Source organism: Euleptes europaea, chromosome 1 (genome assembly GCF_029931775.1).
Source record: "Euleptes europaea isolate rEulEur1 chromosome 1, rEulEur1.hap1, whole genome shotgun sequence".
Classification (NCBI taxonomy): Eukaryota; Metazoa; Chordata; class Lepidosauria; order Squamata; family Sphaerodactylidae; genus Euleptes; species Euleptes europaea.
Window position 1 is genome coordinate 14,093,933 of NC_079312.1, and position 60,948 is coordinate 14,154,880.

The following is a 60,948-nucleotide window of genomic DNA, read 5'->3' on the forward strand; positions in this document are numbered from 1 at the left end:
CCGCTTTGGAAGGTGGACTCTAAGGCTTTATACCCCATTTAAATCCCTCCCCTCACCAAACCCCACCCTCCTCAGGCTCCCCCCCCCCAACATCTCCAGGTATTTTCCAACTTGGAGTTGGCAACCCTATCTCCAGACAATCAAGGTAGGTTCCCCTGGAGAAAATGGTTGCTTTGGAAGGTTGACTTTATGGCATTATGCCCTGCTGAGATCCCTTCCCTCTTCAAACCCACCCTTCTCAGGCTCGACCACAAAATCTCCAGGTATTTCCCAAACCAGAACTGGCAACCTTAGATCTTCCACATGCAAAGCAGGTGGTCTGAGACAAAGCGACCCACAGCCTCTGCATGTTCTTCAAATCTTTGAACATGCACATGCTCTGCCAATGTATCTAAAACCACCATGGTATATTAGAGTGTTAGACTAGGATCTGGAGACCCAGGTTCAAATCCCTACTTGCCATGATGGAAGCTTGCTAGGTGACCTTAGGTGACTTTAGGCCAATCACTCTGTCTCAGTCTAACCTATCTCACAGGGCTGTTGTAGGGATAAAATGGATGAAGGAAGAATGATGTATACCTGCCAGGTCTCAGCAGGTTGGTGGGTGCCAGGTGGGGGGAATGGGGGGGGGATTGGCATCCCCTCTGGCTTCCCAATGTCACTTCCAGTTTGGGCAAGAAGTGACATCACAAAGCCAGGGAGAAGTCCCCACCTCCCAAAATTTCATGCAGGTTGCTATGCTTGGGTCTGCAACTCTGTAACACCGCCCTATGCACCTTGGAGAAAGTGTGGATAAAAATGCCCTGAAATGTACTAAATACACTAAATAATGCAAAGCTGCAATCCAAAACACATTCAGAGGGACTTTTCTCAGAGAAAACATGCCTAGATATCAGCAGACTAGCACGGCATATATTGAAGGCGTGGAGACAGATCACAATGGATAGGCATGTTAGTCTGTCACAAGCAGTAGAAAAGAGCAAGAGTCCAGTAGCACCTTCGAGACTAACAAAATTTCTGGTGGGGTATTGAGTTTTGTGAGCCACAGCTGTGTTATCTTTCTACATGCAGAAACCTTTAAGATTTATTTTTTTCAGATGGGGGAATCCTTCTTTTCTGACATGTTATCTTTTTACATTCAAGAATGTTTGAGCGTTGTTGTGTGTTTTTTTTTAAAAATGGGGGAGACATTCCCTATGGGGTGCTTCATAAATCAGATGTGACTTGACTTCAACAATTAAATTAAATTAAAAACGGTATCCCATGGATTTTGTTCATCTTTTAGTTGAGGTAGTCAGAACTGTCAGTCTTGAGCGAAAATGGACCAATAGTCTGACTCAATGTACGGCAGCTCTTTTGTTAAAACACAATTTGCCATACAATGTAATCCCAGCTAAAGACATCCCCCCCACCCCATCAACTCCAACATCCATGAAAAGGTTAAAACGATGGAGGTCAATTGTAATTCCTAGGGAGAAACCGGAAATGTGGGACAACATGTAGATTGTGACTTGCTTCCTTGGCAAAAACACTCCCTCTAAGCGCAGGATAGGGAGCAGAGATGTGCATTTAGGGGTTAAATCCATTGAGCAGCCCCTAGACTAGAGAGACAGCTAGAAATGTGAGAAAGGAGGCGCAGGTCTTTGCAAAGGCTGGTTGGAAACTGGATTATGCATTTCTTCCTTTAGCTTTGGGAAGGGGGGGCGAGGCACAAACTGCACTGGCCCAGTTTTCCAATCCAGGGGGGGTGGAGCAGTGCCTACCCTGCAGGGAGAGAGGTGAGTGAAAGGGGGGGTATCTTCAAGAAGGGAGCAATGGATAAAAATTGCAGGAGAGGTGGGAAGAACTGGATATAGAATCGCAACATCAAGGCCAGGCAGCCTCTTTTCCAAAGCTGGAAGTCATTCATGAGAAAACTCCAAAGTGCCCACATTCACACGTTCCAGGTTGCCGGGGTTTGAATGGGTCTCTCTGGTTTGTCCTTTAACAGCCGACTGAGACGCTGCAATTGTCTGCAGAACTGCCCAGTTTTGTGGCGCTTTAAAGATGAACAGATTTGTCAGAGCTTAAATTCTTGTGAGTTACAGCCTGCATTCTCGGATGCCTGAAGCAGATTCACAGCAAGAGCTGTGTTTGTCTGGGAGGGAAACCTATGCATTAAAAGCCTATGACATGCAAGAGGTACCGTTTGCAATATTTATGTACAAAACTCAGAAGTATGCAAAGCTCAGGGACTGTTTGCAACAGATGGAATTGCTGTTTTGGTAACATCTCCCCCCCACCCGCACCCCAAGCTTTCTGCTGTGAATAGTGTCTATAAAAGCACTTAGTGGATATACGCTCCAGTGCATCTGATGAAGTGAGCTCTGACTCATGAGTGTGTAGGTTGGAATACATTTTGTTGGTCTTTAAGATGCTACTGGACTCCTGATTCTGTCACTTTCGTAGGATTGCCAACAGTCTGGAGAAAAATTGTCCCGCCCCTTTAATAGTCTTAATGGGATGTTATAGACCAGTAGATGTTGTTTACCATCATTCTGTGTCAAGCTATGCCTGCTTATTTCTGCACACCAAGCCTTGTTTAAAGGGACCCTTTTCATCAGATTGTTGGCCAGCCTACATACTCACTACAACAAACAAACTTGCTGGCCTCTTGTCTATCACTGTGGTCGGGGAAAGTGTTCTCAAGTGCGGTGGACTCATGGTGGCCCTGTAGCATTTTCAAGGCAAAGAGGCGGTTTTGACCATGGCCTGCCTCCTGCATAGCAACCCTGCACTTCCTTGGTGGTCTCCCATCCAAGTACTAACCGGGGCCAACTTTGGTTAGCTTCCAAGATCTGACGAGATCGAGCTAGCCCGGGCCATCCTAGGCAGGGCTTGTCTATCAACAGAGCAAGGAAAAGGAGCCACCCAACAGAGAGGTTTCTACATACTCCAAGGACCATGCAAGATTTAAGAAAAAAATCTTATTTGTAAATAGAAGAAGAAACATCCTCCCCTGATGAGGAGTGAGCAGGTAACTGAGAGCTAGCGAGCTGTAGTGGTCAGGAGCCGTGGTTTGGAGTGGTGAAGTCTGATCAGGAGAACCGGGTTTGATTCCCCACTCCTCCACATGAGCGGCGGACGCTAATCTGGGGAACCGGATTTGTTTCCCCACTCCTACGCATGAAGCCAGCTGGGTGACTGTGGGCTAGTCACAGTTCTCTTAGAACTCTCTCAGCCCCACCTACCTCTCAGGGAGTATGTTGCAGGGAGAGGAAGGGAAGGAGATTGTAAGCCAGTTTGATTCTTCCTTAAGTGGTAGAGAAAGTCGGCATGTGAAAACCAACTCTTCTTCCTCTTCCTCCTCCACATACGGTATATTCCAGCCTGCCAGTTGAGTCTTTTCCCCCTTTAATCTTAGGCCCTGTCAGTTGCCATCCATAACACAGGAACAAACGAGGGCAGTTGCGTGTCAATTAAAAATATGGTTTTGGATGGGAAAATTGGCCAGCTGAAACCCCTTGCAATTTATACCATGCTGGTGGAGATTCATATTAATGCCACAGAGAAACACACAAACTGCAGGTCACTCAGGGTCTCTAAGAGACGTGAAGCATCTGTCCCCAGAGTTCAGCAGTTGTAAGCTTGTTGATTCCAAACTTTGCAGTCCTTTACAGGTCTCGGCTTGCAGGGGTTATACACCACCGTATCCTGCTTCTCAGGTGGCAGGGATTTCTGAGTTACTGAACACTTGAAAAGTGATGAAAAGTTCCCTGCCTTTAGAAAGCTAGTAAGTCAGGAAGCGCCACAATATTTGCGAAAACAGAGGTATGGGTTGCGCTGGCTAAGGTGGGCTGTTCCCTTCTCTGCCATGTGGGTTTTCTTTTTCCCTCAGAGCCGAAGCCCGTGTCTCTTCGCCGGGGGACCCCTTTGCCCACCTCCTGCTGTTTACAAGCGGACGGCCATTTTGCAAGAGGTTCTCGCAGCGGTTGTGTGCTTGGTTCAAAACGGAGCCCTTCAGAAGCCGGACGTTCCCTCTTTCCCATTTGAACGGAGCGATGGAGACCTTGAGCGTGGAGGTGAACATGTCCGTGGAGGAGGGGGCGACGGTGGCCACGCAGCTGGAAAATGCCCCCAGCTTCAAATTATGGGCAGAGTTGGAGGGAGCAAAGCCCCCCCACAGTTTACACGTAGGGAGCATTGGAGAGTTGCAGACGGTGGCAATTCCACATCAGATAAAATGTGAAGCAGAGGAAGGGACGTTGCAGGAACGCTGGGAGGCCCAGTTGCAGGAGTTCCTGAAGACGCTGCAGGCCCCGGACTCAGGATGGGCGAACCCACGCTCGGCCGATAAACCCACACCGTGGGAGGACACCAAGGCTTTCCTGGCCTCCTTTGAGACAGTCGCGTGGGCATGCCAGTGGCCTCGTGACAAGTGGGTGACCTTCCTCCTGCCGGCCCTCAGCGGAGAAGCCGAGCAGGCCTTCAGCAACCTCAGTGCCCGAGACAGAGAGGATTATGGGAAAGTGAAGGCGGCCATCTTGCAAAGAGAGGCCGCCGCCAGGGAGAGGCAGCGTCAGCACTTCAGGCAGTTCCGCTACCGGGAGGCGCAGGGGCCGAGAGCGGCTTATGGCCAACTCCGGGAACTTTGCCATCGGTGGCTGAAAGCTGAAAGACGCACCAAGGAAGAGATCTTGGAGCTGCTGGTTCTGGAACAGTTCCTGGCCGTCCTGCCCCAGGAAATGCAGAGCTGGGTCCGGGAACGTGGTCCGGAGACCTGTATCCAGGCAGTGGCCTTGGCAGAGGATTTCCTGGTAAGGCAGATGGACCCTACAAGACTAAAAGAGCAGGTGAGAGGGTTTGTATGTGCTATTTTAGGGTTTTTTCCCCCCATAAGACTGAGACAACGTTTTGCTTCCTTGGCTTTTTGTGTTTGTTGCATTGTGGGAAATCCACTGGTGCCAGGTTGTTTGAAGGGATTAAATGCACCAGAGGTTCAATTTCAACCATCTAGAGTTTGTTCCCCACCAACTTATTTATTTAAGAAAGAGTTGGTTTTTATACCCTGCTTTTCTCTACCTTACAATTGCCTTCCCATCCCCTCCCCGTAACAGGCACCTTGTGAGGTAGGTGGGGCTGAGAGAATTCTGAGAGAACTGTGACTGGCCCAAGGCCACCCAGCAGGATTCATGTGGAGGAGTGGGGAAACCAACCTGGTTCATCAGATTAGAATCTGCTGCTCTTAACCGCTGCACCACGCTGGCTCTCATTTTCTTCATTTATACCTGGCCTTTCCACCAGGGATCCAAAGTGTCTTATGTTGTTTTCCTCTCCTCCATGGAGATCGATCACTACGGGTAGCCCTGTTAGTCTGTCAATAGCAGTAGAAAAGAGCAAGAGTCCAGTAGCACCTTAAAGACTAACAAAATTTCTGGCAGAGTATGAGCTTTCGCGAGCCTTAGCATATCTGTGGGTCACGAAAGCTCATACCCTGCCAGAAGTTTTGTTAGTCTTTAAGGTGTTACTCGTCTCTTGCTCTTTTCTACTCCTCTCCTCCATTTTATCCTAAACAGCCCTTTGAGGTAGATTAGGCCGAGAGTGTGTAACTGGCTCCATCTCCTTGCTACTAGCCATGGTGACTAAAGGGAACTTCCACGTCCAGAGGCAGTCAGCCTCCGAAATATCAGTGCCAGGAAGCAGCATCAAGGGAAGGCCTCAGCCTAGGATTGCCAACCTCCAGGTGTTAGCTGAAGATCTCCTACCATTACAACTGATCTCCAGCCAACAGAGATCAGTTCACCAGGAGAAAACTGCTGCTTTGGCAATTGAACTCTATGGCGTTGAAGTCCCTCCCCTCCCCAAACCCCGCCCTCCTCAGGCTCCACCCCAAAAACCTACCGCTGGTGGCAAAGAGGGACCTGGCAACCCAACCTTGGCCTCTATGCCCCGTTTGTTGGCCCTACTAGTCAACTGATTGGTGAGAAACAGATGCTTTATCAGGTGGGCCACTGGTTTGATTCTGAGGGACTCTTCTTATGTTCCTGTGCTCTTCTCCCACATCCCAGGTTCCACCATCCCCCATCTGGACCCAGCACCTCTGCAGGGATGCCAAGCAAGAGCAAGCTGAAGAGGCAACATCACTGGGTAAGGATTCATCGGTATCTAAATCACTGAGTAATGGGAATTCCTGACCATGCTGTCAAGTGAAGGTTGGTTGCTAATGGGGGGATCCCAGATGAACATACGTGAAGCTGCCTTGTACTGAATCAGACTACTGGTCCGCCAAGATCAGTATTATCTTCCCTGACCAGCAGCTGCTCTCCAGGGTCTCAGGCAGAGGTCTTTCACATCACCTACTGAAGCGGTCTCTGCTGTTCAGTGAATTAGCCCCTAGAATGAATCCCTGTCGGAATCCAGGGAAACCACTCTTCTGGCTGCTTACCAAGGAACAGCGAAGGGTATCAGTAGATGTTTTCAGCAAGAGCAGCTCAGGGTGCTCTCAATAGGAGAGATGACAAAATGTGCAAACATGAAGCAAAAATAGGGCTCTCAGTTAACTGGGCCCATGACACGACTGCTTGATCCTTTTAACTGGAGATGTCAGGGATTTAACCTGGAACCTTCCGCGTGCAGAGCAGAGGCTCTTCCACTGAGACAAAGCCCCACCCTAACGTTATCTGATGTTTATGCAGCTAGAAGATGCTTACTTCATGGTCCTGGACCACTAGAGGACATTTCTTCAGCGATGAGACTGGGATGGAGACTCTGTTCCTGCTCTGCATCCCGAAGCCTTTTTTTTGTTGGCGAGTGTATCTGGGACTGTGGCTCAGTGGTAGAGCATCTGCTTGGCATGCAGAAGGTTCCAGGTTCCTCAGTGGCTATAGACCTGGTGAGTAAAGGGAACCTCCATGGCCAGAGGCAGTCAATCCCTGAATAACAGTCCTTGGAAGCAATACCAAGGGAAAGCTGTGGTCCCTGTGCGCTGTTCGTTAGCCCTCCAGGGCCATTGGTGAGCCACTGTGTGAATCTAAATGCAGGACTAGATGGACCACCGGTCCAATCCAGCAGGGCTTTTCTTATGTTCTTACATGTAGCTTCACTGTTTTTTCCTGCAGGAGATGCACAGACCTTTGACGATAGATTTCAGCAGGACAATCAAGAGCAAGTGGAATCGAGACTCGCACGGCTAGGAGGAAACCAAGTTTTTCAGTGTCATGGTGAGAGTGAATTAGAGAGTGAAAAGGAAGGTCTGGTGGGTAAAGCCCTTTCCACTGCAGAAGGAAAATGTGATCAGACAGGAACCAGAACATGCCAAAACATCCACCTTTCTGGAAGAAGCTTCAGATGGAGCTCAGATCTCCGAGTGCATGAGTGTACCCGATCGGGCGGAACATATAAATGCACCAAGTATGGGAAAATTTTCGGTCAGAAGGAAGCCCTTAAGAGAAACGAGAGAACTCACCCAGGAGAGAAACCGTTCAAATGCTCATTGTGTCCAAAGAGTTTCACGAATGGCTCCAGCCTTATCGTGCATGAGCGAATCCACAAAGGGAAGAAGTCGTACAAGTGTTCAGCGTGCGAGAAGAGCTTCGGCCGCAAGGGGACACTCATCATACATGAAAATCTCCACGCGGCAGGGAAACTGTATAAGTGCTTTGGGTGTCCCAAAAGCTTTGCCGACTGCTCCAACCTCGTTGCCCACGAGCAAATTCACCGAGGAGAGAAACCTTACAAATGTTCAAACTGTGGGAAAGGTTTCAGCCAGAAGGGAACCCTTAGAACGCATGAAAAAATCCACTTTGGAGAGGGACCTTTCAAATGTTTGGAATGTGGGAAGAACTTCTGCAGAGCCACGAAACTGAGGGACCACCAGAGAATCCACACAGGAGAGAAACCATATCGGTGTTCAACATGTCAGAAAAGTTTCACCGATGGCTCCAACCTCAGTAGGCATGAGAGAGTTCACACGGGAGAGAAGCAGTTTATATGCTCTGAGTGTGGGAAAAGCTTCAATCAGAAGGGAAACCTGCTGATACATGAGAGGATCCACACCGGAGAGAAGCCGTTCAAGTGTGCAGCGTGTGGGAAGAGCTTCAGTCAGAAAGGAAACCTTGCAAAACATGAAAGAACTCATGCTGGGAGGGACACATTATAAGTGCATGTGACGCTGAACTGTGCACAGGGTTGCTGTGTTTCAGCCTGACCCTACTGACATTGACATGGGGAAGTCCCTCTCATCTGCGTGGGCTTTATTTTCCAACTGGTCCTGCTGTGCCAGGACATCTCCCTAGGAATCGGCAGGGGTAGATTTTGTGCCATACAGGGAAAGTTCCTTTTCCCTGCACTGTAAATAAAAAATAAGAAAATGAATATTAGTTATTCTTTTTAAAACACACACTCACACACACACACATGCTCAGAGGGGGGTTCACATGTCAAAACTGCTGGGCAGTAGATTTGGAATGGACAAAGGAAAATTCCTTTTCACACAACCCGTGTGCAGAAACATATGAAACTCAGTGCCATGAGATGTAAAGGCTGCCAGTTTCATTGACTTTAAAATAGGGCTGCCAATCCCGTGGTAGCTCTAGGTAAGCAGTTTTACCACAGAGTTTCTGACAATTCCTAGGGCTACTCTTCTAGGTACTCTATGGTGAGAACTCTATGACAGGAACTCTATGGTAAGAGTTTCCTGTAGGTAGAGAGGCTTTATTTTTCTCCCAGAATGCTGCCCCCACCAACACTCCTGCCAACCCTATTAATTCATGGAAGGGCAGTGTTGTCAACAGTTCTTAATCATGATAGCTCCTGTGATGGAGGCAGCTATTTTCCAAATGGGTGCTCCCTTTAGACACAAAATTGATGCCTACTGCCTTTCTCCAATGAAGCGGAGGAAAGCCAAGATTGGCTCTTTATTTTGGGAAATAAAAAAGAATACACATCAACTGGAACCATTTTGGAGATCACTAAAGGTATGTTTTTGACCAGGGTTAAGGCCGGAAACTTACTTATTCACTGTTAATGTTTTACACTTCATGTCATACAGCTGAACTGTGGTGCTGCAAAACAGTATTTTAAAAGTTTAGTTCTTTTGAGAGCGCTTCACAGCATCCTAAGTGTTTATAGGTCTGCTCTTGCTTTATGCTGTAACTTTACAGGAGCACAGAGATCTGACAAGATTGGGCTAGCATGGGCCATCCACGTCAGGTCTAGTGGTTGATAGAGGGGTAAGGAGAAGCCTGTGGCCTCATGTTGTGTGTCTGAGCCTTCTAGAGGCATTGAGTTCCCACAGAGCTTATGGTATGATCCAGCAGAGATGCTCCTTTGTTCTTATTTTATTTGTTTTGCTGTTGTCCAGCATGTACAAAGTGTGCTAGAGCAATAAAAATATATATGAATAATAAATCCATATACACTAAAACAACAGTGGATAATCAATAGAAGCATAAAAACAGAGGCGTTTTTTGTTGTTGTTGTTTTCTCGTTAAGTCGCAGCCAATTTATGGCAACCCAATAGGGTTTTCAAGGCAAGAGATGTTTGGAGGTGGTTTTCCATGGTCTACCTCTGCAGCGGGAAAGAGGGGGAAAGCCTTTCTGTTCTCCCTCAAATACTGGGCAGCATACCAGCAAATCAAGAGGGTAGAAAACACCAATTCTAGCAAGGTCACACCCAGCATGGTATAGTGGTTAAGAGCAGCGGACTCTAATCTGGAGAACCAGGTTTGATTCCCCACTCCTCCTCCACATGAAGCCAGCTGGGTGTCCTTGGGCCAGTCGCAGTTCTCTCTGAACTCTCTCATCCCCACCTACCTCACAGGGTGCCTTTTGTGGGGAGGAGAAGGCGATTCTAAGCTGGTTTAATTCTTCCTGAAGTGGTACAGAAAAGCAGCGTATAAAAACCAACTCTTCTTCTACCCCCCTTCCCCTCCAGAAAGCCAACTAGCAGAGCAGAAAGAGAACCGCACTGCCCTACTGATTGTGATGGTTGTCTGCAAACCTGGAGATGCATATCTTGTCCCTTTAATAGAGGCTTACTGGGTAGAAATAGGCAGCTGAAGCTTTTCATGGTCTGGAGGCAAATCATATCGCCTGTTAAATAATATCCCATGAAGCCTCTATTAAGAGAGTGGGACTTTTTTCCCTTCAGGCAGTTGGAAGCCATCTTTACTATTCTGTTTCAGTTACTGATCGTATACTGCCTCTGTCCACAGAGGTTTTATTTGTATTTTTCATGAGTAATTGCTGACAAATCCAAAAGCCAAGTGTTAACTTTCACTAAGCCTCAAATCTAGATGAGATACACTGTGCCTGAACATGGGGACTTTTTTCAGTTACCGTGACTCATACCCATTGACAGACAGACACATCTTTGCCAGGGAAATAAGCTGTATTAAGCCAGTAGCTATCATCTCAAGAGCCAGCATGGTGTACTGGTTAAGAGCGGCAGACTCTAATATGGAGAACCGGGTTTGATTCCCCACTCCTCCGCCACATGAAGCCTGCTGGATGACCTTGGGCCAGTCAGAGTTCTCTCTGAACTCTCTCAATCCTGTGGAGGCAGGCAATGGCAAATTACCTCTGAACATCTTGTTTGGGGGCTCCCTAGAGGCACCTGGTTGGCCACTGTGTGAACAGACTGCAGGACTTGATGGACCTTGGTCTGATCCAGCATGGCTTAAAAAAAACACACGTTTATTTTTAAATCCACACCACACACAACATACAACAAACACACCTTAGATGTACATATCTGCAACAAGACTTTCGTTAGTTACTATTTGGGGGCGGATCTAAACCATTCTGTTTTTACATTATTCTAAAGAGTTTCTCTTTAAATCTTTTAAGAAAAATATTTCTTTACCCAAGCAAGAATCAGAGTTGGAAAGGACCACCAGGGTCATCTAGTCTAACCCCCTGCACAATGCAGGAAATTCACCACTACCTTCCCCCCACACACACACCCAGTGACCCCTCCTCCATGCCTAGAAGATGGCCAAGATGCCCTCCCTCCCATAATCTGCCTCCAGGTTTTTAAGCAGAGGCTAGATGGCCATCTGTCCGCAATGCTGATTCTATGACAGTCGACAGATCATGAGAAATATCTAGACATATACTCAAATCCTACACACAGCTAAACAAGTTGTCACAGCATGGCTTTCCTTATGTTCTTAACATAAGAACATAAGAAAAGCCCTGCTGGATCAGACCAAGGCCCATCAAGTCCAGCAGTCTGTTCACACAGTGGCCAACCAGGCGCCTCTAGGAAGCCCCCAAACAAGACGACTGCAGCAGCACCGTCCTGCCTGTGTTCCACCGCACCCAAGATAACAGGCATGCTCCCCTGATCCTGGAGAGAATAGGTCTTGCCTTGAAAGCCCTACGGGGTTTCGCCATAAGTCAGCTGTGACCTGGCGGCCCACACACACAACTATCATCCCCATCCTGCTGCAGAAAGTTCCATAAATGAAAGAATCTACACTGTGAGAAGATGCACCTCGTGCTCAAGCTTAGCCGGAAAGAAAAGGCAGGAACTTTAAACCTGTGAGGGGGCGGGGGAATGCAAAACATGGCTAATTGACAGTGGGTAGCCGTGTTAGTCTGCCTGCAGTAGTAGAAAAGAGCAAGAGTCCAGTAGCACCTTAAAGACTAACAAAAATATTTTCTGGCAGGGTAGGAGCTTTCGTGAGCCACAGCTCACTTCTTCAGATACAGCTAGAATGTGAATCCATTCTACGGATCACATTCTATGTGAATCACATTCTATGTGATCTATGGATCACATTCTACGTGAATCACATTCTAGCTGTATCTGAAGAAGCTGTATCTGAATCCATTCTACGGATCACATTCTATGTGATCTATGGATCACATTCTATGTGAATCACATTCTAGCTGTATCTGAAGAAGCTGTATCTGAATCCATTCTATGGATCACATTCTATGTGATCTATGGATCACATTCTACGTGAATCACATTCTAGCTGTATCTGAAGAAGCTGTATCTGAATCCATTCTATGTGAATCACATTCTATGTGATCTATGGATCACATAGTATGTGAATCACATTCTAGCTGTATCTGAAGAAGCTGTATCTGAATCCATTCTATGGATCACATTCTATGTGGATCACATTCTATGTGAATCACATTCTAGCTGTATCTGAATCCATTCTATGGATCACATTCTATGTGGATCACATTCTATGTGAATCACATTCTAGCTGTATCTGAAGAAGCTGTATCTGAATCCATTCTATGGATCACATTCTATGTGAATCACATTCTATGTGAATCACATTCTAGCTGTATCTGAAGAAGTGAGCTGTGGCTCACGAAAGCTCAGACCCTGCCAGAAAATATTTTTGTTAGTCTTTAAGGTGCTACCGGACTCTTGCCCTTTTCGACTACATGGCTAATTGGTATCAGTGCAAGGAAACCAATCAGCTTTCTCAATTTCGGCAGCTGAAACATTCGAGAACGCTTCTTCCTCCCCTCCCACCCAGCCCCTAATAGAGGATTGGGCGAGGGGAAGAGTCCTCATGAATGACGTCACTCACACAGCTTCTATTACGGAGACCGCCGCCCCTCCCGCCTCGAGCTGTGTAGGGACTGGCTAGGAACGGGCGCTCTGTGGCGTTAACCCTTCGAGCTCTGCAACGGCCGTGAGAAGAGGGCAGGTGACAATGAGGGAGAAAGCACGCCTAGAGAGCCCGGCAGGAAGAGAGGCGAGGGGAAGGGAAACGGCTCCGGAACTTTGTTGCAATGGGGCGGTTATGATTTCCTTTTTAAAGGGATTTTAGACGGCACTTTTAAAAAAAGGAGGAGGAGAGAAAACAGGGCGTGCAGGTTACTTTGCTATATTCCCAATTGAGAGCATTGCTTCGGAATTATTATTATTATGATTATTATTTGTGCTTGCAGTTTTCATGGCGTGTCTCATCCGTCAATCACTCCAGGTTGATAGGCATGAGCATCGGCCACCAACTTTTTTTTTTTAATGCTAAAACTGTTACCGATAGGGTGCTGATTTGAGAGATGGGGGGGGGGGAGAGGTCAATAAGATTGTGTGTATGAGAGAGCTTCCCTCCACCTTTTAGAAAGAAGCCACATTGGGCAGGTGTCCGGTCATGGAGAACATAGAGGCGATCATCCTCGTGATCCTGGCCACCCACAACCTGGTGCGCCTGCACTTGCACCGCAGCAGTGTGGCCGCCCGGGCCCGGAGGACCATGCGCCGGGTCATGGCCAACCACATTTCCCTGCTGCACCAGCTCCTTCCTGACCTTTGCCCCGACAGCGAGACCAGGCTGATGGCCGAGGAGCTGGACGCCGGCCCGCACCGCTTCTGGTCCCGCCAGGTCAGCCAGGACTGGTGGGAACGGGTGGTGCTGGAGACCTGGGACCCCACCCAGTGGCTCCAGCACTTCCGCATGACCAAGGACACCTTCCTGGAGCTCTGCGAGCAGCTGCGGCCGGAGCTGCAGCGCCAGACCACCACCATGAGGGCCCCGCTTAGTGTGGAGAAGCGGGTGGGCATCGCCCTCTGGAAACTGGCCACCACCGAGTGCTACCGGTCGGTGGCCAACCATTTCGGTGTCGGGCGGTCCACCGTCGGGGAGGTCTTCATCGAGGTGTGCCTGGCCATCGAGAAGCTGCTTTTCAAGAAGGTGGTGTCTCTCGAAGACCCAAAAGAGGTAGTCGGTTTTGTGTCATGGTGGCCACAAGTGTTTTGTATCATCATTTGACAATAATATAATGTGTGTGTGTTAAGTGCCGTCAAGTCGCTTCCGACTCATGGCGACCCTATGAATCAATGCCCTCCAAAATGTCCTCTCTTTGACAGCCTTGCTCAGGTCTTGCAAATTGAGGGCCGTGGCTTCCTTTACTGAGTCAATCCATCTCTTGTTGGGTCTTCCTCTTTTCCTGCTGCCCTCAACTTTTCCTAGCATGACTGTCTTTTCTAGTGACTCTTGCCTTCTCATAATGTGACCAAAATACGATAGCCTCAGTTTAGTCATTTTAGCTTCTAGGGCAGGGGTCCTCAAACTTTTTAAGCAGGGGGCCAGTTCACTGTCCCTCAAACACTGTTGGGGGCCGGACTATAGTTTGAAAAAAATATGAACAAATTCCTATTCACACTGCACATATTTTATTTGTAGTGCACAAAAAATAAGAGAAACAATGTAATATTTAAAATGAAGAACCATTTTAATCAACATAAACTTATAATATTTCAATGGGAAGTATGGGCCTGCTTTTAGATAATGAGATGGTCAATATCCGGTTCCATATTTGTCACTGCTAGTCATAGCAAGTGATACAAGTCCATTCTAACAGCCATGAATACCCCTCTCCTCCATGAATATGTCCACTCCCCTCTTAAAGCCCTCCAAGCTGGCAGCCATCATCACATCCTGGGGCAGGGAGTTTCACCATTTAACTATGCGTTGTGCGAAAAAATACTTCCTTTTATCTGTTTTGAATCTTTGAATGTGGAATCTTTGAATGTGTTTTGAATCTTTGATGTGGAAGACCTCTGCCCAAGACCCTGGAGAGCCACCGCCAGCCTGAGTAGGCAGTACTGAGGGGGACCAGGGGCACCACCCTGAAATCTCTGTAGCCCTATAAAAGAGCAAAAATCCAGCAGTACCTGAGAGACCAACAGAATTTCTGGCAGGGAATGAGCTTTCGTGAGTCACAGCTCCCTTCTTCAGATACCAATCTCTGAAATCTCCGCAGAGGCTTAGCGGAGGAGTTTCGGCTGGGCGTGCTGAGGGTCCCAGGGCTAACCCCTGGCAGCATCTTTGGCTAAAAGGGCAGGGAGGAGGTGACAAGAAAGACCTCTGAGGCCTGAGACCCCAGAGAGCAGCTGCCAGTCTGAGTGGACGAGGCTGACTCTGACGGACCATCCCAGAGAAGGCGGCGTAACGCGACCCTCCGGCTTGCTCTACCCCTGCTCCAGGAGGGCAACCCCCAGGACCAGCATGGCGGTCAGAGCGGTTATCCAAGGGGTCAGTCCAAGACACCAGCTGCCCCCCCATCCTGCTTTCCCAGAAAGAAGGCAGGGAGTTCCTGAGGACCGCGAGAAGTCAGTTAACAACAAGCTGCTCATGGCGGCCCCTTTGCCCTGGCACCGATCCTGGAGTAGGAGGAGGGGGCGAGGTCGCTCTTTCTGGGCAAGTCGGTCTTCCCCTGCAACTTCAGCTCCCTTTTCAGAAACCATATAACCAACCCTGCAAGGCAGTTGTGAAGGCACGCCAGGAAGCATCGTCAAAACACAGTCCGCATGCATGCGCACGAACACAACTCTCCCTCCCTCTCCTCAAAGATCCGAATGCTCCAGCCCACCCCACCCCCTCACAAAACCGCTCCCCAGGCACATTGAGGGCTGGAAACGGGAGTCTGAAAAGTGTTTCCCCCCCCCCCCAACAGGCCGAGAGGGGGAAAGCTCCGCAGGGCGAGGCCTTTCCTGACCTGAAAAGTGTTTCCCCCCCTGGGGGGGAGCGCTCGGCGGGCTTCGCGGGGCTCGGCAAGGACGAAGGCCTTGGGCGAGGTGTGCTCCTGGCGCCGGAGCCGGCCGGCCAGCAGTCACTAGAGGCCACCCTGCCGCTGGGGCCCGGCGTCCGGGCCATCGGGCAGAGCAGGTCGCGCTTGCTGGGGAAGGCGTGCAGGCAGGCGGTGGCAGCAGCGGCTCCCTCGCTGCAGGTGCGGTAATGCGCAGGAGCCCCGAGCCCAAGCGTGGCAGCTCCTGGCCCTGCTGCAGGCGGAAGCTGAAGCTCTTGTGCAGCGCACCCCAGCCCGCCCGGCCCTCTGCCGCCGTGCTCGCCCACGCCCATCAGCAGCCGCCACTGCTGGCATGCCCTAACCTGGCGCCGCAGCACCTGGCAAGCGCCCGCCTGCATCCCGCCCACCGGGAGTGGCGGCCCAGCAGCCCCGGGGCGGCACAGAGCAGGGGGGCGGCTGGACCTGCATCCTCGCGGCTTGTCTCTCTTCCCTCTTCCCTCCCATGTGTAGGGAGCTGGGAGGAAGTGACCGGTGGTCACTTCCTCCCAGCATTACCTTGCGGCTGCACTCTTTTAAAGGGGCCGGGTTCAGGACCCTGACGGGCCGGATCCGGCCCGCGGGCCGTAGTTTGAGGACCCCTGTTCTAGGGTAAGTTCAGGCTTGATTTGATCTATAACCCACGGATTTGTCTTTTTGGCAGTCCACAGTATCTCTAACACTCTCCTCCAACACCTCATTTCAAAGGAGTCTACTTTCTTCCTGTTAGTTTTCTTCACTGTCCAGCTATCACACCCATACATAGTAATAGGGTATATGATGGCATGAATTAACCTAATCTTGGTGGCCAGTGACAATATAATATAATTAATATAATAATAAATACAGCTTTTACTTTATTTAAGACAGGGGTCCCCAACATGGTGGTTGTGGGCTCCATGGTTAGGGTTGCCAAGTCCCTCTTCGCCACCAGAGGAAGGTTTTGGGGCAGAGCCTGAAGAGGGTGGGGTTTGGAGAGGGGTTAGACTTCAGTGCCATAGAGTCCCATTGCCAAAGTGGCCATTTTCTCCAGGTGAATTGATCTCTATCGGCTGGACATCAGTTGTAATAGTGGGAGATCTCCAGCTGCTACCTGGAGGTTGGCAACCCTATTGGGGATGGAGACTCCACCCTCTAAACCAGCCATTTTCTCCAGCAGAAGTGATTTATGTAACCTGGAGATCAGTGGTAATTCCAAGAGATTGCCAGTCCCCACCCAGAGTCTGGTATAACCCTACTTGCTTAAAATAACCTGAAAGCAGCTCTCTTTGAATCTGCTCTGCATGTAGGGTTGCCAAATCTGGGTTGGGAAATACCTGGAGATTTTTGGGGCAGAGCCTGAGGAGGACGGGGTTTGGGGAGGGGAGGGACTTCAGTGCCATAGAGCCCAATTGCCCAAGCGACCATTTTCTCCAGGGTTACTGATCTCTATCGGCTGGAGATAAGTTGTAATAGCAGGAGATCTCCAGCTAGTACCTGAAGGTTAGGAAAACAGTATAGGGGCGAAAACCATTTACAAACAAGGTGCAAATTTTATAAGCTACTGAGATACACAAACACATACAATGCACAAATACAAGTAACCACACTATAACCAACACACAGTATGTACAAAATATACAATCAAAGGGCAAAAAAATCTTTCAAAGGTCTCAGCAGAGTACCAAGTAAGCAATATGAGTTCAAGTTCAATTTTCAAGATGAATAAGAAGCCGCAATCATTTCCATATCCCACACAGGGTAAGTATAAGAAAGGTTACTATAAGACGTCCAAAAGGTCAAATGCTGCATGATGTGATGTACCTTTTGGACGTCCTATAGTAACCTTTCTTATACTTACCCTGTATGGGATATGGAAATGATTGTGTATGACTATACACTCTTTAGAAGCAATTCTCTGAAGGACTGAAGAAGGATTCTACACTATTGTGAATTTGAAACGGCCGTATCCTATTGAAGATTGTGGCTTCTTATTCATCTTGAAAATTGAACTTGAACTCATATTACTTACTTGGTACTCTGCTGAGACCTTTGAAAGATTTTTTTGCCCTTTGATTATATATTTTGTACATACTGTGTGTTGGTTATAGTGTGGTTACTTGTATTTGTACATCGTATGTGTTTGTGTATCTCAGTAGCTTATAAAATTTGCACCTTGTTTGTAAATGGTTTTCACCCCTATACTGTTTTCCTAATTTTTGATATTAGTATAGAGGTGCCTGTTTCTCCCCCAGTACCTGGAGGTTGGCAACATTATCCATGGTGCCCACAGATACCTTTACTGGTACCCACCAAGTGTTTTTAGACAGTGGGGCTAAGTAGGACTTTTGCCTAGCAAGGCTTCTGATTGACCACTGTAAATTAGATTGGCTTTAAAAAATTTTTAAAATGTTGCTTTAGCAGCACCAGGATCTTCACTATGTGACTGAAGGTAAGCTGTAGCAGCCGTTTTGTGGCTGGCTTCGCTTCTTGTGGCAGCCATTTTGTGGCTATGCCCACCACACCGTGTCGGAATTGCAGTGCTGGAGACCCCAATTTAGGAAACGAGTTCCCTTCTTTTCTATCTGAGGAGCTCTACAAATAAAAACATTGACAAAGAGCTTTGTATCATTCGTGTGGGCTGGCAATGTAAAGTGGCCCGGGAGCACCTCAAGGAGACTGGCCCCAACTATGGTGTTACAAGCTAACTGATGCAGGGGCCACTCAGGTCAGACCCTGCCAACAATAGGTGCCACCTATTGGTGAGACAACACCCATCAAGGGTACAGCTGGCAAAGTCTTGGTGGCTCCTGAGCACTGGCAGAGCTCCTGGGACTTGGTTCTCCTTGCTCCTGGCTGCTAGTGGGCTGATCCTGCTTAGCTTCCAAGCTCAAGGACCATCCAGTTTAGGACAAAAAAATGACAAAAGGCTAGATATATAGCAGCAGATCAAAAGATTATAAACAAGAGTGTATGCATAAAAACTCTAGGGTAGTACATAACATATAAAATAAAATCCCTGTGTCTCAAAACAGCAGCAGATTAAAAAAAAAAAAGGATTTTTAAAAAGAGACCATCAGGGAAGATTCAGTCTAGTCCCTATGTGGGGGTTAAATAGAAGTCCGAAAAGTGAACACATGAAGCTGCCTTAATCTGCCTTATACCTTGGTCCATCAAAGTCAGTATTGTCTCTCCAGAGCCTCAGGCAGAGATCTTTCACATCACCTACTTGCCTAGTCCCTTTAACTGGAGATGCCGGGGATTGAACCTGGGCCTTCTGCATGCCAAGCAGATACTCTTATCACTGAGCCACAGCCCCTCCCCATGGGAAAAGGTTGAAGATAACCGTGCTAAGAAAATAATGAGATCGTTAGAAAATGTCTTAACTTTTCAATCTTTCAATTTTGAAGGTTATGGAGGGCTTTGCAGAAATGGGGTTTCCCAACTGCGTGGGGGTCATGGACAGGACCCACATCCCCATCATATCCACAGTGCGAAAGGGAACGAGTGTCAGCCAGAAAGGGTTTTTCCCCATGTCAATGCAAGGGACGGTGGACCACAGGGGCCGTTTCATTGACATTGAACTCAGCTGGTGTGGAAAAGATAAGGACGCCTCCTTCTTTCGAAACTTGGCTCTCTGTGAGGCAATGGACCAAGGGTCGTTTGTCCCCGGGAACCCTGCGATGACCCTCGGCGACGTGGAGATTCCCCCGCTGATCTTGGGCGACGCGTCCTACCCTCTGAAGAAGTGGCTCATGAGGCCCTTCGCCGGCAACCTTGACCCTCGTAAGGAACGATTCAACTCCCGCCTGAGCAACTGCAGGAAGATGGCCGAACACGCTTTTGGGCGGCTGAAGGGGCGGTGGAGGTGCCTGGCCACCCGACTGGAGGTTGCGGAGGAGAACATCATCCCCGTCGTGGTGGGCTCCGTCGTGCTCCACAACATATGTGAGAATCGAGGGCATGCCTTGCTCGATGGGCCCTGGGTCCCGGACGGAGTGTGGGACCAGGCTCCTGAGGGGCACTTGAAATTCCCTGCGTCCACACAGGACACACAGGAAGGAAACCTGGTGCGAGAGGCCCTGGCCAGCTACTTCATGAGCGATTCCTGATTGTGACAGGCCTTGATTGGACCAAGGCTGTTGTTTTAAATGTACGCTTTGGGTGAATGCAGAGCCACTGTTTGCGTTTGTGGGGAAAGAGGAGGTGGGGGGAGGATGCCAGCTATGGTGTGAAGTTAATTTTGCCATTCCTCAACTCATTTTATCTACCTAATCAATAATTATTTTATTCTGCCTTTTGGGGGGGTGATTTCTTTCTGTGGTCCTCCCCTGATTTCTTTGTGGTTTTCATGGTGATTAGTACCTCAGGGCCTAGCTGCCCGACAAGGGGCTTTTAAAGGGACAGGATACGACCTGGTTAGTTTCCCCCCCTAAGTCAGCAGTTCTAGTACTTATTGGACTCCTCTGTCTGTATGAGGGAGTGACTGTTTGACCAAGCCTAAAGACAGCCTTGAGGAAGTGGTCATTTCCAAATTTTAAAAATAAACCATTTGGAAACTATTTGATTTGGGTGGATTTGTTTATGGGAATCAGTTTGGATGTTTCAGTCTCAGTCGCGCATGAGCGAACCCATACTGGAGGGTTCTTTGCGTGTTTTGCCTGTGGGAAAACTTTTTATATGAGTTCAGAACTGGTTACGCATGTGCAGACCCACAAAGGGAAGCCATTTAAATGCTCGATCTGTGGGAAAACCTTCCGGAACAGCTTGCAACGCATTGCACATTACGAAGCCCACACAGGAAAGAAACCAATCTGGTGTTCAGACTGCAGGAGAAGCTTTGTGAGCAAAACCAATCTCCTCGCTCTTGCGAACAAGCACACCAGGCCAAACCCTTACAGATGTTCTGTTTGTGGGAAAGGTTTCCATTGGAGCCCGCATCTGATTTGGCATCAGAGGATCCACTCCAGAGAAAAACCCTACGAATGCCCTGTGGGAAATGCTTTGTTGGCATTCACATCTGATTCGACATCAGGGAATCCATAGGGCAGGGGAAAAATAAACACGTTTCTCTAGGGAGAAAAATATATGCTACCTTCAGGGCTCTGTGTATCTGTGCTAACAATAAATAACTAAAATTCTGCCTCCATGTTATGTAAATTCTTCACCAAAACCCCTTAATTCTGAAACCAGCATAAATTTTGCAAGCAGTTATACTTTGACTATGTGTGGGTAAGTGCCATCAAATCATCTCTGATTCATGGTGACCCTAACACAGTCAAAAGCTTTGCTGTAATTGACAGCAGAGGATAGGACTCTCAATAATAGGTTTAAATTTAAGGTGGAAAGGTACTAGCTGGATATTAGGAAAACTTTTTTTACAGTGAAGAGTTGTTTGACAGTGGAATCAGCTTTGTGAGGTGGTGAGCTCCCCCTCACTGGCAGTCTTTAAGCAGAGGCTGGACAAGCACTTGTCAGGGATGCTTTAAACTAATCCTGCATTGAGCAGGGGGTTGGACTAGATGGCCTGTATGGCCCCTTCCAACTCTATGATTCTATGATAATCTATGAAACTCAAGCTAATTTTCTTCTGAAATTATCTCGTAGGCTCCAGTAAGCAGCATAAATTTGCGACATGATCTCTAATGCCTCTTCCTTTTCTGAATCCAGCTTGAACATCAGGAATTTCTCGTTCCATATATGCTAACAGTTTACACTTTGCATTATGCTTCTAATTGGGGGATGGGAGAAGCAGCTATACAACGCATGGAAATCCCTTCTCTGCTGGAAATCTTGTTCAGTAACTCATCTGGCTTTCAGTTGGCCCTTCCTACAGATTGATGCCTGTTCTTGCAATCGTAAAGTCTAGAAACCTGCTTATTGTTTTTTTAAAGGAAAGCTGAGATTCTCCAGCAATTGAGATGCAAATTACACAAGACGTTTCTTTGCTCGCTTACACTATTTTTTATTTTATTTTTGCACCTTTCTTTGCAAAAACAGGGCTTCAGGCAGCTTCCAGCAGTTGGAGCAAGATAGCCAACCCTGTAAGATAGGACACTTACAAGACAAGTTCCAGAAAACAATTACTCTGGTAGCTGTAACCAATAGGGGCTAAAGTAATGGATTCAGATTGAAGCCCCAAAACACCACAGAATATGTGATTTATTATGTGAGTGGGAATATACAATAAAAAAAGCAGTGAATAATGAGGATAGAAATAATGAAGCTATAAATCTAAACTAAGCACATTTACAAGCATTGGTTCAAGATCCAGATGTTACCCAGCAAGGCTGAGTCCAATAGGGTTTCAAAGTCCAAGACAAAGGTTCCAGTCAGTATGGCCCACACAAAATCAAGAAGTTTCCCCAAGTCAGATGTAATCCAGACACAGGACGAAACTAGAACAAAAGATCTTTATGCTTAACAACCCGCATTGACCTGATTCTAATTGGCCAATCAAATGTATAGCAAATTATGTAATTTTGCTAACTAGGTGACTCAACCAATCAGGTGAGTTTGCCATTTAGACCAGATGCTCTGCAGCTGCGTCAGGTCCAATTAAATAAGCCCCTTCTCCCACCCATGAGGTTGGGCACAACGAAATATATAGTTCAATAAAATATCGTCAATACAATAAAACCGTAATGCAGAAGTAAAAGCAATTAAGCATCCCCATAAAATCATCAATTTTAAATAATTGGCAAGCAGCAAATTGATGGTGCCCCTTGTTAAGTATAGAGGCCACCATAAAGCCAAAAGCAGTCAGGGCCCCCACCTATTTAGTTGGTAAGAATAAACAAAGAGAGGCGGGTAGGGAGGCCAGCACTGATGGATAACCATAGTGTTACGGGGATTGCTGGGGGTCTCCAATATTTAGATGGGGAAATTAGCTTTGGAGACACTTTGAGCACCACGAGAGGCTTGGTTTAAAGCAAGATCTTTACCTATGTATACGAGGGATGAGCAAATCGAGAGGAATAAACTGACATAAAGCAATATAAACAGTAAAACAGGCATTAAGAGCTCTCTCAGCCCCACCTACCTCACAGGGTGTCTGTTGTGGGGAGGGGAAGGGAAGGTGATTGTGAGCCGGCTTGAGTCTCCCTTAAGTGGTAGAGAAAGTCAGCATATAAAAACCAATTCTTCTCCTCTTCCTCCTCCTCCTCCTTTAGGGGAATGAAAAAGGGGGTACACACAGAAAGAGTACAATAATCCAACACAGAGATTCTTAATAGGGATAGGGTAATTGGAAGTTTATAGCTACCATCAGAGGTCTTAAGTTTGAAGAGAGTGGCTGCAGCAACAGGATCGGTCAGTGACCAGCGCCTCGCGCTAAGGAAACCGTACTATAGCATGGGGCAATCGTTTGGATCCAGGAAAACGAGTACAAAGTTGCCACTGTGATGGTGGCAATATTTGTACTAAAATTCTGCCTTAAGGCTGGATGACCACCAGAACGGTGGTCAAGGTGCGCAAAAGTATGATTGCTTCTCAAGTATTGAAATATTACAGTAAGAAAAGGCAAGAACTAGGCAAAGCAGAGGACCGGCAAGTATCAGGCAACTATTAATATCAAGAGTCTGTCAGGTGCATGTGGGTGAGGGAGGAAGAAGAGGAATTAAGAGATGGGATTAGTTTGTCCCCCAGCTGCCCCAGAAAGGAATTTCAGGGTGTGAAGGGGAGCGTCATTGTCTTCGGTCTCCGGTCTTCAGGCAGATCTTGATAGAGTGGCTACATTGATAGTCATGCAAACATAGCAGAAGAAGAGTTGGTTTTTATATGCTGACTTTGTCTACCATTTAATGAACAATCAGACTGGCTTACAATCACCTTCCCTTCCCCTCCCACAGCAGACACCCTGTGAGATAGGTGGGGCTGAGAGAGCTCTTAATAGAACTGTGACTAACCCAAGGTCACCCAGCTGGCTTCATGTGTAGGAGTGGGGAAACCAACCCGGTTCACCAGATTAGCGTCCGCCGCTCATGTGGAGGAGTGGGGAAACAAACCCGGTTCTCCTGATCAGACTTCACCGCTCCAAACCACGGCTCCTGACCACGACACCACGCTGGCAGTGTCCTCGCTGTTGTTTGGAGAGGTATCACTCTTCCATAGCTCAGGGGGTTATGAGGCGGAGGCTGGAAACATTCTTTCTGTCAGTGGTTTGGAGCTTCATCCAGGATGAAGTTCATGTCACTTCTGTTCCTGGGTGCACAGCACTGTGTTCCTTCTGCATAGTTCTGCTCCAGTCCTGCACACTTGTTAGGGTTGCCAAATGCCAGGTGGTGGTGGGCAAACCCCCGCCAATCCACCTGGCTGCCCGCTGACTAGCTGAGGGTTGGTGGGCAACACATGCATGCACCTGCCCGCGGCGACACATCACTTCCGGTTTACACCCGGAAGCGCCGAATCACAACGGGCCAGTTGCCTCTCAGACTCCCAGTTTGAGTGGTCAAGGCCTGTTGCGATGCGGTGTAAGGGCATCGCAATGGCCTTTGTGATGCGTTTTACACCCAGCAATGCCGCATCGCAACAGGCCTTGACCGCTCCAACTGGGAGTTTGAGTGGCGACCGGCCCTTTGTGATGCAGCACTTCCGAGTGTAAACCGAAAGTGATGCACCACTTCTGGGTCGCACACGATCCCCCCCCCCCAAAAAAAACCTCCCGCCGAAGAAGGGGGACCTGGTAAGCTTAACACTTGTCCACGTGTGCCAGGAATGCTGGGTATGCGAGGGTATCACAACAGTAGCTGCCCTCAACTATAGGTGCAACTATAGGGTATGCGAGGGTATCACAACAGTAGCTGCCCTCAACTATAGGTCCTAATGATCTCATTAGGAAGGGAGTTCTACCATGCTGGGGCCAGGGCCAAAGAAACCCTGGCCCTAGTCCAGGACAACTGGACACTTTTTGGGCTGGAGACCATCACAAGATTTTTACTAGCAGAACGTAATGCCCTCTGGAGGGTATACCAGGAATATACCCTCCCGAATTCTTGTGGACTTGAAAGAGTCAGGCCTAATGGTCTGGTTGGTATCTAGGTTGCCCCCCCCCCATCTCCCTTATCGATCTTTTTGAAGCTACAAGCAGCTTGACCCAAGTTCTCAGAGAGAACATTTTAACTAGGCCTCAGCATGAACCGTTATTTGAATTTAGCAAGAAACTGCATAAAGGGAACAGTTTCTTGACACTAACGTCTGTGCAACAACACTGCAAATTAAATCAGGTAAGGAGGGACCTCTAAATCAAGGAAGCAGCTCAAATGGGGCAAATCTTGATAATGGGGCGACTGGAAATGGAACTGGTATGCACAGGTGTCCATGAACCGTTCCTGACTGCTACGTAGCCTGTGTTCTCATATTCTCTCTCACACTCACATTTTATATGAACTTCGCCATCATCTTGTTTCTGGACGCTAATAGCCCGCGTTGTCATATTCTCTCTCCCTCTCTCACACTCACATTTTATATGAACTTCACCTTCATGTTGTTTCTGGATGCTAATGATCTTTCGCTTGCTTTATTATTTTGATATTCTTCACAGGTGGTTTTCTTCTATATTGTCATCTGCGGGGGACGGGACAGAAAGATGATTAATTCCCACCTCCAAATAATAATTAAGCCCACTTGCCTGTCTTTAGATCATTGTTTCCAAGGTAAAGTGTGCCGCCCTGTCACACCTGGCTCATCATGGTGTCCCCGTGAAATTCTACCTCCCAGGATTTCCAGGCGAGACACTAAGGTGGTTAGCCATTGCCTTCCTCTGCATGTCAGCCCTGGACTTCCTTGGAGAGACAAAAAGCTGTAAACCCAACATAGGGTTCCTGTGCCTGTGAAAATCCACCTGCGCACTCACACAGAGCGAGAGGGAGAAGATAAATGGGGCCCTGAGGCTGTGAAATGCACCTAGCACCATCACTGCCACGTCTATAAAAGCCTCCGTTGTATATACAAGCATAACAGCCTGTATTCAACCACCTGTGCACAGAAGGAACTTGGACTATCCCCCTTCTGATACCCAAATATCATTGCCAGGGTTGTGGGACCTGTGCAGAGGAATAGGTAAGCACGTTGGGAAGCTGGAAGGAGGGAGACCCCGGCACTTAGCAGGCATGCCTGTATCTTCTTGGGTGTCTTAATGCCTTTGGAACAGTTACTATTTATTTTTGTTATTTATAGCCCATCTTTCTCACTAAGACTCGAGGCATATTATTATTATTACACGGTGTAAGGCCAATACAATCAGCAGGATGGGACATCCAATACAAAATTATTTCTCACACCATTGTACATTGTGGACCTGGGCACTTTTTAGGGTTTTTCACCTGTGGGAGGGGAAACACTTTAAAAGGCCTAGATTAGGTTAAAAAAAAAAAAAACCTCCCCACCATATTAAGAGGCACTTTGAGTTGGTGACACGTCTTTCTCATAAGGGTTTGGAGGGGGGGCAGATAGCCGTTGAACGTGCTCTGAAAGAAAGGCATCGATTCCTTCAGGTAGCACATTCATAGAGGAAAACAACACAAACAAAAAACACCGTGTTGGTTCTTCTGTTGGGGACTCCCTTATTGGCTGTTAAAACTGAAAGCCTCTCTAAAACACCACGAATTACCTACCGCCTTTGGCTGCCGTGTCGATGGGACGATTTGTCAGGGCAGGCAATTTGTTTTCCAGGGAAGTCTGTTCACGGTCAGTGATATTTACACCAAAGAACCTCCGCCTTCCATGGACATTTCTTTGAAGAGAGAGCAACTTCTAAACTTGCTCCACTTCTAAGAATCCCTTTGTAAAACCAATTCATGTGACTTTCACCCTGCCACATAAGATATAGGATTCAACCAGAAGCCTTTACACCTTTTTGTTTGTTTGTTTGTAACCTGCATGTCTAAACTCAGACATAGGTTTCTGTAGTATTTCCAGGCCCAGGGAAAGCTACATTGTCTGCAAAGTTATTTCTAGAATGGTCGTTGAGTGGGAGGTACAATATCTCAACAGTTAAGACGAATAGTTAACAGTCTGTGAGCAGCAAGTCCTAGATCCAATCCAATTTTTCACTTCTAAAAGGGTTTCTGGTAAGCAAGCCTAGGAAAGGGACCCTGCCCTGAAACGGTAAAGAGCTGTTGCCGGTCACATCTGCTGATATTGGTTCATTTATTATTTACTTCATTTATACCTCACCTTTCCCTCCAAGCAGATTACTCCATTCTCCTCTCCTGTATTTTATCCTCACAACAACCCTGTGTGGTAGGACAGGCTCAGAGTGTGTGACTGGCCCAAGGCCAGGCCAGTGGTCCAGCATCCTGTTTCCAACAGTGGCCAATCAAAGAATACAGAGAAGCCCCCAGGCAGGGCCTGCCATCTGCTCCCTTGCCCATGACAACCAGAGGCATTCTTGCTTTTGAACCCATTCGGGTAAAATGGTTAACTGCTGTTTATCAAATTTACTTAAGTTCTACTGCAACGGACCAAATTTCTAGCTAGGCCACCACCATGTTTCCCCATCAAGTCTACAACCAGGGCAAAAAAATATTGCTTTTATGATGTTTTATATATTTATTGTGTTTTATTTTGTAAGCCACCTTGGGCAGGTTCCCTAGAAAGGCAGCATAGAAATTTTCTAGATAAATAAATGAGGCTTCCCCCTTGTATACCCACAACACAGTATTCAGATATACTGCCTCTGAAAATGAAGGTTCTATTTAGTTCCTTTGTAATGCCAACTGAGCTAGTAGTTTGTAATAGATTTAGACTCAGAAAATGTAACACGGACCACAAACACACAGCATAATTCGATTTTAATCAAAACTTGACTGAAATGATGTAGAAAACTGAACACACAAATCCCAACAATCAGCAATTAATGTAAGGTATTAATTATCATCTTGTGTTTGGATGTACAGTCTGAAAATAACAAAATAATGAGTTCCATTTTAAATTATTAGGCTGGTTTTTGTTTAAAGCAAGACAACCCTGTTGCTGCCAGTTCACATTTACCCAGAAAGGGGGATTTTGTTGGAGGTACTTCATTTTCAGCGTACAATGGCAAGCTTAGAAATCTGTTCAAAGATGGCTTTCCCCTTCTCTGTAAAACATCCAGCCCAATTCAACTCCAAAACGAGCACTTCTGATTTCTTCCATTGAAATGAACAAGACTTCAAAAGGTGTCGGAATTCTCCTCTTTGTTCCCACTGAAGCCAGAGGAATTTAAGACGTTCTGGATTATACTTGTGACCTTTTACCAGACTCCAAAAAGATATGTGCGAGGGGATAGGGGGAGCACTGTCCCGCTCTATCAGCCATTTGCCCAAATCCACATGCATTGTCCTTCATAGAAGCTGTCAAAAGACACCTCTTTCCCTAACCGCAAACTCCTATGCAGAAAAAATAAAGGCAGGCTGGTTTCTCTCTCACATCTGATTATGGTTTTTAGAATCATCATTTTAGAGACAACTGTAAACAAAACATAGACTCCTGAGCAAAGGAGCTTACACATCAATTTCAAAAGGCAAGGAGAAGCCGACAGGAAAAGTTGCTAACTCAACCCAAAGAGTTTCGTGTGGTATACGTGGTTCTCCCTGCCTTTATTTTATCCTCACACCACTGTTCGAGAGAGACTGGCCTGTAGTCATGCAGAAAAGGTCACGGCTAACCATTACCCCACACAGGCTCCCAGTGGCAAGAGATTAACGATAGCGAGAGCAGTTCTGGTTTTTCCTGTGATCCACCAAGCACTGAATCTTAACTCTTCTCGCAATCCGAACATTTGTATGGTTTCTGCCCTGCATGGTCATTCATGGGAGCGAGGAGATTGGGCCTTCTCACAAAGTTCCGTCCACAGTCTGAGCACTGATATGGCTGAACACCTGTGTGGACACTTTGGTGGGTAAGGAGGTGTGAGCTATTCCGAAAACTCTTCCCACAGACAGAACACTCGAACGGCTTTTCCTCCGCACAGTTTCTCGCCCGAACCACCAGATCTGAGCTCATGTAGCTGCTTCTCAAGCACTCAGAACATTTTGAGCCCTTCTGGTCAATCTGGTCCAACCGCCGCCAGAAGATTCTCCCACATTCGGAGCATGTACAAGGTTCCTCTCCTGCGTGGATTTTCTGATGTCGAAGAAGAACAGAATTGGAGGTGAAGCTTTTCCCACAATCGGAACAGTTGTAAGGTTTCTGCCCGGTGTGGATTCTCACATGCACAAGAAGATTTGACCTCCGGTCAAAGGCTCTCCCACAGTCTGAACATCTGTAGGGCTTCTCTCCTGTGTGGATTCTCTCATGCAGCACCAGGTGAGAGCTCCAGCGGAAGCTTTTATCACAGTAGGAACATTTATATGGTTTTTCTCCTGTATGCGTCCGCTCATGTGATTTAAGATTTGGGACATTTCTGAAGTTTTTCCCACAGACTAAACATTTATATGGTTTTTCTCCTGTATGGATTCTCTCATGAATAATCAAGCTTTGCCTTTGGCTAAAGCTTTTCCCACAGTGGGAACATTTATGCTGCTTCTCTCCCGTATGGACTTTCTGATGTGCGATTCGTTGCAAACTGTTCCGGAAGGTCTTCCCACAGACCGAGCATTCAAAAGGCTTTTCTTTGTGGGTCCGGACATGTGCAACCAGTTCTGCGCTGACACTGAAGGCTTTCCCACAAGCAAAGCATGCCAACGTCTCCTTTGCTGCATGGGTTCGCTCGTGCTCGATGAGGTCTGACTTTTGACTGAAGCTTTTCCCACAGTATGAGCACAATGCTGTGTGGATTCTCTCATGTGACATGAAGTGAGAGCTCCAACTGAAACATTTCCCACAGTGTGAGCATTTGTACGGTTTCTCGCCCGTGTGGATTCTCTGGTGGACTTTGAGACCTGAGATGTTTGTGAAGTTTTTCCCACATACAGTGCATTTGTAAGGTTTCTCCCCTGTGTGCGTCCTCTGGTGTTTAAGGAGGTCCGATCTCTGACTGCAACTTTTCCCACACTCTAAGCAGGTATAAGGTTTCTCGCCAGCCTGGATTCCCTCTTGCGAGTTCCACCCAAAGGTATTCCCACAGTGTGAGCATTTATGCGGCTTCTGTCCCGTATGGGTTCTCTCACTTTCTCCACAGTGGGAACATTTATACAGTTTCTCCCCTACATGGGTTCTCTCGTGGGACACAAGGTCTGAGCTGCTAGCAAAACTCTGGCCACAGTGCCAGCACTTGTATGGTTTCTCTCCCGTGTAGCTGCTCTCACCTGTAAGATGATGCACATTCTGTGTCAAGTTTTCCTCACATGTCTCATCTTTCACTTTATTTCCCTGCTGCTGGACTTCGTCGAGACCTTTGCAAGTGCCTTCAGAAGAAACAGGCTCTGCCATTTCTTTCTCGTTGTCGTTTCTGTTCTCCCTGTCTGCCCTGCACTGATTCTCATCACTTTCTCCACCACATGAGGTGTTGTTCTCTTTGGTTGTTTCCAAGGACATCTTCTCTGGCTCCTCTTCCTCAGGGCTCTCCAGCAAAGGCTTCTGCTCATCATTTTCGCTTGGCCACCCATCGCCTGTTGAAGGAAAAGAGGAGAATTCAGAAGTAAATCTAGATGACGTCCTTGAGATTAGTGAACTAAAGATTAGAGGGAGGGTAAAAAAAAAGATTGGCTGCAGATCACTGAATGACTGATCAGCGGACTGCCTATTGTTTGACAAAGGTGAAACATCGTGCAACATTCTAAATGTGACCTGTGGGTGCCAGCATCCCTTTTTAGCATAATCCTGGCATCATTTCCCAGCAAGGGCAGGAAAAGATTCCTGAGTCTTGCACGTGTCAGGGGCAACCCTGAAAGCAGAGCAAAGATTCCCCCTCTGGCTCCTTGCTAGACTGGTACCCACCCCCAAACAGGAAGGATTGGCCTGCTGTCAACTTAGAACAACTGTCTTTGGGGATTAAAAAAAAATGTAGCACCTTTATTTCATTTCCATTTTATATTTAATGCTTTAAAAACTCTAGTCAGATGGAAGAGAAGGACAGTGGGGCCGTTCCTGTATGTAGATTCCAGACCTTATACAATTTATAAGAATTCTTTTTCTAAAAAGGTGTGTTTCATTGTTTACACAATTATTTACTTCATTTATACTCTGCCTTTCTCTGCTGGCGAGCCCGTGGTGAGCTCCTCAGATCAGATTGGGACTAGGGGTGGTGGTGGCTTCCTTGGCTGGCTCGTGGGCCAGATAAGAGCTCTCAAGGGGCGAGATCCAGGCTGCAGACTATATGTTTGACACCCCTGCTTTAGTCTCTGCGCCTTTTGTTTCTTTCCACAACATGGACTTTCTACAGCTTAATGACAACAGTCTGACTACCCCAGGCTGGGGAGAGGGGAAAGAGGAAGATGCCCCTTCAACAACCAGGTCATTTGACTTCTATTGATCTTTTCCAGGGTAGGCCACATAAAATTGACTTCCAGCTTTGCTGATGTAGCTACACAGCCAGATCTGAAGCTGCTTCCAATGCAAAAGACACAGTACTTGAAAAACATTCTGTCACATCCCTAGCTATCCATGACATCACAGCAGGTCAGCCAATGTCTAGAAGAGGCATGCAGATAGGCAGTAGGCAGGCAAGAGACAGGCTTTAATCCCTCCTGAGCAATTTCTGAAATATATAATTGCTAGAATTGTTCACAGACCCAAGCCAACAAACTTGGAAGAGGGTGTCAAGAGAATAGCCACCTTGGAGGGATTTTCCAGGCTGAACTAGTTTTCTGCCTCTTGCAGGTGCAGAGGGCACTCCCCCATAGCAGTCTCTCTCCAGGACAGCTTCCCAGACAGGCTTAATTGGAACATGTGCTTCAGCTGAGAATTTCATTTGGGAGGGGGGCAATTCGCTCATTCCCTGGAAGTTTCCATGAAGACAGCCCTATGATTGGTTATGTGGGGGTCATCACTGAACTGTATGCCTTTTAAAATATCTTTTTCTAAGTTTTCTTTCATAAAGCCCTTTTTAGCTTTTTACGGTGTGATTTTACTGGTGCCAAACCCAGGTGAACTTGGTTACGTTACTGCACCACGGTGTCAGGCCGTTATCTCAGTTCAAGTGTTGCTTCTGTCTCCTGGCTGAACCGTCCTGATCTCAAGGATGACGCCACATTCCAAAGCCTGGGAACGCTCTCCTGGGAAAGTGTGTTTGATGTTTATGCTTTGTAATCTCTCGCCGTTACCATGCTTTATATTGCCAACTAGCTAGCAAGGCACCCATAGCTGACATCTTACTCTATAAGCACTGTATTGCCTTTATGACCAGTAAAAGCCATCTGCTTGGATTCTAAGTGTCTCTGTGGTGATTTCTGGTTCTTTGGGTCAGGAGCTTACATTATGTCAGCTATCCCTCTTCAAAGTCAGGTTGGAGCCCCGGAGGGTTCGCCTGCCACTCGGGTGGGAGCTAGGAGGTTGCTCTCCGAGTGAACCGTGCCTACGGCCTTGTGGAACCCTGGAGTCCATATTTGAGGATCCTACCCTGTTACAGGACTTGGTCGCTGAACTTTTTAGGACTACTCTAGAGGTTTGCCGCTTGAGGGACCTGGTACAAACTCAGTGGCAGTCTCTAGGGAGGGCTCTCTGGATGTTAACCGCGGAGGATACTAATACCAGTTTAGACCTCCAGGATTTTGATCGACTACTGGATGATGCCCGATCAGCAACCGAGGACTTACAAGTACTGACTGGATTATTGGACAAACTTATTGCCCGGGAGACTCTCCCGTCTACGGCTCTAACGCGTACTGTTACCCTGGATATAGGTGCCATGGCAGGGCCCGCACCGGAAGGTTTTTCCCTGGTACCCGATGCGGCCGACTGTCAAGCCGAAGCCAAACGGATCGCTGTTCACACAGCTCTCCTCTTTGTGGATTGTACAAAGGATACCCCGGTAGCTACCTTGGCCCAGCATTTGGCGTCGACGTTTGGGCCCGATGCACCTGCTATTGCTGTTCGTATACAATCATTGCTGGGCGGGGAATCAGATCCTATTCTTACTATCCTGGAAACGGAACTTTTACTGCATGTTACTGCAGCTGCAGCCCTGAGACTTGAAAACAAAAAGGTCCTCGCTGATAAGGCAGCCGCAGAAGCGGCTCAGGCGGCAGCCGAGGCTCAAGCCGCAAGGGATAAGGAGTTACAATTGGCTGCGGATCAGGCGCGGACGGGCAGCCGCCCCAAAGGCACTATGAGGAGCGACCATCCGTTGGGACTGTCTTTCTCCCCGGTATTTGCCCCGTCGCGCACAACCCAACGCGCACGCCGCCTTGCGGATCGACGCCAAGACTCCGGTGAGTCTGAGGAAGAGGATCTATATGGAGACAGTTCTCAATGGGCCACGAGTTTTCGTACAAGTAAACCTCATCGTACCGGGGGGCCAGGAGAAGATGTTCACCTCTTACGAGCCCAGAATCGAGAGCTCTCCGGTCGAGTCGATCAGCTCCAAGAGTTAATGGAACGTATGCTCCAGGACAACAGACAATTACAACAAGCCCTGTTAGCCCAGGCACAGCCCGTTCCAATACCGGGGCAGGGGGCGCCAATTCAGCCACCCGCTAATGTGCCTGCCCCACCTCTATCCCCTCCCGGAGGTCCCGTTTTACCTCCACCCGGCCCACCCGTGCTACCGGGACATCCGATGCCCGGTCCTTGGAAACAACTCAAGTTGAAAACTACGTACGATGGATCTCTCGAAACCCTACCCTGTTTCTTGCATCAAGTGGACAGTTATATGCGAGAACAGGGACAGTTTTTCCCTACAGAGGATAGCCGGGTGCGCTATGTAGCTTCCCTTTTGACAGGTAAAGCAGCCGACTGGATGGTTCTCCAGTTCGACACCCGATCCCGCTCTATTCGTTCCCTCAACAATTTCATGACTGCTCTACGGAGGAGGTTTGAGGATCCCTTTTTGGGAGAACGAGCCAAAGCGGAACTGTTACAATTAAGGCAGGGCTCTACTCCTGTTCGAGAGTTTGCCGATGAGTTTCAGAGACTGGCAAGTAAAATTGTGGGCTGGCCCGAAGCCACCCTTGTTCATCACTTCAGGGAAGCGTTACACCCTGATATTCTGAACTGGTCATACATGAGGGGTGACCCCGAAACCCTTGAGGATTGGATACTATTGGCCGAGGAAGTGGAAAGCCGCCGGCGCTTTATTTCCCTTGTCCGTCAAAAACACAAGGAGAAAAGCGCCCCAAAATCCCAGCCTAGAGGGGCAAGCCAGCCGCCTCCTGTCCCTCGAAAACCCACACGTCCGCCCCAGGATCGTGAAACCCGATTTCAAAGGGGCGCCTGCCTCACTTGCGGGGAAATGGGCCACTTTGCAGCAGCCTGCCCATACCGCCCTGAAATCTTTCGTCCCAACACGATGACTCGAGCCAGAGGACGACCCCTACGCAGAGGCACCGCGGCCACCCGCAGCACAGCACCGGGAAGACCCACACCCTCTGCACTTCACGCCGGAGACTCAGCCACCCTGCCTGCCATGGATGACCCCGCCGGGTCTCGGATTACAAGTGCCCCATTGGGGGACATCTTTCCCTCTTCGGACGAAGAGAACCCATGGAATTCTTCAGCTTTGAACCTGGAATCCCCCCTTGATTTGTCAAAAAACGGCTTCGGTCTGTGGTGAGTGGAGCATCTCCACAGACCCCTGCAGATTCTCCTGCTAAGCCGAATGCTCCCACTAAAGTAAAAGAAGTGGAAACCACCGTTTATGTGGACGCAATATTACAACACCATGAAGGTGGTCCCCAACTACCAGTAAAAGCGCTTATTGACTCCGGTTGCAGTCGCACTCTCATAAACGAAGCCACGTTTGCCGCACTCAAAGTAGAGTCCGAGGCTTTGCCAGTCCCCGTCCAATTTGCCCAAATGGACGGGAGCCATTTCCAGGGGGGTCCAGTTGATCGCCGCACCATAGGGGTAGCAATGGGAATAGGCTCCCATTGGGAGCAGATAGACTTCACCATAGCCCCTATCCGGTTCGAAGTGGTCCTGGGAATTAACTGGATCAAAGGACATTGTCCCAGCATCGACTGGGAGACGAACACTATCTCCTTTGCCAACCCCAAATGCGACCAGCATCGACAGCGAGTTGCGCTGCTACATCCACCCGCTTCAGCATTAGCCTCCGAGATCCCAACACCCCCGATCCTACCTGATGCATACCGAGACTTTGCGGATGTCTTCAACATGAAAGAATGTGATGCCTTACCCCCCCACCGGGCCACTGACTGTGCGATTGAAGTAGTCAAGGATTGCACACTGACCAAAAGTAAAATCTACCCTATGAGCGCTTCCGAGCGCACTGTTCTACGAGACTTTTTAGACAAAAAACTTGCCAGAGGATTCATTCGCCCATCGAATGCCCCAAACTCGGCACCCGCGTTTTTTGTCCGAAAAAAGGAGGGCGACCTTCGCCTATGCATTGACTTCAGAAAACTCAATGCAGTTACTCAAGCCAACGCCTATCCTATACCACTAATATCAGATATTTTGGGACAATTACAGGAAGGTCGTATATTCTCCAAGTTAGACTTGGTAGAAGCCTACTACCGAATTCGTATCCGCGAGGGGGACAAACCCCTCACTGCCTTCTCTAGCTGTTTCGGAATGTTTGAATTCCTCGTGATGCCTTTCGGATTAAAAGGGGCCCCGGGGGTCTTCATGCAACTAATCAACGACATCCTCCACGATTTGCTATACCGCGGAGTAGTGGTTTATCTGGATGACATCCTTATTTATTCAAAAACCATGGACGAGCATGTAAATCTGGTCCGAGAAGTTCTGCAGCGCCTGCGCAATCACCAACTCTTTGCAAAGTTAGCCAAATGTGAATTTCATCAAAGCAAAATAACGTTTTTAGGGTACATAATCTCCCACCATGGCCTTAGCATGGACCCTACCAAAGTCCAATCCGTCCTCGATTGGACTCCACCCACCAATCGCAAGCAAGTGCAACAATTTCTGGGTTTTGCAAATTTCTATCGTGGGTTCATCCCTAACTTCGCCCGAGTGGCGCTACCCATCACCGACCTACTAAAAACCAAAGGTAAAGAAAGCTCAACTACTTTACCCTCCGCTAAGATATTGTGGACCGATCAATGCCAAGCCGCCTTTGTCGCTCTCAAACGCCTCTTCACTTCAGAACCTGTACTACGGCACCCAGACCCGAATCAGATGTTCATTGTGCAAGTCGATGCCTCCGACGTGGCTATGGGGGGGGGCTCTCCTCCAAAGAGGTCCGGATGGTCTCCTTCACCCTTGCGCTTACTTCTCAAAGAAGTTTGCGCACTCCCAATTGAACTGGCCCATTTGGGAGAAAGAGGCATCAGCCGTTCACCATGCACTAACTTTATGGCGACAATTTCTGGAAGGGTCTAAAGTCCCCTTTGAAGTTTGGACCGATCACAAAAATCTAGCTGCCCTCACGGGGTCTCATAAATTGTCAGAAAACAACAGCGTTGGGCGGAATTCTTTGCTCAGTTTCGTTTCGTCCTGAAACACGTTCCGGGGAAACAAAACGTTCTCGCAGACGCTCTCTCCCGGTTGCCACAATACCCGGCGAAACTTGATCGACCTACAAACTCTTTATTTACCCCCGCGCAAAGGGAAGCCCTACCTGTACTAGCTGTACAAACTCGTTCCCAAACGCTGCCCCAGCGGCAGCACACAACAGCCGGCACTCCCGCTCCTCCACCGATCACTCAGCCGCCTGCAGCCTGCGCGCCACCGCACGTAAGCACTTCCCCCTCTTCAGTCCCCGTAACAACTCCTGATACCACTATGACCAAGGGGGGGATCCCCATCTCCGAACCCTTCTTAAAGTCCCTTCAAGAACAATGCCTTCTGGAACGCTCAGCCCAAACCCTACCCCCTAGTGTAATCGAACAAGGGGGCTCTTGGTACAAAGACTCAAAATTGTATGTGCCCAAAGCGCTCCGAAAAGACGTTTTACACTTAGCCCATGGAGTAAAAACAGCCGGACACTTTGGGTTCCTGAAAACTCTTCACCTATTGCGCAGACAATTTTGGTGGGGGGGAATGCGTTCTGATATTGACTCTTTTATTCGCAGCTGTCCTGTTTGCGCCGCAGTCAAACGATCTCAAGGCAAGCCCCCGGGACCACTGCAACCACTTGAAATACCCAGCCGACCCTGGGAAGTAATTGCTATGGACTTTATGACTGATCTCCCTCTCAGTGGGGGAAAAACTGTATTATGGGTTATCACTGACTTATTTTCTAAACAGATACATTTGGTTCCATGCGCAGGGATCCCCTCTGCTCAGAAGTTGGCCCGCCTCTTCGTGTCACATGTCTTTAGACTACATTCGTTTCCGCGCAAAATAATCTGCGACCGCGGAAGTAGCTTCGTTGCTAAGTTTTGGAAAGCCTTTCTCAAGTTAGTGGGGGTGGAACAGGGATTGTCCAGTGCATACCATCCTCAAACGGATGGCCAGACTGAACGTGTCAATGCTGTACTTGAATGCTATTTGCGCTGTTATGTTAACTACCACCAGGATGACTGGGTAGAACTGTTACCTTTTGCAGAATATGCCTACAATAATGCTGTACATCAATCCACAGGTTTCAGCCCCTTTTATGCAGTGTACGGACAGGACTTCGGTCCTGCCACCCCAATTGGTGATCTGGAGGAGGGGGGGGATGCCGACATTGACTCTTGGGCACACACCCTCCGTACCACATGGCCTTGGCTGGTTAGCAACCTTGACCGAGCCAAACGCAAATACAAAGCGCAGGCCGACAAGCATCGTGCCCCCGGGGGAGATCTACAAGTGGGTAAACTGGTGTACTTGTCCACTAAAAATCTGCGTTCCACCCGTCCGTGCCATAAACTTGACGCTAAGTACATTGGTCCTTTCCCCATCGTTCGCATCATAAATCCAGTCACGGTGGAACTGTCTCTCCCCAAAACCCTGAGACGAGTGCATCCTGTTTTCCACATCAGCCTCCTCAAACCCCATATTGCATCTCCGCAATGGCATCCAGAGCCGCCTCCTGAGCAGCCTCTGATGGTGGGGGGGGAGGAACATTTTGAGGTTTCCAAAATCCTGAACTCCCGCGTTCACCATGGAAGTTTACAATACTTAGTCCGCTGGAAACACTTCCCCCCTGCCTGTGACGAATGGGTACGTGCGCGAGACGTCTCCGCCCCCAAACTCGTCAACGCCTTTCACATCGCCTATCCAGACAGACCAGCCCCCTTACAGGATGGGAGGGGGCCTTAAGGGGAGCAGGATGTCAGGCCGTTATCTCAGTTCAAGTGTTGCTTCTGTCTCCTGACTGAACCGTCCTGATCTCAAGGACGACGCCACATTCCAAAGCCTGGGAACGCTCTCCTGGGAAAGTGTGTTTGATGTTTATGCTTTGTAATCTCTCGCTGTTACCATGCTTTATATTGCCAACTAGCTAGCAAGGCACCCATAGCTGACATCTTACTCTATAAGCACTGTATTGCCTTTATGACCAGTAAAAGCCATCTGCTTGGATTCTAAGTGTCTCTGTGGTGATTTCTGGTTCTTTGGGTCAGGAGCTTACACACGGCTGGCCTGCCATGTTAGAGGGCACATTACATCCAAGTGAGCAAGAGAGCTGGAACTACTACATGAATTCTGTAAGGCAGGTCCTTGCCTGCCTTACAGCACCAGTGTGGTGTAGTGGTTAAGAGCAGTGGCTTGGAGTGATGTATCTAATCTGGAGAACTGGGTTTGATTCCCCACTCCTCCACAAGAGCGGCAGTCGCTAATCTGGTGAACCGGGTTGGTTTCTCCACTCCTACATATGAAGCCAGATGGGTGACCTTGGGCTAGTCACACTCTCTTAAAGCTCTCTCAGCCCCACCTACCTCACAGGGTGTGTGCTGAGGGGAAGGGAAGGTGATTGTAAGCCAGTTTGATTCTCCCTTAAGTGGTAGAGAAAGTCAGCATATAAAAACCAACTCTTCGTCTTACCTGAAAAAACTGCACTTCCGTCAACGCACTGCTGGACTTCCATGCAACGCTGTTTCTTTGCTGCGTCTGGCAATTCCTTGCTTGTCTTGGGTAGATTTACAAACATGTCTTCTGATGACCCCTTAATCTGAATTGGGGGGGGGGGAGAGCAATTAAAAAGGAAATCAGGAAGCAGACAAAAAACTGTGTTGACAGCAGGGTAGATAAAAAGCAATGCTTTTTTAAAAAAATTTAAAAATTGTATTTTTAAAATTTAAATTGGATTTTTAAAATAAAATGCTTTTTGAGGATAAATCTATCTAAAGATGGATTTCTGTTTAAGATACATTATAGTCTAAAGGTGATTCATCATGAAATAAGGATTAGTTTTTTAATTATGTAGCATAAGGCTGTATATTCATGCAATGCTCAATTTTTTTGGTAAATGAATTCCATTAATCCATTCACAATGTCATACTCTTCCAGAGGTTTCTTTAAGATTATTTTGGGCAATTTTTCTGTCTAGAAGATATTATCACAGATGCTTGGTTTTGCAGTTCTCAAAACTGTGAATTTGTGTCACCAGAGATAACATGTCCCTTATTCACAGCAAAATTTTATACAATCAACCCCTTACCCCCTAAGTGCAACGTTTCAAAAAGTTCAATAAATATTAAGATTGGTTCTTGTAGGTTATCCGGGCTGTGTAACCGTGGTCTTGGAAACGTCAGGAAAGAAAATTCCAAGACCACGGTTACACAGCCCGGATAACCTACAAGAACCAATGAACTCTGACCGTGAAAGCCTTCGACAATATTAAGATTGTTTGGAGTGGAATAGATCTGCACAAGGAGCTAAGTGTAAAGAGGGAGAGGCAAGCAGCAAAAATGAAAATGAAACCTTTTGAGCAGAATACTCCACAAGTCTTGGGATCTGTATAGATCTGTATAGATGTGTATAGCTTGAGGTTTCCCATATTGTTTTCTCCCTGGAGGAGAAAACCTATACTGGCAGCAGGCCGTAAAAGAGACCCAGTTTGGGGAAAGTTCCTATACCTATAGGTAAGACATGCATGCATGCAAAATGCAAACACTGCAACAAAGAAATGGGAGGCCTGGTGGCCTGAATGAAATAACATCATAAGAAGTGCTGTTTATATAGAAAATATGGTTGCCAACCTCCAGGTACTAGCTGGAGATCTCCTGCTGTTACAATTGATCTCCAGCCGATAGAGATCAGTTCACCTGGAGAAAATGGCTGCTTTGGCAATTGGACTCTATGGCATTGAACTCCCTCCCCTCCCCAAACCCTGCCCTCCTCAGGATCCGCCCCATAAACCTCCCACCAGTGGTGAAGAGGGACCTGGCAACCCAAATAGAAAACCATGATTTAAATCAAGTCTTACTGACTAGTGATTTAAACCGTGATTTAAATCAATTTCATTTAAATCAAATCTACCCTGGTTGACCGAACGGGGGACTTAAACTCCAAAATACACAGTAGTACAAATTCAATTCTGTTGGTTCCAAATTTCTATAATCTGAACCCTATTTCATTTTTTACAGAATGTTCCAGTACTGACTCACTGTGTAAACCACCATGAGTCCCAATAAGACTGAGCCCAGCTTTTGCTGGGGAGGGCGGGATATAAATTTAATACAATAAAATAAATAAGGCCGACTATAAATAACAGAAATAAATAAATAACTCAATCTGCAGAACAATTTGGAAATTAAATTAACCCATCTTGTAGGTAAATTGTTGGCCTAGGATGGGCGTGTCATGGTTAGGGGTCCCATTCCCCCCTGGTGGGGGCAGGAGACATTTTTAAAAACCCAGAATATCACATGCAGTCCTAGGTCACCAGAAATTACATAGCGCAGTTCTAACAGTAGGTAAGCCTAACGGTATTTACTTGGGCTAAGCATTAAGAGCCCCATGGCGCAGAGTGGTAAACTGTAGTACTGTAGTCCTAGCTCTGCTCATGACCTGAGTTCGATCCTGGCAGAAGTTGGTTTCAGGTAGCCGGCTCAAGGTTGACTCAGCCTTCCATCCTTCTGAGGTCGGTAAAATGAGTACCCAGCTTGCTGGGGGTAAAGGGAAGATGACTGGGGAAGGCACTGGCAAACCATCCCGTAAACAAAGTTTTCCTAGTAAACATCGGGATGTCACGTCACCCCATGGGTCAGGAATGACCCGGTGCTTGCACAGGGGACCTTTACCTTTAAGCATTAATTACATTTCACAAAACTTAAGAGAACGGTCATTTTTTCATTCATTAACCAGAACAGGGTAACACTTGAACAGCTCTGTTTTTCAGTAAGCAACTGGGCAGAATGTTATTTGAAAACAAAAAATGAAGGGGCCTGGAATCTACAGGGAAACCTGCCATGCAGAAACCCGTTGTTGCTGTTCTTAATCTGCAGCTGCACCAGTCATGGGGAAGACATAAAACATCATCCCCCTGTGGAATCCATCTATTATACAAACCCTCATACTGACTGCTCTAATTTTGTACTTAACTTTTCACTTCATTGTAGTTTTAGGTTTTTCCCAGTTTTTTAAGGGGGGTTCAGTTCTTCTGGGATAAAAGGTAAAGGTAGTCCCCTGAGCAAGCACCAGGTCATTCCTGACCCATGGGGTGACGTCACATCCTGATGTTTACTAGGCAGACTCTGTTTATGGGGTGGTTTTGCCAGTGCCTTCCCCAGTCGTCTTCCCTTTACCCCCAGCAGCTTACCACTCTGCGCCACAGGGCTCTTCCTTCTGGGATAACCTCATTCTTTTTTTGGGGGGGGGCATCTTATTTTCACCTGCCGTTCCCATCCTTCAGCGCCTAGCTGTGCCTGAAGGAAATCCTCTGCCAGGCTCACAGCCTGGGTGCAGTTCTGCGGATCGCTCTCCCTGACCCAGCATTGCATCTCTGGTGGCAGGACAACCAAGAACTGCTCCAGAGTCAAGAGGTCCAGGATCTGCTCCTTGGTGTGTCTCTCGGGCCTCAGCCACTGATGACAAAGCTCCATAAGCTGCCTGCAAGTCTCTCGAGGGCCCTCGGCTTCTTGATAGCATAGTTTCCTGAAATGCTGGCGCCGTATCTCTGCCCCAATGGCTTCTCCAGTTTGGACTCTCTCCTCCTTCCCATGGCACATGGCCGGATGGTCCTGCGTTACTCCTCCAATGGGAATTGGCTGGGGTTGGGAAGCCCACAATCCACTGGGCCACTTGGTGGCCTCTGTCACTCCTTCGGAAGGCTCTGGAGATGCTCTGCTATCAGTCCACTGCCTCGGTTCAGGCAGCCGTGGGCCATCCCCTCTAGAACAAGGAGCCTGAAGTGTCTTCAGGAATTCCTGCAACTGGGCATCCCAGTTTTGGGAGGGCTCTTCTGGTGGCTCTTGCTTCATGAGCTGAGGAGATTCCCCAGACAACATTTCACCAGCCCCCCCTGTTTTGAGACAATCTGCTTTTTCTGTTTCTTCTCCTGGTTCGGGGCCTGCAGAATCTTGTTCCTCCATTTTGATTTGATTCCCCTGCTTTAGCAATTCTTCAGCAATCGTTGTCTCTGGCGCTGCAGCCATTTCCTTCCCCCAAGAGGCAGTTCTGCACTCAATGATGCACAGTCACACACACAAACCCCTTACCACCAACCCTTGAGGAACACCTCAGTTCTCTTACGGTACCCCTGAAATTCCATCAGGGTGAGCGATCGATCTAATGAGGCTGGTGGGATCTTCCAAATAAGATGGTGAAACATCGGGGCTCTTCAGCAAATGATGGGATCCGATGATACTTCCAGAAAACCCTACACTCGTCTGCAGCCAAGAAAAAAATGGAAACAAAAGAAAACCAAAACAGAGATATCATCGATCGGAGTGAAGACTTAAACTTCTGGTAAACCCATAGATCTAGTATCGTGATGCAGCAATATCCCCTTTCTAAGATGGGTGTGAAAGGGGATTAGATAAATTCATAGTGGGGGGGTCCGTAGCTAAAGGTGACTAAATGGAGCCTCCAGTTTCAGAGGCAGTGTACCCCTGAGCATCAGTTGTTGGGAGTCAGTAATAGGGAGGGCTGATTCCTTTCATATCCTGCTTGGAGCTTCCTGGAGAAACCCATTGAATCACTGTGGGTAAAGGATCCTGGACTAGATCAAAGATTCTTAAACTGTAGGTCACGACCCCATATGGGGTCGTGTAACTGAATGTGAGGGGGGTCACAAAAAATTAGCAATGGTAAAACTTTTTTTTAACCATAATTTTCTTTATGATTTGTTATTAGTAAATGTTTGATTTGTATACCTATTCTATATACCTATATACTCCGGGTCGCGTAAAAATTTCTCAGGCGAAAAGGGGTTGTGAGTGGGAAAGGTTTAAGAAGCCCTGGACTAGATCATGATGCAATCCAGCAGAGCTCTTCTCACCTTTTGATTAATGCCAGTATTGCATTCATTTCAAAACTGCAGAATCTCTATAAAAGTGAAAAAAAATATATTATTCAGTAAGCATGCTTAAGTTTGCAGCAAACAGCTTGTTGTCTACACCTCTTTGTAAATTTCACAGGCAACACTGGAAAGGCATTGAGGCCCCAACATACCTATATATCTAGCGATAGTAGATCAAATGACAAAACTCAGAAGCTTGCAACTTGCCATTTTAACAGCAGCGGCTCAGTGGTAGAGCCTCTGTTTGGCATGCAGAAGTTCCCAGGTTCAATCCTCGCCATCTCCAGCTAAAGGTAATTCACAGTGGGTAGCCGTGTTAGTCTGTTTGCAGTAGTCAAAAAGGGCAAGAGTCCAGTAGCACCTTAAAGACTAACAAAAATATTTTCTGGTAGGGTATGAGCTTTCTGAAGAAAGAAGGTATCTGAAGAAGTGAGCTGTGGCTCACGAAAGCTCATACCCTACCAGAAAATATTTTTGTTAGTCTTTAAGGTGCTACTGGACTCTTGCCCTTTTTGACTCCAGTTAAAGGGACTAGGCAAGTCGGTGATGTGAAAGAACTTCTCCACCTGAGACCCTGGAGAGCCTCTGCCGGTCTGAGCAGACAATACTGACTTTGATGGACCAACGGGTCTGATTCAGTGCAAGGCAGCTTCATGTGTTCAGGACAAACAGAATTATCTCAACTGCTCAGTAATTCCAGGCAAGCCTCCTACCAGGATTCAGGATCTGGGGGGATTAGATTAAAAGCCATCCGGCCACACAGGCAGACTCTTCCCTTCTCCCAGATGCTCTTTTCACTCACCTGCCCTCTGCCTCACCTGCCGGCATTCCCCGGGAACCACCACCCTCCCGCCCGCTGCACAATGCAAAATAAATATGCAAAGAACTACAGGAAGGAACCTTTGTTTTTCCACCTTTCCTCCCCCACGCGGCCGTTCTAGGACTCACAGCTCTGCTGCTTTAACCCCTTCCTAGCAATCGAACACCAACCGGTCTGACCCCAGAAAGGTAGAGGAGGTGACTCTGCGGCAGCAATACAAAAAATAGGAGCGCAGTGGCGCCTGGAAAACTTGTGTGTGTGTGTAAAGTGCCGTCAAGTCGCAGCCGACTTATGGCGACCCCTTTTGGGGGTTTTCATGGCAAGAGACTAACAGAGGTGGGTTGCCAGTGCCTTCCTCTGCACAGCAACCCTGGTCTTCCTGGGTGGTCTCCCATCCAAATACTAACCAGGGCTGACCCTGCTCAGCTTCTGAGATCTGACGAGATCAGGCTAGCCTGGGCCATCCAGGTCAGGGCCTGGGAAACTTACACTTCTAAAATTCTAGCGCCAGGGGTTCTCGCCTATGAAACGGAGGGAGGCGCAAAGTGAACCCCGGCCAAAGGAAACCCTTCCTTCCCTGGAGGTTTTTAAGCAGAGGCTAGATGGCCATCTGTCAGCAATGCTGATTCTATGACCTTAGGCAGTTCATGAGAGGGAGGGCATCTTGGCCATCTTCTGGGCATGGAGGTGTGTGTGTGAGGTAGTTGTGAAATTCCTGCATTGTGCAGGAGGTTGGACTAGATGACCCTGGTGGTCCATTCCAACTCTATGATTCTATTCTATGATTCTGATGTCCCTCCCCTCATGCCCACCTCAAGACGTTCCACCTCATGTGGTTTCAAAGTAAGAGATGAGCAGAGGTGGCTTGCCATTGCCTTTCTCTGCACAGAAGTCTCTCTTTGTTTTAGCATCTCTGAGATATTGACCTAGTACAGTGAAGGTTTATGACTTACACCACGATGAGGAGTCTTGTGCATCTATTAAAGACTAACAAATTGACATGGGCTAAAATGTTTGCAGCTCATTTTCGCAGATGCACCTGAAGTCTGCCTTCAAGCAGTGTATGTGTTTTGTGCCATGAAGTCACAGCTGATTTATGGCGACCCCGTTGCGTTTCCAAGGCAAGAGACGTTCAGAGGTGTTTTGCCATTGCCTGCCTTTGCATTGTGATCCTGGTATTCCTTGGAGGTCTCCCATTCAAATACTTACCAGGGCCACTGGATTTGCTGTTCCTCCACATTCCGGGACAGGGTCTGACCCCACCTTTCAGGATGGGGAATCTAATGTCTTTAGTGGGAGAAGGAATATTACACATGCAGAATGGATCCTATAAAAAAATTCTTCCGAGGGCAAGGATGCCCCCCTCAGCCTAAAATGCTTCTGAAATGCTGTTCCTGGTAGCTAGGGGAACCCCGGGAACTGTAAGAAGACAAGAGTACAAAGTCTGCAGTAGGAGGGTGGAAAAACCCCGCCTGCCCATCGGCAGAAATTTTCTGCTGGATCCTGTGTACGTGCACACGCTCACCCACAGTGAAAAGAAGATAAAGGGGGTCCCGAGGCTGTGAAATGCATGCAGTACCACCACTGCCACTTCTATAAAAGCCTCAATTGTATATACAAGCATAACAGCCTGTATTCAACCACCTGTGCACAGAAGGGACTTGGACTATTCCCCCTTCCGATGCCCAAAGACCATTCCCAGGGTTGTGGGATCTGTGCAGTAGAACAGGCAAGCATGTTAAACCCCAGCACACAGTTGGCATGCCTATGTCTTCTTTGGTGTCTTATCACCTCTGGAACACTTTTTATTTTTGTTATTTATAACCTGCCTTTCTCACTGAGACTCAAGGCATATTACACAGTGTAAGATCAATACAGGAGCCCCGTGGTGCAGAGTGGTAAGCTGCAGTACTGCAGTCCAAGCTTTGCTCACGACCTGAGTTTGATCCTGATGGAAGTCAGTTTCAGGTAGCCAGCTCAAGGTTGACTCAGCCTTCCATCCTTCCGAGGTCGGTAAAATGAGTACCCAGCTTGCTGGGGGTAAAGGGAAGATGATTGGGGAAGGCACTGGCAAACCACCCCGTAAAACAAAAAGTCTGCCTAGAAAATGTCAGGATGTAATGTCACCCCATGGGTCAGGAATGACCCGGTGCTTTATGACAGGATGTAATGTCACCCCATGGGTCAGGAATGACCCAGGACCTTTACCTTTTACTTAAGATCAATACAATCCACAAGATGGGACATCCAATAAAGTTTCTTTCTCACACCATTATATATTGTGGACCTGGGCACTTTTTAGGGGTTTTTTCACTTGTGGGAGGGGGAACACTTAAAAAGGTGCAGTTAAGAGGCTCTTTGAATTGGTGACTTGTCTTTCATATAATAGTTTGAAGGAGGGGGCAGATAACTGTTGAACCGTCTCTGGAAGAAAGGCATCCATTCATTCAGGTAGCACTTTCATAGAGGTAAATGACACGGACTCAGGGTTTCTTCCTCGGACTAATGGCCAATACTGTCAAACTCTGCAGTGTCATGGTAATCTTTCCCTAACTGTCTTACCTTCTGAAAAACCCAGCTACATCCACCAGGGAAGCACCATGTGTTGCCACAAACACTTTGGGTTGGTTCTTCCGTTGGGGACTCCCTTATTGGCTGTTACAACTGAAAGCCTCTCTAAAACACAATGAATTACCGCCTTTGGCTGCCATGTCGATGGGACGATTTGTCAGGGCAGGCAATTTGTTTTCAAGGGAGGTTTGTTCACTGTCAGTGATATTTACACCAAAGAACCTCAGCCTTCCATGGACATTTTTTTGAAGAGAGACCAACTTCTAAACTTACTCCACTTCTAGGAACCCCTTTGTAAAATCAATTCATGCGACTTTCACCCTGCCACATAAGATATAGGATTTAACCAGAAGCCTTTACACCTGTTTGTTTGTTTGTAACCTGCATGTCTAAGACTTAGGTTTTTGTAGTACCGGTACTTCCAGGCCCAGGGAAAGCTATATTGTCTGCAAAGTTATTTGATCTTTGGGAGGTACAATATCTCGACAGTTAAGATAAACAGTTAACAGTCTGTGAGCAGCAAGTCCTAGATCCAATCCAATTTTCACTTCTAAAAGGGTTTCTGGTAAGCAGGTCTAGGAAAGGGATCTCCTCCCTGAAACTGTAAAGAGCTGTCGCCGGTCACATCTGCTGATATTGGTTGATTTCGTATTTACGTCCTTTGTACCTCACCTTTCTCTCCAATGAGGTCTAAAGCAGATTACTCCATTCTCCTCTCCTGCATTTTATCCTCACAACAACCCTGTGGGGTAGGATAGGCTGAGTGTGTGTGACTGGCCCAAGGTCACAATTTCTGTACCCTAAAAATCAAATTAAAAATGTTTATATATAAAAAATTCTAGCTAGGCCACCAACATGTTTCCCCATCAAGCCTACAACCAGGACAAAACAAATTGTTTTTATGATGTTTCATATTTTTATTGTGTTTTATTTTGTAAGCTGGCTTGGGCAGATTCCCTGGAAAATAAGAATAGAAATTTCCCAAATAAACAAATTAGGCTTCCCCTTTGCTTGTCTGCTGCAACACGGTATTCAGATATACTGCCTGTAAACACGAAGGTTCTATGTAGTCCTTCTAGAAAGCCAACTGAGCTAATAGTTTGTATATATTTAGGCTCAGAAAATGCAATAGGGACCACAAACACACACCACTATTCGATATTAATCAAAACTTGACTGAAACAATAAAGTAAACTGAACTCACGAATCCCAACAATCAGCAATAAATGCAAGGTATTAATGATCATTCTGCATTTGGATGTATAGTCCGAAAATAACAAGTTCCTTTTTTTTAAATAATTTTTATAATATAAAACAAAACAATCAAATAGAAAAAAAGAACAAAAGAGTACATATAAATTGTTTAAAATACGTAATACGATAAAAATTACGACAATTAAAGTACCCTTAAAACCCACCACCCACCTTAATACAGTGACCCATCACCAGACTTCCGGAGAAGTGTCTTAACAGTTTTTTAAAAATTATTCAATAAAAACAATAATATATATAAACATTTCTCTCTATAACTCATTAACTAAACAAATAAAATTCGTTTTTGCCAGTTTGTCCCAATATGTGACGGCCTTCGCCCATGTTTTCTTAAATTATTCCATATCTTTTCCATATAGGAAATCTGTTAACTTGGCCATCCGCATATACATCCATAGTTTCTCTCTCTAGTCAATAATTGAAGGTTTATTTATTTGCTTCCAGGTTTTAGCAATTGTAATTCTTGTGGACGCAAAACTATATTGACATATGGTTCTGTCACCTTTATCCATTTTATCTTGAGGTATTCCCAATAAACAAAAAGCTGGATCTTTTTTTACTTTGATATTAATCAAATTGTTAGTTTCTTTCAAAACTTTTCTCCAAATTAGAAATTATATTAAGTAAGGGAAATAAAGGATTGATAGGAAAGATATATAAATTATTAAAAAGATAAAGGTCCCCTGTGCAAGCACCGGGTCATTCCTGACCCATGGGGTGACTTCACATCTCGACATTTCCAAGGCAGATTTTGTTTGAGGGGTGGTTTGCCAGTGCCTTCCCCAGTCATCTTCCCTTTACCCCCAGCAAGCTGGGTACTCATTTGACTGACCTCGGAAGGATGGAAGGCTGAGTCAACCTTGAGCGGGCTACCTGAAACCAACTTCCGTTGGAATTGAACTCAGGTCGATTAATTATAAATTATTAATTTAATTAAATTTGGAACAAGAAAGAATTAAACCAGTGATGGTTAAATGGATGCAGGAGTTAGGATATAATATTGATCTAGAAATTTGGGGAAATCTTTGGAAAAAACAATATATATTTACAATTACTAATGAAATTAGAGAGAATTTATATAAAATGTTTTATAGATGGTATATAACACCAGTGATAAGCAAAATGAAAAAAAGGAAATTCGGACCTATGTTGGAAATGTGGAATTGAAAAGGGTACTTTTATGCATGCCTGGTGGTTGTGTAAATTTTTTTAAAGTTTTTGGACAAGTTCCTTTTTAAAATACTACACCTTTTTTTTAAAGGAAAAACAACCCAGTTTCTGCCCATTCACATTTACCCTGGTGGAGATTTCTCATTTACAGCGTACAAGGGCAAGCTTTGAAATCTCTTCAAAGATTGCTTCCCCCTTCCCAGTAAAACATCCAGCACAATTCAGCCCCAAAACAAACACTGCAGATTTCTTCCACTGAAATGAACAAGACTTCAAAAGGTGTTGGAACATCCCTCCTTGCTCCCATGAAGCCAGAGGAATTTAAGATGTTCTGTATTATACTTGTGACCTTTAACCAGTCTCCAAAAAAAATATCTGCGAGGGGATAGGGGGAGAATGTCCCACTTTATCAGCCATTTGACCAAAACCACTAATGTTCGAGAGAGACTGGCCCGTGGTTACCCAGAAATGGTCATAGCTAACCACTACCCCACACTGGCTCCCAGTGGCAAGAGATTAACATTAGCAAGAACAATTCTGGTTTTTCCTGAGATCCACCAAGCACCGAATCAAACTCTTACAATCCAAACATTTGTATGGTTTCTGCCCTGCATGGTCACTCTTGGGAGCTAGGAGACTGGGCCTTCTCATGAAAGCTCTGACCACAGTCTGAGCAGCATGGCTGGTGGTTAAGGAGGTGTGAGCTATTCCGAAACTCTTCCCACCGACTAAGCATTCAAACAGCTTTTCCTCTGCACTGTTTCTTGCACTTACCACCAGATACGGGCTCAGATAGCTGCTTCTCAAGCACTCAGAACATTTTGAGCCCTTCTCCCCAGTCCAGTCAATCTGGTTTGACAGCTGCCAGTAGATGCTCCCACTTTCGGAGCATGTTCAAGGTTCCTCTGCTGCATGGAGTTTCTGATGTCGAAGATGAATGGAATTGGAGATGAAACTTTCCCCACAGTCAAATCACTTGGAAGGTTTCTTCCCGGTGTGGATTCTCACATGCATAAGGTTTGACCTCTGGTCAAAGGCTCTTCCACAGTCTGAGCATCTCTAGGTCTTCTCTCCTGTGTGGATTCTCTCATGCAGCACCAGGTGAGAACTCCAGTGGAAGCTTTTATCACAGTGGGAGCATTTATATGGTTTTTCTCCTGTATGGATTATCTGGTGAATAATTAAGCTATGCCTTTGGCTAAAGCTTTTCCCACAGTGGGAACATTTATATGTATGCGTCTTCTCATGCGATTTAAGCCTTGTGACATCTCTGAAGTTTTTCTCACAGACTAAACATTTATATGCTTTTTCTCCTGTATGAATTCTCCCTTTCTTATGGGCTTTCTGATGTGCGATCCATTGCAAACTGTTGGAGTATTTCTTCCCACAGACCGAGCATTCAAAAGGCTTCTCTTTGTGGTGCCAGGCATGTGCAAACAGTTCTGCGCTGACACTGAAAGCTTTCCCACAGGCAAAGCATGCCAACGTCTCCTTTGCTGCATGGGTTAGCTCGTGTTCGGTGAGGTCCAATTTTGTCTGAAGCTTTTCCCACAGTACGAGCACAATGTTGTGTGGATTCTCTCATGCAACATGCAGTTATAGCTTGTATGGAAACATTTCCCACAATGCGCGCATTTGTAAGGTTTCTCACCCGTGTGGATTCTCTGGTGGGATCTGAGGCCTGTGGTACCTGAGACGATCTTCCCACACACATTGCACATGTAAGGTTTCACCAGTGTGTGACTCCTCTGGTGTTTAAGGAGGTCCGATCTCTGACTGCAACTTTCCCCACATTCTGAGCAGATATAAGGTTTCTCGCCAGCATGGATTCCCTCTTACGAGTTCTACCCAAAGGTGTTCCCACAGTGCGAGCATTTATGCAGGTACTGCCCCATGTGGATTCTCCTACTTTCTCCACAGTGGGCACATTTATACAGTTTCTCCCCTACATGGGTTCTCTCGTGGGACACAAAATCAGAGCTGCTAGCAAAACTCTGGCCACAGTAGCAGCACCTGTATGGTTTCTCCCCTGTGTAGCTGCTCTTGCCTGTACGATGGTGCAAGTTTTGAGTCAAGCTTTCCTCGCACATTTCATCTTTCACTTTATTTCCCTGCTGCTGGACTACGGCTTCGTTGAGACCTTTGCAAGTGTCTTCAGAAGAAACAGGCTCAGCCGCTTCCTTCTCATCATTCCTGCTCTGCCTCTCTGCCCTGCACTGATTCTCAATACTTTCTACACCACATGGGATGTTGTTCTCTTTGGCTGTTTCCAAGGTCATCTTCTGTGGTTCTTCTTCCTCAGGACTCTTCAGAAAAGGCATCGGCTCATTATTTTCACTTGGCCACTCATCGTCTGTGGAAGGAAAAGAGAGATGATGTTACTCGAGACTAGGAAACTAAAATAAGGATTAGGGTGGGGGTAAAAACATGATCGGTTGCACATCATCAGCTGATCGATCAGCGGACAGCCTATTGTTTGACGAATGTGAAATGTTAAGCAACATTCCAAATGTGACCTGTGGGTGGCAGCGTCCCTTTTTAGCATAATTCTGGCAAGGACAGGAAAAGATCCCTGAGTCTTGCATGTGTCAGGGGCAACCCTGTAAATATTCCCCTGCTAGCTCCTTGCTAGACTGGCAGACACCCCCAAACAGGAAGATTGGCCTGCTGCAAACTTAGAACTGTCCTTGGGGATTTTATAGTCAGATGGATGGAAGAGAAGAACAGGACAGTGGGCAGTTCTCATTTGTAGAAACCAGACCTTATACAAGTTATAACAATTCTTTTTCTAAAAAGGTGGGTTTCATTGTTTACACAATTATTTACTACATTTATACTCTGCCTTTCTCCGCTGTCGAGCCCGTGGTGAGCTCCTCAGATCAGACTGGGACTATGGTTGGTGGTGGCTTCCTTGGCTGGCTCGTGGACCAGATAAGAACTCTCAAGGGACCAGATCCAGCCTGCAGACCATATGTTTGACACCCCTGCTTTAGTCTCTGCGCCTTTTGTTTCTTTCCACAACATGGACTTTCTACAACTTAATGACGACAGTCTGACTACCCCATGCTGGGGAGAGGGGGAGGGGAAGATGCCTTTTAAAATATCTTTTTTTATGTTTTCTCTCATAAAGCCCTTTTTAGCTTTTTACGGTGTGATTTTACCGGTGCCAAACCCAGGTGAGCTTGGTTACGTTACCGCACCATGGGCCGGCCTGCCGTGTTAGAGGGCACATTACATCCAAGTGAGCAAGACAGCAGCCGGGACTAGTTCAGGAATTCTGTAAGGCAGGAGGGCCCTGCCTGGTGAGCCTTACCTGAAAAAACTGCACTTCCGTCAACGCACTGCTCGGCTTCCATGCAACGCTGTTTCTTTGCTGCGCCTGGCAATTCCTTGCTTGTCTTGGGTAAATTTACTAACATATCTTCTGAATAACCTTTAATCTGAATTTGGGTGGGGGCAGGGGAGAGCAAGGGAATCAGGAGGCAGAAAAAAAACTGTTGGCAGCAGGGTGGATAAAAATCAATGCTTTTGTTTTAATTTTTTTTTTTTGGTAAATGAATTCCATTAATCCGTTCACAAAGTCATTTTCTTCCAGAGATTTCTGTAAGATTATTTTTGGCAGTTTCTCTGTCTAGAATATATTATCACAGATACTTGGTTTTGCAGTGCAAAATGCAAACAGTGCGACAATGAAATGCAAGGCCTGGTGGCCCGAATGAAACAACACAATGAGAAGTGCTGTTTAATGATTTAAATCAATTCAATTTAATTTGATTTAAATCAAATCTACCCTGGTTTACAGAATGGGGAACTTACGGCAATCTCCAAAATACACAGTCGTACAAATTCAATTCCGTTGGTTCCAGATTTCTATAATCCGAATCTTATTTCATTGTTTACTGAATGTCCAATCCTGTTGATAGTACTGACTCACTGTGTAAACCACCTTGGGTCCCAGTAAGAAAGGCAGACTATAAATAACGGAAATAAATAAATAACTTGATCTGTAGAACAACTTGGAAATTAAATTTAACCATCTTGAGGATAAATTGTTGTCCTGGGACGGGCATAATTGTCTTGGTTAGGGGTCCCACTCCCCGGGGGGGGGGGCAGGAGAGAGACATTTTTAAAAACCCAGAGCATCACATGCAGTCCTAGGTCACCAGGGTAGTTCTAAGAATTGATTCCTAGAGCTACCTATGTCACTTCTGGGTTTTTTAACCAAAAGTGATGTACTCCGCAGATGGTGTCGCAGCTCCCCCCACCCCGTATCCCCACCCACAGCCCTCCCGCCAATACATCTCAAGATGTGTCCACATTTTAAAATCCTACCACCCCTCCCCAGTTCATTTCCCCCACCAAACAAGAAGTCAATCCACAGTATTCAACAAAGACCAAACAGTTTTTCCAAAAGCTTCCATCAAAACCTCAGTTATGTGGAACACCAATGCCAAAAAAAGCCTGTAGCTAGAAATTTGGTAATGAATGGAACTGACAGAGTGGGATAGGAAATCAAAACAGAAATACTGATGGCCAGTAAGTCTAAAGTTATTTACTTGTGCTAAATATTAATTACATTTCACAAAACCTAAGAGTAAGGGCCTAGTGCTGATCATTTTTCCCCATGCCTTTTTTTCATTCATTGACCAGAACAGGGTAACACGTGAACAGCTCTGTTATTGACTAAGCAACTAGATGGAATGTTATTTTAAAAAAAATGAAGGGGCCTGAAATATCTGTGAGGGAGGAGGAGGAGGAGAAGCAGGAGAAGAGGAAGAGTTGGTTTTTATATGCTGACTTTCTCTACCACTTGAAGCAGCAACTGGACGGAATTTTGTTTAAAAACAAAAAATGAAGGGGCCTGAAATATCTGTAAAGGAGGAGGAGAACGAGAAGGAAAAGAGTTGGTTTTTATATGCCGACATTCTCTACCGCTTGAGGCAGAATCAAACCGACTTACAATCATCTTCCCTTCCCCTCCCCACGACAGACACCCTGTGAGGTAGGTGGGGCTGAGAGAGTGCAACTAGCTCAAGGTCACCCAGCTGGCTTCATGTGTAGGAGTGGGGAAACCACCCCAGTTTACCAGATTAGCATCTGCCACTCAAACCCGGTTCTCCAGATCAGAGTCTGCTACAAGCCACCGCTCTTAACCACTACACCATGCTGGCCAGCAGATTCCCCTACAGGAGGGGTGGGGACCCTTTTTTCCACCAAGGGCCATTTGGATATTTATAACATCATTTGTGGGCCATACAAAATTATTAACTTAAAAATTAGTCGACCAAGCCCCAAGCAGGTAGCTGCCTAGATAACTGCCCCCCCTCACACACAGGCAAGCAGGCAGGCATCCAACCAGTGGTGCACTCGCCCACCTGGTGGCACAGGATGGTCTGTTGCACCACCTGTGTGTAGCCGTCCAGCAGCACACTGGAGTTGCTCCTGCTCCGCATAGTCGGGGCCGTATTCTACAGCCAGCTCCTGCTACCTCCACCTGCAGGGATAAATGAGGACATACTGGCTAAGAACTCACTCCCCCACCCCGTGCATTACGGCCCTGCCCCTTTTAACCCCTCCATTGTCGCCACTTCCGCCCCCAGCCCTCTTGTAGTACAGAGGGAAAACATTTCTCCACGGCCCGGGTGGGAAAGATAATTCACAGTGGGTAGCCGTGTTAGTCTATCTGAGGCAGTAGAAAAGAGCAAGAGTCCAGTAGCTCCTTAAAGACTAACAAAAATATTTTCTGGCAGGGTATGAGTTTTCGTGAGCCACAGCTCACTTCTTCTCACTTCTTCAGATACCTGAAGAAGTGAGCTGTGGCTCACGAAAGCTCATACCCAGCCAGAAAATATTTTCAGGTGGGAAAGGGTTAACACAGTTTCTTGGGCAGGCCTAGCAGCTCCATAGCTAATGACTCTTCTGCAAGGGGGGGAAAGGGTTCATTTTCTTGGCAAAACAAACTCACATCCGCCTTGAATAGAGGCTATTCCTGTCCACGGGAGGGGGCAGATCACCAGTCTTACATCCTTCTGAGCTAGAGATATGGCAGGATCCACGAAGGGCCAGACCAAATGATTTCGCGGGCCTTATATGGCCCCCAGGCCTGACGTTCCCCACCCCGGCCCTACAGCTATGACCCTGTGACCAAACCAAGTTAATTCAACAATCTTCCAGATTTATTTGACAGGAACTGAACTGACCAGGAGTTCTTCACATGGACATTTTATACCACCATCATTTCAACAAACCTGTGTTTTGCAGCCTTATTGATTACAGCCATTTCTGCTTGGGCTATCTATCCTAAATTCAATGCTTTGGGAAACTGGGTTTTAAAAATGGTTCCACGGGGGACCCAGGAAATTACAGGCCAGTTAGTTTAACGTCTGTTCCAGGTAAATTAGTGAAAAGCATTATTAAAGATAGAATTGTCAAGCATACAGAAGGGCAAGGTCTGCAGGGCAAAACCCAACATGGCTTCTGTAAGGGTAGGTCCTGTCTCACTAACCTATTAGAGTTTTTTTGAAAACGTCAATAAGCATGTGGACAGGAATGAGCCTGTGGATATTGTGTATTTGGATTTCCAAAAAGCTTCTGACAAAGTCCCCCACCAAAGACTGCTAAGCAAACTTCGTAGTCATGGGATAAGAGGGCAAGTCCTCTTATGGATTGAGAGCTGGCTGAAAAATAGGAAGCAGAGAGTAGGAATCAATGGTCAGTTCTCACAATGGCGGGATGTGAGCAGAGGGGTGCCTCAGGGATCTGTGTTGGGACCGGTGCTTTTCAACCTGTTCATCAATGACCTGGAGATGGGGTTAAACAGTGAAGTAGCCAAGTTTGCAGATGACACCAAATTATTTAGGGTGGTTAAAACAAAATTGGACTGTGAAGAGCTCCAGAAGGAGCTCTGCATACTGGAAGAATGGGCATTAAAATGGCAAATGAGATTCAATGTGAGTAAGTGTAAAGTGATGCATATTGGGGCAAAAAATCCCAACTTCACATATACACTGATGGGACTTGTGCTGGCAGCGACAGACCAAGAACGGGATCTTAGGGTGGTAGTAGATAGCTCAATGAAGATGTCAACCCAGTGTGCGGCTGCTGTAAAAAAGGCAAATTCCATGCTGGCCATAATTAGACGAGGAATAGAGAATAAAACTGCTGATATCATACTGCCCTTGTACAAATCTATGGTGAGACCACACTTGGAATACTGTGTGCAGTTCTGGTCACCACACCTAAAAAAGGATATTACAGAGCTTGAGAAAGTGCAGAAAAGAGCAACCAAAATGATTAGGGGACTAGAGCAACTGTCCTATGGGGAGGGGTTACGACGCTTAGGGCTGTTTAGCTTGGAAAGAAGGAGGCTGAGGGGAGACATGATAGAGGTCTATAAAATTATGCATGGTTTGGAGAGAGTGGACAAGGAGATGTTTTTCTCCCTCTCCCATAGTACTAGAACACGGGGTCATCTGCTAAAGCTGAAGGGCGAGAGATTCAAAACAGATGAAAGGAAATATTTTTTCACACAACGCATAGTTAAACTGTGGAACTCCCTGCCCCAGGATGTGGTGATGGCTGCCAGCTTGGAGGGCTTTAAGAGGGGAGTGGACATATTCATGGAGGATAGGGGTATTCATGGCTGTTAGTTAGAATGGATACTAGTCATGCTGCATACCTATTCTCTCTAGTATCAGAGGAGCATGCTTATTATTTTGGGTGTGGTGGAACACAGGCAGGATGGTGCTGCTGCAGTCGTCTTGTTTGTGGCTTCCTAGAGGCACCTGATTGGCCACTGTGTGAACAGACTGCTGGACTTGATGGGCCTTGGTCTGATCCAGCAGGGCCTTTCTTATGTTCTTGCTTCCTCACAGCATCATAGTGCCCTCATGCACTGTCTTGGGGGGTTCCCTGTCTTTTCATCAATCTTCCTCCAAAACTTTGGGAAAGACCAAAGTAAAGCCTACATGGCTGCTGTGTGGGTCAGGAAATTTGGATTTTCCAGCCCACTTGGCAGCCATTTTCTCTGAACCTGTCTGCACAGCAGCCATTTCCTCCCACTGCCACCAGGAAGGCTTTTTGTTTTTTTAAAAATCAGCTCTTGAATATCATTATATCAATATACTATTGTAACAATAGGCATCGCAGGTTCTCTGCACTCTCAGCTTCCATAAAAACAAAAAAAGGAAATGTGATGGACAGGTCAGGTTCCGCCTCTCCCTCACAGTGGCCAATGGGAGCTGATGGAATGTTGATGGGAGAGACAGTTGAAAAACAGCAATCAGTTGGGAGTTAAGCGAGTGAAGCTGTGGAGAAGCACAGCTTAAAGCTGACTGAAAAGGGTCGATTTGTAACAAAGGATCCCCAATACAAGAACAGGGAAAGTTTCAAAAAATCAACAGAAAAGAAACTTTTTAACTTCTACCTGATCTACTCCAATGTTACAGTCAAACGATAAATAAAAGTTAACTCCTTGTTTGTTTAACCCTGTGGGCTAGATGTATGGTCTCGGGGAATGAAGCACATTTACAAGCTATGTTCTCAGCCTATTTAAAAACATGTATACTAAAATATGACTAAATGGTGGCAGTGTGTGAATGAAACTGTGTTTGAGTCCCCAACGCCGATAGGTCTGTGCAGCGCCTCAGAAAGGGGGCTGGGCGGTCTGGTGATTTCTCTGTGAGTGAGAGGGAGGACCTGAGATGTGAAATGGCCATGGCTTTCTACACATTTTAAAAGAGGCATGATGGGTGGTGAAGTGTGACTGCCTGAGCTACCTGTAAACCCTGAACCTGTGGGAGAGAGGTTGCAGAGGGCAGTACGCACTCTGCGTGAGTCAGAAAAGGATAGTGACGTAAAGTCCGTATCCCCTTCCCTTGAAGAAATATAAGGAAAAAGGCGTGTCTTCGCAAGAGAGGGGAATAGAGACTTACTGTTTTTAATGAAAGCCGAGAATTCAGAAAACCTCCTACATTAGTTGTTACAATGGTATATCGATATAACAATATACTGGTGCTTTTTTTTAAGTCCTGGTAGCCCAGGGGAGGGGAGGGGAGGGTGACCACTGCCAGGGGGTTGGGGCAGGGAAACTACAGGGAAATATGCCATGCGGAAACCCCGTTGTTGCTGTACTTAATCTGCGGCTGCATCAGCAATGGGGAAGCCATAAAACATTGTCCCCCTGTGGAGGTCACCTATTAAACAAAACCCCAAACTGATTGCTCTAATTTTGTTCTTCACTCTTCACTTCATTGTAGTTTGGGGGGGCGTCTTATTCTTACCTGCGGTTCCCATCCTTCGGCACCCCGTAGGGTTTTCAAGGCAAGAGACGTTTGGAGGTGGTTTGCCTTCACCTGCCTCCATGTGGGCTGAGAGAGTTCGGAGAGACCTATTTTTTCAGAAAACATCATTCTTTTTTTGGGGGGGTGTCTTCTTCTCACCTGCCATTCCCAGCCTTTGGCACCTTGCTGTGCCTGAAGGAAATCCTCCGCCAGGCTCACAGCCTGGGTGCAGCTTTGCGGATTGCTCTCCCTGACCCAGCGTTGCATTTCTGGTGGCAGGACAACCAAGAACTGCTCCAGAGTCAAGAGGTCCAGGATCTGCATTTTGGCGTGTATCTCAGGCCTCAGCCACTGACAGCAAAGCTCCAGAAGCTGCCTGCAAGTCTCTCGAGGGCCCACGGCTTCTTGATAGCATAGTTTCCTGAAATGCCAGCGCCGTTTCTCTGCCCCAATGGCTTCTCCAGTTTGGACTCTCTCCTCCTGCCCATGGCACATGGCCTGATGGTCCTGCGTTACTCCTTTAATGGGAATCGGCTGGGGTTGGGAAGCCCACAATCCACTGGGCCACTTGGTGGCCTCTGTCACTCCTTCGGAAGGCTCTGGAGATGTTCTGCTATCAGTCCACTGCCTCGGTTCAGGCAGCCGTGGGTCATCCCCTCTAGAACAAGGAGCCTGAAGTGTCTTCAGGAATTCCTGCAACTGGGCATCCCAGTTTTGGGACGGCTCATTCTGCTGCCTCGGTTCAGGTAGCTGTGGGCCGTTCCCTTGAGAAGCCTGAAGTGTCTTCAGGAATTCCTGCAACTGGGCATCCCAGTTTCGGGATGGCTCTTCCGGTGGCTCTTGCTTCATGAGCTGTAGAGATTCCCCAGATAACATCTCACCAGCCCCCTCTGTTTTGAGACAATCTGCTTTTTCCCTTTGTTCCCCTGGTTCAGGGACTGAGGAGTCTTGTTCCTCCATTTTGATTTGATTCTCCTGCTTTATAAATTCTTCAGCGACCATTGTCTGTGGTGCCGCAGCCATTTCCTTCCCCAAGAGGCAGTTCTGCTCTCACTGATGCACAGACACCTCCCCCTTACCACCAACCCTTGTGGAACACCTCGGCTCTCTTATGGTACTCTTGAAATTCCATCAGGGCGAGAGATTAATCCAATGAGGCTGGTGGGAACTTCCAAACAAGATGGCGAAACATTGGGGCTCTTCAACAAATGATGGGACCTGATGGTCAAGAAAAAAACAGAGACAAAAGGAAACCAAAACAGAGATATCATCAATTGGACAGAAGGCTCAAACTTCTGATAAAACCAAAGACCGAGTAATGTGTAATGATGCAGCATTGGAGCATCCTGGAGGAACCTAGTGGATCACTATGGGAAACAGAATCCTGGACTAGATCATGATGCAATCCAGCAGAACTCTTCTTAGATTTTGATTAATGCCAGTATTGAATTCATTTCAAAATTGCAGAATCTCTATAAAAGTGAAAAAACATTATTCAGTAAGTGTGCTTAAGTTTGCAGCAAATAGCCGGTTGTCTACACCTCTTTGTTAATTTAACAGGCAAAACTGGAAAGGTACTGAAACGGGAAAGGTATTGAGACATACCTATATATCTAGCAATAGTAGATGAAGTGACAAGACCCAGAAGCTATCAACTTGCCATTTTAACAGCAATGGCTGCTTGGCATGCAGGAAGTCCCAGGTTCGAACCCCGGCATCTCCAGTTAAAGGGAGCAGGCAAGTAGGTAATATGCAAGTCCCCTGCCTGAGACCCTGGAGAGCCGCTGCCGGTCTGAGTAGACAAGACTGACTTTGATGGACCAACGGGTCTGATTCAGTAGAAGGCAGTTCCAGGTGTGCATCACAAACAGAATATCTCAACTGCTCAGTAATTCCAGGCAAGCCTCCTACCAGGATTCAGGATCTGGGGGAATGAGATTAAAAACCCTCCGGCCACACAGGCAGACTCTTCCCTTCTCCCAGATGCTCTTTTCACTCACCTGCCCTCTGCCTCACCTGCCGGCATCCCCCGGGATCCAGCACCTTCCCTCCCGCTGCAAAATGCAAACGAAGTATGCAAACAGCCGCCCACCCCAAAAAGGACAGGAAGGAACCTCCGTTTTCCCGCCTTCCCTTCCAGAGGACCCAGAGCTCAGTGGCTTTAACCCCTTCCTAGCAATCGAGGACCGACTGGTCTGACTCCAGAGAGGCAGATGAGGTTATTTGCTGCAGCAATCCAAAAAACAGGAGTGCAGTGGCGCCCGGAAAACTCACCCTTTTCTAGCACAAGGGGCTCTCGCCTATGACACTAAAGGAGGTGCAGAGTGAACAAAAATCTGTCACGAGGCCAAAGGAAACCCAGGAACTGCACCCTGCCAGGTGCAGCCAGAGCAAAAGGTGGTTTGTCTCCAGGTTGCTATTACAAAAGGGTTCCAGGAGATACAAGTGGGAACCCGCAAGACACTTACAGCAGCAGCTATCCCATCTCCCCCAACTTTGATTCCTCCCCTCTGCCCCTACTTCTCTTGGTCTCTCACTCCTGCCATCCCCTTACTCTCTTTCATGCCTGTCACTTTCTTTCTTTCTGCCCCAACCCCACCACTCTCTCTTTCTGCCCCCATCACCCTCCCAGCCGCCCTCCTGCTTCCGCTCTCCTCCCCCCATAGCAGCAGTGGCGGCAGCAGCTCTTCGTGATTGATAATTCTGGGTGATTTCCAGCTCTCACCTGGAGGGTGGCAACCCTAGTTCCCATGGAGGATGGCTGCTTTGGAGGGTGGAATCTATGGCATCTAGTGTTGCCAACCTCCAGGTGGTGGCTGGAGATCTCCTGCTGTTACAACTGATCTCCAGGAGATAGGGATCAGTTCTCCTGGAGAAAATGGCTGCTTTGGTCATTGGACTCTATGGCTTTGGAATCCCTCCCCTCCACAAACCCTGCC

General features: G+C 47.1%; 3 protein-coding genes and 1 pseudogene across 3 annotated transcripts; 2 read left to right on the forward strand and 2 right to left on the reverse strand.

The window, feature by feature from the left end:
* Nucleotides 1–4,040: 4,040 nt before the first annotated feature.
* On the forward strand, nucleotides 4,041–8,151 carry LOC130493599 (zinc finger and SCAN domain-containing protein 20-like). Its single transcript, XM_056867391.1, has 3 exons — nucleotides 4,041–4,832; nucleotides 6,048–6,126; nucleotides 7,098–8,151. Exons 1-3 carry the CDS (start codon nucleotides 4,041–4,043, stop codon nucleotides 8,135–8,137), a joined length of 1,911 nt encoding a protein of 636 aa, XP_056723369.1. The 3' UTR covers nucleotides 8,138–8,151.
* Nucleotides 8,152–13,109: 4,958 nt separating this feature from the next.
* On the forward strand, nucleotides 13,110–19,613 carry LOC130493615 (uncharacterized). The gene is made up of 2 exons (XM_056867393.1): nucleotides 13,110–13,676; nucleotides 18,912–19,613. The coding sequence occupies exons 1-2, from the start codon at nucleotides 13,110–13,112 to the stop codon at nucleotides 19,611–19,613; spliced, it is 1,269 nt and encodes a 422-aa protein (XP_056723371.1).
* Nucleotides 19,614–28,236: 8,623 nt separating this feature from the next.
* LOC130493631 (zinc finger protein 665-like) lies at nucleotides 28,237–41,882 on the reverse strand. Its single transcript, XM_056867394.1, has 3 exons — nucleotides 41,268–41,882; nucleotides 38,476–38,602; nucleotides 28,237–30,032 (listed from the first exon to the last, which is right to left on the reverse strand). Exons 1-3 carry the CDS (start codon nucleotides 41,880–41,882, stop codon nucleotides 28,237–28,239), a joined length of 2,538 nt encoding a protein of 845 aa, XP_056723372.1.
* A 7,905-nt stretch (nucleotides 41,883–49,787) lies between these two features.
* LOC130493647 (zinc finger and SCAN domain-containing protein 2-like) lies at nucleotides 49,788–51,049 on the reverse strand (annotated as a pseudogene).
* Between the last annotated feature and the right edge of the window lie 9,899 nt (nucleotides 51,050–60,948).

Bases quoted from the DNA above. Each gene is read 5' to 3' on its own strand.
- LOC130493615 (XM_056867393.1), top strand. From the start codon at position 13,110: ATGGAGAACATAGAGGCGATCATCCTCGTGATCCTGGCCACCCACAAC. The intron at 13,677-18,911 runs GTAGTCGGTTTT...TCAATTTTGAAG, and splicing joins CTCTCGAAGACCCAAAAGAG to GTTATGGAGGGCTTTGCAGA.
- LOC130493631 (XM_056867394.1), bottom strand. From the start codon at position 41,882: ATGTTGTCTGGGGAATCTCCTCAGCTCATGAAGCAAGAGCCACCAGAA. The intron at 38,603-41,267 runs GTGAAAATAAGA...CCCCCAATTCAG, and splicing joins CTGAAGGATGGGAACGGCAG to ATTAAGGGGTCATCAGAAGA. The intron at 30,033-38,475 runs GTAAGACGAAGA...TTCCTTCAACAG, and splicing joins CGGAAGTGCAGTTTTTTCAG to GCGATGGGTGGCCAAGCGAA.
- LOC130493599 (XM_056867391.1), top strand. From the start codon at position 4,041: ATGGAGACCTTGAGCGTGGAGGTGAACATGTCCGTGGAGGAGGGGGCG. The intron at 4,833-6,047 runs GTGAGAGGGTTT...CCCACATCCCAG, and splicing joins CTACAAGACTAAAAGAGCAG to GTTCCACCATCCCCCATCTG. The intron at 6,127-7,097 runs GTAAGGATTCAT...TTTTTCCTGCAG, and splicing joins TGAAGAGGCAACATCACTGG to GAGATGCACAGACCTTTGAC.